This window comes from Pinus tabuliformis, chromosome 3_1 (assembly GCF_031772625.1).
Source record: "Pinus tabuliformis cultivar Carrire ecotype Pingquan chromosome 3_1, CPIR1, whole genome shotgun sequence".
NCBI classification, from domain to species: domain Eukaryota; kingdom Viridiplantae; phylum Streptophyta; class Pinopsida; order Pinales; family Pinaceae; genus Pinus; species Pinus tabuliformis.
Window position 1 is genome coordinate 414,932,777 of NC_142301.1, and position 72,089 is coordinate 415,004,865.

At 37.7% G+C, this 72,089-nt stretch overlaps 1 protein-coding gene and 1 pseudogene across 1 annotated transcript; one reads left to right on the top strand and one right to left on the bottom strand.

The window, feature by feature from the left end:
* Positions 1-16,561: 16,561 nt before the first annotated feature.
* LOC149187495 (F-box/kelch-repeat protein At2g44130-like) lies at positions 16,562-17,167 on the bottom strand. Its single transcript, XM_089409685.1, has one exon. The coding sequence runs from the start codon at positions 17,165-17,167 to the stop codon at positions 16,562-16,564; it is 606 nt and encodes a 201-aa protein (XP_089265811.1).
* Positions 17,168-26,952: 9,785 nt separating this feature from the next.
* On the top strand, positions 26,953-52,399 carry LOC149187496 (uncharacterized; annotated as a pseudogene).
* Positions 52,400-72,089: the final 19,690 nt, after the last annotated feature.

Below are 72,089 nucleotides of genomic sequence, written 5' to 3' on the forward strand. Positions count from 1 at the left end.
GGTTTGTCCCTGGCTTGCGCCATATCTTGTGTCCTCTTGCCTTGGCTTGTCTTCTGTGATTTATAGTTATGTTCTATCTACAGTGTATCTTAATGCTGATGTGATTGCTAACTATGAAAATTTAAATAAATTTCTCTAGCATAGAACATACCTAAACTTAACATGGTATCAGAGCTGAGTCGAAGACAATGCCCAAGCAAGAGTGAAAGAGCAATCACCAAAGGCAATTGGGACTAGACAAAAGGATCAATGGGATCATTATCCCGCTTCTCATTCACTAAGGGAGAAGTCGAAGCAGAGAATGTTATCAGAATGGCGCAACAGAAGTTTCTGATGGCCCATCTAAAGATCACTTCATTGGGAAGTTCGGATCTAAGGGTGGAAGGAAAGGCAGATGCCTTGTTGAAATAAGTTCAGTCGTTATGCGAAGGAGTGTCTGAATGGCAGAGACACATCTCCAGATGAAGATAACAATCATTCCTGGGACATCTTCAATGATCCAAGGAATGACTGGTAATGCAGGTCATCAAGGAAATGGTTGACTCTTCCACGAAAGCAAGGAACCCCTGAATCTCTTTTATGTACCTGATCGCAAGAAGATCCTGGTGTCCATCTCGGAAATGGAAGTCAAAGGTTACAGGGTGGCACTTATCGATGGAAAGGTACGTGTTTGAAAATAGATCTTTTAAAGATGTTTTTAAGTTCAGGGTTGTATCAAGTTGCAGGAAGTCCATTGGGGACCATGTCCATTGACTCAACACCGAAGGTCTGTGAGTCAGATGGTGACTAGGATGCTTGAATTCCAAAAGAAGCATGAAGGTGCATGTCTGAAATGTACCGAAGGAAAATATTATAAGGGGACCATTCCCCTCATGCAGCAGGTTCACAGGTTTGAAACAACCCGAGGAGTTTGAGAATCATGATCAAGGAATCTCATGTATACAGGTGGAAGAAAGCCCTCTATGGCTTGAAGAAAAACACCTCAGGCATAGTATGAGAGGATTGATAGCTGTCTAATGCAGCTGAGATTCACTAGGAGTGAAACCGATCTAAACCATTACTCGAAGGTTGTGGATGATAAACCTCTCGTACCGGCACCTATGTCTGACAGGTGCAGACCCTCTCATTTATAGGAGACAGAGGGAGTTGGATTCTGAATGTGGGAAGATAAGCTCCAAGCTTGTGACTGCCTCGAGGATCTTAACTTTTAGAAGTTATATGGTAATGATGTCGGACCAGATTTGGGAAATGCCTCTGAGTTTCATAAACTCATTCGCGTTGATGTTCTTGGAGAACCTCCGTTCGGACATCTGTGTTGCAGTTAGCATGGTGAGCTCATATTTGGTTGAGCCTCACTGGATTGGTTCCAAGAATCTTCTGAGATATCTTCAAGGCACAATCTCTCATGAATTGAGATACACTGTCGGAAATATGAAACCACATGATTATTCGAATGATGAGTGAGCAGGCAGTATCGAGGATCACTAGAGCACTTCTCAGTGTTGTTTCTCTTTGGAATCTGCCTCGATATCCTGGATGAGCAGGAAGCAGAAGTCGGTGACTCTGAGCACCACCAAGGCAAAATACATTGCTAATAGTATGGCCTTCTGTGAGGCAGTCTGGTTGCTGAAGCTCTTCAGTGAGCTGTTTGTACACATGGTGAATACCACTGTGATTCTCTGTGACAACCAGAGATGGGATTTGATTATTGAGGAATCCCGTATTTGACAATTTCTCCAGCAGATAGACATCAAATACTGCCTTATCTGGGATATGTTAAGTCGATGATCAAGGAGGCTCCATCGCACTGAGATGATGTACAGGACAGAGCCCTGAGGAAAGATCAAATTTGTGATTTTCCCGAACGACTTGGAGTCGTCGAGAGACCTTTGTAAAAAGGTCCTGCATGTTGCATACATTGAGCTCTGGGAGCTTTGGGGGGCTTGCAGTTCTATTGGAGCAACAGACGACCATAGGGTGACTCACCCTCCCCTGGTGGTGCACACTAGAACAAGATGATTCGCTCTCTTGTGTAGTAGGATGATTAGTTCTCCTGTGAGGCCTGGATTGATGTGTTCTCCATGGCAGCCTGGATTGATGTGTTCTCCATGGCGATTGTAGCAGGTTTGATGTGTTCTCCTGTGAGGACAGGATTGATTAAGTTCTCCTGTCGAGGCATCCTACCCATGCAGTCTGGGACTCATAGGAAGTACCTCTCATCTGATCAATGAGCAGGGAAATGAAGTTAGGGACCATAGTAGTACCGATGGACGCATCATTGTATCTACCGTACTCCCTACGTTAGGATGTCCTCCATTGATCTGGGATCAATGATACTGGTCTAGGACTAGTGGTAGGAGTGTACATACTATGACGCTAACTTCGGTTCGGCTGAGACTGGTCTGGGACTAGTGGTACATACTCCAAGAATGACTTCGTGTCAGTGCAGGACTGGTCTGGGACCAGTGAGAGTCGTACATACTATGACGCTGACTTCGGGTCGGTTGAGACTAGTCTGGGACCAGTAGTACACTCTCTGAGCCTGTGATACTGGTCTAGGACCAGTGGTAAGAGTTGTACATACTATGACGCTGACTTTGGGTCGACTCAGACTGGTCTAGGACCAGTGGTACATACTCTGAGACTGACTTCGTGTCAGTGAAGTACTGGTCTAGGACCAGTGAGAGTGGTACATACTATGACACTGACTTCGGGTCCGCTGAGACTGGTCTGGGACCAGTGGTACACTCTCTGAGACTGCGATATTGGTCTGGGACCAGTAGTAGGAGTGGTACCTACTATGACGCTGACTTTGGGTCAGTTGAGACTGGTTTGGGACCAGTGGTACGCACTCTGAGTCTGACTTCGGGTCAGTGGAGAATGGTATGAGACATTCTCGATCAATTCTTCTTCTTCATAGTTCAGCAAAGCTAAGCAGAGAAGAGCTAGTAGAGCCAGCAGCGCTGAGCAGAGCTGAGAAGAGCAGAGCCAGCAGCGCTGAGCTAAGCTGAGCAGAGCAGAGCTAGCAGAGCTAGCAACGCTGAGCAGAGCAGAGCAGAGATAGCAGAGCCAGCAGCGCTGAGCAGAGCAGATCTAGCAGAGCAGAGCAGAGCTAGCAGAGCCAGCAGCGCTGAGCAGAGCAGAGCAGAGCTAGCAGAGTTGAGCAGAGTTGGGCAGAACAGTGCAGGGCACTGATGGCAGAGATAGTACATTCGGACTTATGGATCAATGGATGGAGTTTTCCCTAGTTGAGAGGGAGTGTTAAATTGGAAACTAGGGCCAAACTCCATGTGGGTCGGCTTATTTATGGCAGCTGATATTTTTATTGGATCCCTCTCGTCGAGAGGTGTAGAATTGATCCAAAGATCATCCGATTCTGATAAGTATTTATGGAGATATGAATTTATTTTGTTTATGTAATTATTATCAAGCCGACCAGCTCTTATGTAGGCTCTAGAAGCCCAAACGTCATGTCTACTCAATCATCCGATTTTAGTATAAAAAAGAGAGGATTTGGAGTCATTAAAACAACATATACTTCAAGTGATCTCCTCCTCTCCACGTCTTGGGTTATTGGTGAAAGAGAGACACTAAGAAGAATACGTTGGCCTTGGATGATACCCTAGCTGCTATACATTGTGGAGATGATGATCTAGCCGCAGTTCTGCTGTGCCCTAGCCACAGTTCAGACGTGCCTTAGCCACAGTCAACGTGAGAATCTGCTACTGGAAGAGCCGCAGTCATAACACTAGTCATGAAGGACCATGAAGCCACGTTCATCTATGTAAAATACACATCAACAAAAGACCTAGCGCGCAGGTCTGGAAACATAGTTTAAGAGAGACGTGGACATATATATACGCATTTCACGCTATGGTTCATATATACAGTGGACACATTACGCTATTCAGATTACACTAGTTATGGATAATACCTCCACGCAGTTATAATACGCATATGGGAATGAGCATATGTATGAAAATGCAGTCATATAGGAACGCAGGCATTCTGGCAGCGTAGTGGAGGCATATATATATATATATATATATATATATATACAGCAGGATCTGTCAGCGTGGTTTAAGGACGTGAAGTCTCAGGTGAACGCAGTCATAATATTACACATACGCACAACACTTATACACTATACTCTGCACGCACAGTCATGCGTTGCAGTAATGGTTATATGTAAACGCTGGACAGTCATACGCTGCAGCAAAGAAAACCTACGTGGACAGCCCTATCGATATATGGATCATATTCATGCAATTATATTTATAATGCATGGAATGCAAAGATACGGGTCGTATTCATTATGGACGCAATTATATTTCTGATGAATGGAACGTAGAGAGATATGGGTCATAATCGTTATGAACATAGTCATATTTATGTAAATGTTGGTCATTGAGTTGTAACATAAACGCTGGATGATGAGTAGCAATATATATACGTTGGGGTGATTCAAGTTACATGATGTATATATATATGGACAGTGATATACGGTATATGAAGACTCATATATTCTGATCTATGCTCATATACGCAGGCAAATCTACAGTACAACATATATACATGGCAAGGTATATATATGCAGGTTATGGCAATAAATATCCATGCAGGCAGAAAGGCATATTATCATAAGGACACAGCTATGATTTAATGTGCATGAATAGCACAATGATACATGGACCATGGACAGCACCATGATGAGTGCAACCATAAGCATGGGCAACATGAAGCAGGATGATTATCATGATTAGTGCAGTGTGGTGCAGTACACTGTAAGGTACAGCAAATGGATGAGATGCAGAATGTCTTCAACTGATCTCATCATTATACAAAATGATCTATGCTAGATCTAGATAAGTCAAAGTGTTGACTTCTGTTGTAAATGTGCTCTCTCTGTCTCTCTCTCTTTCTCTACTGAACTTTGAAGATAAAAGAAGATTTGACCAAAGGGTTTCCCCACACATTGTGGGGTTTGTCCCTGGCTTTCGCCATATCTTGTGTCCTCTTGCCTTGGCTTGTCTTCTGCGATTTATAGTTATGTTCTATCTGCAGTTTATCTTAATGCTGATGTGATTGCTAACTATGAAAATTTAAATAAATTGCTCTAGCATAGAACATACCTAAACTTAACAGAAGAAGAAGAACAAGCAGGCTGCTGGATCTTCAGCAGGAGAGGCTCTAGCCTCACAGTTTGAGCTTGATTTTTCATTGATCGCATGCTTGGTTTCAAGTGTGATGGGATCGGTGTGGTTCTTGGACAGTGGTGCGTCTTTTCACATGACGGGAGATAGAGATTTGTTCTCTGATCTGGAGGACAAAGATCTTGGAGTGCACATCGAGATGGGCGATGATGGTAGATACAGTGCGACCGGTATCGGTACCATTTCCTTTGAGAGGGAGTCTGGTAAACCCTTCGTATTGAAGGAAGTCATGCATGTTCCAGGATTGAAGAAGAATCTTATCTCAGTGGCGATGTTAGAAGACAAGGGGTATGATGTTTTTTTCAGTGAGGGAAAGGCTTTCCTGCACAACAAGACAACTGGTGAGACCCGGAAGATAGGGGTTCGAGTGAGGAACCTTTATCAGTTGCATGTAGATGGATGCATAGTAATGGCAGGCAAGGCAGAAGGATTGGTGAGCTGGGATGATGGCGAGTTGTGGCATAGGAGATTGGGTCACCTTCACCATGAAGCCTTGAAGATACTGCAGCAGATCACTACAGGGCTTCCTAAAGGCACTCTTACGCAGTCAGATCAGTGCAAGGGGTGTACTTTGGGGAAGTTTGTGAAAGCCACCTTTCACGAGAAGGATAGTCGTGCCACGATGATCCTTGAGAGAATTCACACAGACGTGCGTGGACCTTTCTCAGTTGTTTCGACAGCAAAACACAGGTATTATGTGATTTTTGTTGATGATTTCTCTCGTAAGTGCTGGATCTTCTTCATGCAGAAGAAGAGCGAGACATATTCAAAGTTCTGTGAATTCAAAGCACTGGTCGAGAAGGAGTCGGGGAAGAAGGTGAAGGCTCTTAGGAGCAATAATGGTGGTTAATACATCTCGGACGAGTTCAAGTATTTCTGCAAGGAAGAAGGGATTTGTAGAGAGCTCATAGCTCCCCATAACCCACAGCAGAATGGGGTAGCTGAGCGGAAGAATAGAACGATTGTGGGTGTTGCACGGACAATATTACATGATCAGGGCCTACCCCTTCACTTGTGGGCGGAAGCAGGCAATACAGCAGTTTATGTGCAGAACCGTTGTCCTCATAGGATACTTGGCATGAGTACACCCGAGGAGGCTTATTCTGGTAAGAAGCCTGATCTTTCTCATTTGAGGATTTTTGGTGCTAATGTTTACATGCATGTGACGAAGGATGCCAGGAAGAAGTTGGAGCCGACTGCAGAGGTTGGGATATTTGTGGGGTACACTGATACGCCCCACAACTATCGTGTGTATTTGCCAAACAGTGGTAAAACTGTCGTGCGACGGGATATAAAATTTCAGGAGGAGAAAGCCATGAAGTGTTCGCTTGAGAGGGAGCTACACTTGCATGCAGATGAGGAGCTATTAGTTCCTAAGGATGAGCTTCAGGATGTGGATCAGCCACAGGACGAGGTTCATGGAGTGGAAGAAACCACTCATGCAGCGCCAACCATCAGAGGGCGAAAGCGCTTGACAGAAGCTGAGCGACTGGCTCAAGATGCAGAGAAAGTTGTAGGACCACCTATAGCCCAATGCAGGCAGAGACAGTCACCTGATCGGTACACTGGATACATGGCTCTTATGAGCAAGTGTGTTGTGACTGAGCCGTCCTCTTTCGAGGAAGCTGTGGAGGATCCCGCATGGGTATACGCCATGGTGGAAGAGTATGATTCTATTGTCAGAAACAGTGCATGGGAGATTGTTCCTAGACCGGAAGGGAAATCAGTTGTGGGTTCGAGATGGATCTATAAAGTTAAGCAGGCAGCTGATGGGAGTGTAGAGATGTACAAGGCAAGATTTGTTGCCCGAGGCTTTTCACAAATAGAGGGGATCGATTATGAGGATACCTTTGCACCTGTCGCAAGGTATTCTTCCATATGAACGATTCTTGCTCTCTCAGCGCAGATGGGATGGCACATTCATCAGATGGATGTGAAGACTCCGTTCCTCAATGGAGTCATTGAGGAGGAGGTGTACATTGAGCAACTCGAAGGCTTTGAGGTCTTCAGCAGCGAGTCGCATGTGTGCAGGCTCAAGAGAGCGTTGTATGGGTTGAAGCAAGCACCACGTGCTTGGTACACACGGATAGACAGCTATTTCACAGGACTTGGATTCTCCAAGAGCAAGGCGGATCCTAACCTATACCAGATTGTGGTGGAGGGTAAGCTGCTTATCATTGTATTGTATGTTGATGATTTGATTCTAACAGGTGATGAGTTTTTGATACTGTCATGCAAGAAGGATCTTGCTACAGAGTTTGAGATGAAGGACTTGGGCCTCCTTCACTATTTCTTAGGATTGGAAATATGGTAGCGTAGTGGTGGACTATTTGTTTCTCAGGGAAAGTATGCTCGGGAGATACTGGAGAAGTTCAACATGCATGGTTGTAAGCCTGTTGATACTCCTCTTCTTGGAGGTTGGAGGAAGGAGGATGCCACTTCGGGAGAAGAAGTGGATGCCACTGTTTATCGACAGTTGGTGGGGTCACTGATGTATTTGGTCAATACACAACCTGATATATGCTATGTAGTTAACCAGCTTTCACAAGCTATGGTTAAGCCTACCAAGCTCTTCTGGAAGGCGAGCAAGCATGTATTGCGTTATTTGAGAGGCACATCGGGATATGGTTTGTGGTACAGATAGGAGGATGAGGTGAAGTTATGTGGCTTCACGGATGTAGATTGGGCAGGGAGCCCAACGGACAGAAAGAGCACATCAAGAGGGGTCTTCAGTATTGGATCGACAGCAGTTTCTTGGTACAGCAGGAAGCAGAGATCCGTGGCACTCAGTTCAGCGGAGGCCGAGTATATGGCAGCAAGTTTGGCTGCATGCGAGGCTATATGGATGAGGAAGATCTTGGTTGGTTTGTTCAGTTCTCATTTGGATCCTACTGTGATTTACTATGATAACCAAAGTTGCATTAAACTCTCGGCTAATCCTGTATTTCATGATAGATCTAAGCATATTGACATCAGGTACCATCATATCAGAGATTGTGTGTAGCGGAGGATCATGTTGCTTTCATACATTCCAACGGAGGATCAGGATGCTGATATTCTGACGAAGGCTCTCACCAGGAGCAAATTCGAGTACCACCGAGGAAGGATAGGGGTTGCTGATAATCCATATCTTGTCGAGAGGGAGTGTTGAGATTGCAACAAGATGATGGAGCTTAGTGAAAAGAGTCGCCTTCACTAAGTGGGCCCGCAGGCAAATTATGGCGCAAGTTCTATTTTTGGATCCCAGCAGGGATGATCACAGCAGGAGTGACCACAACAGGGATGATCACAGCAGGAGTGACCATAGCAGGAGTGATCACAGCAGGATTGACCACAGCAGGAGTGATCACAGCAGGAGTGTTCAAAGTCTATTTTTAGACTCGCTGTCCAAAACAGAAAAGTCAAATATTATTGTCTCATAATAATATTTGGACTATAAACTTGATCTTATTCTCTTGGAGAACTTCAGTTTGAGCTACAGATGTGGCCCATGCAGCTGTCAGAAGGAAGTACACTTTTCTTATGAGTCAGTTGAGTTGTTGAATGCATGACTTTAGTTAGAACTCAATCAGTTGAGTTTGGTGGAGTTGATAGTGGAGTTGATGGAGTTGTGTTCAGTTTGACTTGGTTAAACTAGTTGTAGTTAGTCTAACTGCAAATAGACTAATGATGAGTTGTTAAACTAATTATTAACTCATAATACAACTATAGAATACATCAATTAACTCAGTTGCATGTCAGTGCATGTTCAGTTCAGCAGGGACAGGTGTTAGAGGATCAGATTGCTATCAGTTGTGACTATAGTTGTGCATGAGGATTTGCACAATCAAGGGATTGAGTATGCCAATGAGTTTGCTCATGTATTTGCCCAATATTATAGCCTCTGCTCACGTCTAACACAGTGTGATTGATTCTTTGGAGGTGAAATATGAGTTTGGTAAACCATTCTCATTCAATTCTTGAGCAGGTATTGAGAAGTGGAATAGATTTGGAGATCAAATCTGAGTTGTATTGTGTGTAACAGGTGGAGCTGGTGCTAGATTGCTTGTGATAAGCATTGTACTTTATAATGTTACATGGTCTCAATCATTAATATACAGATAGTTGGGGTTTTTAGCGAGATGCTTTCCCCGGGTTACATACTGTGTTAATGTGTGAATGCTCTTGATGTTTTATTGTTATTGATGCTGCTATATTGATGATCAACATAGAGGAGCTTATGTATTGTGTATGTATTCCGCAATAGTACATGATCAGGATAATCTCCATTCAATATGTGTTAAATTATTCAAAATTTCTACAGATCGTGGGGTCCAAAGAGACCGTTACCCAAGTCTCGGACTTCACTTGTAGTAGGGCAAGTGTTCAAGACGCGTTGGAGAGTTTCCTCTTTGTTTCTGCAAAGGGGGCACTATGAAGGTCCCATGAAATCTTTCTTTTGTATTCTATTCCAAGTGAGAATATGATTGTGACTGACAAGTCAGAGAAAGTGCACAACCTTGGGCCATATCTTTCCCCCCCAGATTTTGCGCCAAATTGTCTAGTGTTGCATGTTGATGGCGTCTACCTTGATGAGATAGGATTCTTTGAGGGAGAAATATTCAGATGTCGAATATCCCCACCTTAGTCTATCATGATCTAGAGAGAAAGGGATGTGTTGTTGATCCAACTCTAGAGAGATATGTTTCCAAACTTTTTGGGGAGCCTCAATATGTCAGTCAGCTTTAGTTTTCCATTTTCTCTAACCTGTTTGATCCTGCTGCGTAATCCAATAATTAACCACTTGCGCCTCACTCAGTTGTTGGAGAAGGGGTTTTAAATCCTGCAGGGACTCTTCTCTATCCAGGAGAGGGAGTTGTTACCATGACTCCTCCCAAAGTAGAGCAGATCTATCATCTCTTATTTCCTAGAAGAAGTGATCCCGAATGAGGTAGCTGTTCTTGTTGGCCAGGTTCCAAATGGTTGATCCTGAAGGCATAGAATGATCCTGGACTAACATGCATTGAGATTTTCCTTGGCCATATTTCTGAGACCAAATCTATTTCCATTGCTCCGAGCCACCCTGGATCCATCACCACCGAATTTTGGTCCTTGCGACCGCATTCAACATCTCAGGATCTCTTAGGCCAAGACCCCATTGGGTTTGGGAAGGAAAATCTTGTTCCAAGAAACAAGGGGCCATTTCTTTTCAAGGGTGGCATTGTGCCACAGGAATTTTCTAAAGATGGTAGACAAATATCTATAAATTCTTTTAGGAGTAGGGAGAACAGAAAGTTGGTATAGAGGGATAGCTTGAAGGATGGATTTTAGGAGAGTAGCCCAACCAACCAAGTTTAAGACCCTAAAATTCTAGTTTGACAGTTTTTTGAGGATTTTGGAACATAAATATTTATAGTGGATTATTCATTAGGGATTGGCCAATAACGGAACACCCAAGTATTTTGACGAAAGAGACCCAATAGAAAATCCTAGAATACGAGCTAAAAAAGGTTGTATCTGGCGAGGATTATTAATGAAATAGATATGATATTTATCTTTATTGAGAAGCATACATGAGGTAGCTTGAAACTCTGAAAGGATCGCAGTGATTGTAACCACTTCCTTGACCTTGGGCTCACCATACAATAGGTTATCATCGAAAAATTTCTAATGGTTCATTCTTATATCTGTTCTTGGAAGTTGAAGCCCTTTCATGTTATTATTGATTTTTACTACCTTAATTAGATGACTTGGTCCCTTAGCATCTATGATTAAGAGGAAGGGCAAGATTGGTTCACTTTTCCTGAGTCCCCTCAAGGATCGGAAGGTGGGAGAGGGAGCTTCATTTACCAGGATGGAGAAAAAATGGGTGGAGTTCATTTAGTAAATCCATCTGGACCAATCTTCTGCAAAACTGAAAGCTTTCATGACCGAGATGAGGTAAGACCAACTGAGGCAATCATAGGATTTGGAGAGATCTAGTTTGAGAATCATCCCCTGCTTCTTATGGCACTTTAGGGAATGGATAATCTCATGGGTCAAGACTATCCCGTCCAAGATTTGTCTCCCTTCTACAAACCCTGATTGTTTCGGGCTGATCACGTGGTGAAGAATTGGTTTCAGATGGCGCACCAGGATAGAGGAGAGAATCTTATAAATCACATTGCATAATGTGATATGCTTGAACCCACTGGGGGAATTTTCCTCCCTGAATTTTGGAACAAGAGTGAAGAATATAACATTTAAACCGAACTAGATCTACCTACGCTACTGGGACTCCTCCACTAGCACAACAATTTTAGGACCTAGAAAAGACCAACAAGCCTTGAATAATTCAGAGGTGAACCCGTCCAAACTAGGTGCCTTATTGGGGGGAATCTCTTTAACCATTGTTTCTACTTCTTCGTATGACACTGGGTGCATTAAGGCCTCGTTTTTATCCTCTGTCACCAGTTTTGGGATATGACAGGTGATTTTCTCGATATTTTTCGTTCTATCTATGTATTCTTCGGACATAAGCAAGGAGAAAAAGGAGATAAGTTCTTGTTCCACAGCTTGGTGGGGTTCATTGGGAGGGGGGTATGGATCTTGGAAAATAATCCGTCATCTGACCCATCTATCTTGAATTTAGTAGAATTTCTCTCGCTTCTCTTGTCATCTTCCTTCCCTTTTTTTCCTCTGTCCTGGATGAATGGATCTAGAAGGGTGATGGCCAACACACCACCTTCTTTGCTCAAGTTTGGAGGTTTGGGATCGATCTCCTGTTTCCCCAACCTTACGCTCCATTGAATAAAGATATTGTTGAAGTGGGAGAGTTGGTTTTCTAAAATGTATTTGATGTTTCCTTTGATCCATACTCTAAAGATTTCAAGAATTTTCGTTTCTTCCGGGCCAAGTATGTTGTTTTTTTTCTCCATCTCCAAAACATTGCTAGTATGATTGAGGATCTCCTTTATCCTTCGATCATCTTCTGCATTTTCTAGTACTTTCCTCTTGGGAGGAGCTTTTTCTGGTATGGATGGGGTTTATTTATCAACATCCATTGATTGGAGCGCAAGCTGGGATGAGGAGGCTTTTTCTACTTGGTTCTCTTGTACTAGGTCCAGGGTTTCCATGATTGCAAAGGGATTTTCTTCTCCTTGATGGTGGGGGGGAGGGTTTTCTAGCAGGATGGTCTATCAGGACGGATGTCGAATGCGGTGGAGGAAATTTAGGATGAACGGGTTGGGGACCATCCTAGGATCAGGGTTGGAAATATCTCCTACCCCCCACTGATTGAAAACCCTCCTCATCCCGATGTTGGGCTTCCTGTTGAGCTTCTTTAGAAATTGTGAGGGGGAAATCACAGAAGAGTTGTATGTATTCATGAGAACATCGGCATTTGAAGGGGACATGTTTATAGTCAAGGGGTTGCATCCAAATAGAATCATGGTAAACCATCTCAATTGATTCGGGAAGGGGTTGGGAAATGTTCATGTGGACACAAATACAAGCATAGGCTGCATGTTGTCATTTCTTTGTGATCTCTGAGACTTTCGCAAATTGACCATTTGCATTACCTATTCCTTCCAGGATATCTGGTTCTAAAAAATCATCCAATAGGGAGAAAAACCTTACCTAGATCAGTGCCACCTGGAACTCCTCCTTGTTAGGACTGTAACATTCCTCCCAATAGTGGAGAAAGAGGCCTGCACTATTCATGAAGTAGGGCCCATTCTCAAAAATATGTTTACTGTCCTCCAGATATGCAAAGTTCATAGTAAAAAAACCTTTGTCTCTTGTTCAGTGTTCAACCTGACCACGGGGAGCCCATTTTTTCTTGATCCATAAAAGAACATCTTGCTCACAGGGCCAAATACCCAGAAACTTGCAGATCAAGGCATGATCCTTCATATATTGTCGTGATTTCTCCAGACGATTATTAGCGATTACAAATTTGGGGTTCTTCTCTGCCTTTGGTGGGCAACGATTCTAACCCCGTGCCTGCCATTGTGCTCCCATGATAGGAATTTCAGCAGCCATTGAGGCTGAGGTCCCTGGCACCATATTGTTTGATTGGACTAAAGACATCTAGTTGACAGCATCATGGAAGGAAGCAACCCACCACCCAAGCGACGAGCCACTCATTGATGATTCATTTTGTCGTCGTTAATAGAGGAATTGAGGAGAGTAGGAGTTGCGCAGAAGGGGAGAGGCGGTCAGCCCTAGCCAGCCAATGTCATCTCAGCGACGGCAATCAAAGTTGACAACCCCTAGCAGAGAAATATTGACAGAGCACTACTTTTACTAGACTCTAATTGTTATATTAATATAATAATATAATTAATCAATTAATAATTTAAATATAATAATTAATTTAAAATAATATATATATAAACTAAATCTTTAATCAAAATGATATTAAAGAATGCAAAACAACTCAAAATGTTAAATTTAAAAAGTAGTTATGGATGGAAATATGTATCCAATTTTTTTTTGTTTTTTCCAACCAAATTTAGGTTTGCAAATTAAATTAAAAACATATATTTCTCTTTTGGTTTTAATATATCGCTATGTCATGCCATTTTCTATCTCATATATAAATGTCATATTTAATATTGCATCAATCACAATGGGATGGATAATTAAAAGGGTCAAAGGTACATGACTGACAGGGATCTATCTTCATGCAAATCCCATCCTACTACTCTATAGTAGATAGCTTAGTACTCTACATCTTAATTTAGGATTTATTCCACATAATTGTATATACACATTGTAATTAATACGTCAATTTTAATTTAGTTAATCAATGTTGTTGCGAAATACCATTATGTTAATAGGATTAATTAAAATGATTAATGTGAAGACAATGTTAATTTAAGGGTCATGAATCTACAATCCCTCAAGAACCTTGGTGTTGAGATACAGAGGCGATGACTTGTAAATTCCACGTTTTACTTCTAGATAACATTTAATATGGAATTGGAGGAAATGAAGTTATTGATTGTTCAACGTATCCCACTGCGCTCACTCCTTGAAAAGAATGACAAGTTTCATCCATTAATTTGAATTTTGGAAGAAATTGAACTAATTTCTCTATTGTCTACTTCACTTTTGGAATTTGTTGAAGGAAAATGCAATGATATCGTGTAAAAATGTACTTAATTAATTTAATTAGAAACTCGATCTTGATTAATTCTTCAACCAAGTTGGCATTATTACAACCACCACAGGTTGACAGAGCACATTGAATACCCAATGAGCCATTCAACAACTTTGCATTAGCTCTTAGCTCTCTCTCATCCCCAACTCTTGATTATCCTCGACACTCTTTACCTGCAAGATGCATCCATTTTTTCCATTTGCTTTTGCAACCCATCATCCACAAAGGGCGCAAGCCGCACAACCCATCATACAGAGGGAAATTTATCATCCATAGTGCAACACTAGATTTTCTTTGGCCTTTAATCAACAACAGAAGCAAAGGTAGGGCCAATTGATCTGGTTTTTGAATCCGTTGATTGAGATCGAGATGGAAACTTAATAGCATAGGAGGTGAGAGTAGTACAAATTTCAATATCATCACCAGTAGCATTTGTCTAGTTTCTATCCATTCAGATACAATCATACAGGAGGTGCCAAGGTGATATTTCTAGCTTAGTCCACCAAGCCGATTAGTCCTTGTGGATTCAGTCCTTTTTCGGAGTCTTCTCACTACTCCTCCATAACGTAGGTCTTCAGTCATAAGGTATTATTTGTTATCCTCCTATCAAGAAAATATTGTTTGCGTGAAATTTTCTTTTTTAGGTTTAGATTGGGCTGCAAATGCCACTATCATGAATGTTTTGATTTCTTTCACACATTGGAAAATATCCACTTGCTTTGTTGTTGGCATTTCCTTGTTCCAAGTAACATGTAATGTGCGTCTTCTTTGGCTTCTAATGAATAGCTTGAATAAATGTAACTTATCTATTATTGAGTGAATTATTTGGTGGGATGATGAATTTGTGGCTTTGAGATAAAACTATTTGGGATGACGAATTTGTGAACTTTTTAGGACAAAATTTCATTTTGACATTCTTTATGAAGGGTTTATTTAATATACACTTGTCAATAGAAGTACAAAATAGTTTTATAACTTTTCATTTTCTAAGGGTTAGATGAATGTATGCCCTTGCAAATGAAATTAAGACCAACCTTTCAAATTTGAAAATCAGATATGAATTTGAAAAATCAATATTAATATTAACTTACACATAGTCAAAATGATAGTTAGAATAAAAATTAATTACTTAATCTAAATTTTGTAAAATGGTTATCCAATTAGAATCCACTTCTATAATTTGAAAGTGAGTACCTATATGAATTTGAAAATGGGTACCTATATGAATTTGAAAAATCAATATTAATATTAACTTCCACTGAATTGAATTGAAATGATAGAACAAAAATTAATTAATTAATCTAAATTTTGTAAAGTGGTTATCCTATTAGAATCCACTTGTGTCCATTTTAGACCATACTTTAAAATTTCAATGCATATTTTAGGGCGTTAGAAAAAATCTAAAATAAAATTAGAGAAATCAATTTCTATTTATTTTAATTTTGAATAAATTTCTCCGAATATAATTTTTCTAAACTACTTTTTAATTTATCAAATAGACATTTTTAATTATTAATTTTAATAACACATTACGTAACAATAAACTATGACTTTTCTTGCATACTAGAGTGCCTTTTCAAAAATAATATTTAAAGCAAAAGGAATAACTTAAACTTAACGTGAGGATAGCATTAGGAAATACCAAACATAATGTTCTCATAGCGAACCAGCAGAATAACCAAAAAATTCCTCATGATACTGAAAATAAATCATTTTGAAGAGCAGAGAATATTCAGATTTCCACGGTCACAGCACCTACATTCAGACAATCACCAAAACCTTCCGTGACATCAATTGCAGTCCACTCACCAGTCGACGGTCGAAACCAATAAGAAACCGAACCATGACCTTCTCCATCACTACCACTCACAAAAATCCGGTCGCGCCACAATGCAACACACGTCATATAGAGAATATCTTGCGGAAGTAGTAAAGCCGCGGCCGTCCAAACGTTTTGATGAGCATCATACTTTCTCACTTCTTCTTGACCGATCAAGTACAAGTAATTCCCACATGCAAAACCCCGCCTTTGGTTGATAGGCGCCTCTGATCCCCACATGTCTTCCAGCATGTTCCAAATGCCCGTCTCCTCATCAAAACCCTCTGCGCTTCTTAAAACCCTAGGCAAGAAATTGTGATTGTTTCCACTTATTACCATGAATTTCCGCTCTAGGTAAACACCCACAGGACTTTCGCGGTTTTGGGTCATGGGAGGCAATATTTGCTACCTGTCTTCTTCCACATCGTAAGCTTCCGCAGTGGCCAGAGTGTTGCGATGCTCATCTAGGCCACCAGCAACGTAGATAAGTCCAGTCGAAGAAGAAACCGAACAAGCGAACCTGATACGACTAGTGGGCATGTCGGCTCCGCGGCGCCATTCTTTGGACAGCAAATCATAAATGAAGACAGCCTTGAAGGGCCTCGGCCTCACGTCCATTTGGTCAGTACATTGTCCAAACAGGACGAGCTTCCTTTTCACAGAAACGAGCTCACAAAAGTCTAGAAATCGTGTTTCGCAAGGAATAGGGGGTACCCTTTCCCAAGTGCCCTCCCGAGGGTCATATATGGTTATTCCAGCATCAGAGGTAGATATCTGAATCAGACATATCAAATGTTTGGTCGTGCCATAGGTCATTCTGTCCTCATAGAACTGGGGACTACACATCATTTCCTTCCAGCTTGTTGTGCACACACCCTTCAACTCATCGTGTGATCTGTAAGGAACTCGCCAGCTTGTGCACACACCCTTGAACTCATCGTGTAATCTGTGAGGAACTCGTAATAACCCCTGTTCTTGGACACCAGTAGGAAGATTGAGAAAATCCTCCATGCTGGAAATCCCCTCCTCAGCCTACTTGAGTGAATGACATTTCGGTGAGGCTGAGGGAATAACTGCACCCATGTATTATTTTTAAAAAGCTGAATATATAGAAAGTGGGTGTCTATTCGTTTCACCTTTTATCAGAAATTTGGAGGATTTTTGGTCTTCCTCATCATAACGCCTCATTTCATCTACCTAAATCTATTATGTATCAATTATTTATAATAACACAAAAAATGTTTGTGAGTAGAATGTTCTATTTTTTTTCTCTCAAGAACCTTAGTGAAGATGTCTTCAATTGGTTTATTTTTAGAAAAATGTCGCAAATGAATATTTTTGGATTTAATACTTTGGGTTGGTGTGGTTGGTTTGATCATGGAATATGGTATTCTTTGCCAACTTGTGAACTTGATTGTGGAAGTATTTTTAATCGAAAGAGGAGTAGAATTCACTTGTTTCTTTGTCGCTTATGTAGTTGCCACGTATTCTATTGAGGAAACTACATCTATTATGGAATCTATTGTAACCTCTTGCTCCAAGACTCGTGAAATAGCCTAAAATCTAAACTCATTTTCTTTATCCCATCAAAATATGAATTAAAATATCCAATCAAACTGAAGTCATCCACCTTAGAATACTTGAGTCCAAAATCTTGAGTTATCTTCAAGTATTTGAAAACTCTTTTTCCAATGTACAAATGTCCTTCACAAGGTCTTGCACAAACTTGGAAAGCATTCAACAACAAAAGAAATATCCAATGTGGTGGTAGAAAATACATTGATTTACCCCATCTCTAAGTGTAATATTTAGGATAACAATTGGAATCAAAGCAGGTTCATTCAGGAATGGTAAATCACTGGAAGGTGGATCCAAGGGGCCATGGCCATGAAAGATCAAGAAACAAAAATGGAACTAGATGCAAATTATGTCATTCTTCTGAAAATTGAATTAGAATATTTCAAAAGGATGAATGAAATTCTATCAAAGTAGTTAAAAGAGAAAGAAGAATAAATTTTGCACCTAAGAAAAGAATCAAAAGTGTCAAAGAAATCGGTGAGAGAGTTAGTTTTAGATCAGTCTTATCATAATAAGGAAGGTAGCCAAGACAAATTCAGCAATAGGAAACAATCATCTAGGTCCCAAACACTCTTTTATAGATATTTTCATTTATGTTATGAGTTTGGTCATAAATCAGTTAATTGCAGTGTCTATGCAAGAAAGAATTATGGAAGGAAAGATTTTTTGAAGATTAGCTATAACTCTAGAAGTATGTATAGTAGAAGAAACTTTTTTCCTCCACTTCAGATTCTTGTCAAATGCTACATGTGCCATAACTTTGCACATAAGGCTTGGGACTACAAAATTATTCAAGTTAGACATTACACCCAAGGGAAGGAAGAGTGTCGCCCTAAATCGATTGTATGGAAGAAAGAAGAAAAATAAGAAAAGTGTGGCCTCATGTTGTATACTCAAAAACAGGAAAACAAATGGTATGTTGATAGCAGATGCTCAAGACACATGACAGAAGATCAGAGTAAGTTCATCAAACTCGAGGAGATAGATGGAGGTAAGGTAATTCTTGGAAATAATGCATATACAAAAATCATTGGAAAAGGAATTGCCAACATTGACAGTGGAAGAACTAAGGCCCAAAATGTTTTATATGTAGAAGGCTTAAAACACAATCTCTTCAATGTTATTCGAATTTGTGATCAAGGGTATAATCTTACATTCAATTTCAACAGATGTGAAATCAAAAATTTAGATATAGGAAAATTGATATCAAGAGCCAGTAGGATCAAAGGAAATGTATACACTCTTGATGGATCTGAAATACGGAAGTGTTGCATTGGAAGGATTGATGAAAGTTGGTTATGGCACAAAAGGTTGGACATATTAGTTTTGATAATTTGATAAATGATACAAGAGCACAAGCCACTAGAGATAAACTCGGGATATCAAAGCCTCACAATTCCATCTACAAAGCATTTCAGTTTGGAAAACAAAATAAGTCTCCTTCAAAACAAAAGAATATTCAACATCTAGGTCATTGGAAATCATTCACGTAGATATTTACGGACTAGCCAGAACTCAAACTCTAAAAGGTGAAAGGTATTTTATGTTGTTTATAGATGATTTCACTGGAATGACTTGGGTCTCCTTTCTTAAGGGAAAACCAGAACCCTTTGAAAAGTTTAAATCCTTTAAGGCTCTAGTTGAAAATGAAATTTATTTTAAAATAAAGTGTCTAAGAACCGATAGAGGGGGGGAATTCACCTCCCACGAATTGAATGACTTTTGTGAACATCATGGAATCATAAGACACTTTACTATTGCAAGAACTATATAGCAAAATGGTGTGGTTGAGAGAAAAAACATAACAGTTCAAGACATGGAAATATCTATACTCTTTAACCAAATTTGGGGAGAGGAAATAAACACGACATATATATATATATATATATATATATATATATATATATATATATATATATATATATATATATATATATATATATATTGAATAGAGATCAAATTAGGAAAAATAACACTAAAACTCCTTACGATTTATGGAAAGGAAGATCGGCCACAGTCAAACACTTCAAAAAATTTGGAAGCATATGTTATATCAAAGTGAATGAAGAAAAACTAGGGAAAGTCGAATCTAGATATGATGAAGGAACTTCTTAGGATATGCCTACGAAGAAAAGGATATAAATGTTATAATAAAAGAACTTGAAAAATCATTGAATGCGTTGATGTAAAAGTAGATGAAGCATTGCCCCAAAGTGAATCACTAGCCCAAGTTTAACCTCAACCCAATATATTCCAAGAATCAAATGAACAAGGGGATGAAGAGTTCAAATAAGATAAAAGAGAAGAAGATGAACCATTGCACATAAAGACTCCATCAAGATATGTACAAAAGAGTCATCTCAAAAATCAAATACTAGGAGACAAAGGTTCAGGAGTTCAAACCAGAAGAAAGCTCGCCAATGCATAAAATCAAGAGAACCTAGCCTTTTTATCACTTATGAAACCTCAAAACCTTTCTCAAGCCAACCAAGATGAGAATTGGTTTAAAGCTATGAATGAGCTAGATGGGATTGAGAAAAATGATACTTGGGAATATGTTCCAAGACTGAAGGGTAAAAATGTGATTGGAACCAAATGGATCTATAGGAACAAACTCAATGAGGATGGACAAGTTGTAAGAAACAACGCAAGAATCATAAGCAAAGGATATGTACAATTTGAAGGCATGGACTTAAAAGAAACATTTGCTCTAGTATCCCAATTGGAAGTTATCAAGATGTTATTTTTCCTTTTCTTGTTTTAAGAGATTCAAGGTTTATTAAATGGATGTGAAATCAACATTCTTGTATGACGAACTCAAAGAAGAAGTTTATGTTGAGCAACCAAGAGGATTCCAGATATCATTAAAAAATATTTCATATGCAGAATAAAGAAAGCATTGTATGGATTGAAGTAAGCACCCAAGGCATGATATTCCATATTGGATAAATATCTTCAGTAACGGGGTTTCAAAAGAGGTACCATTGACAATAATATTTATATTAAAATTGAGAAAGGTAACATGTTGATCATTATTGTCTATGTAGATGGCATTATATTTGGTAGTGATGATGATCCCATGAGAAGGAGTTTTGCAACTAGTATGAAAAAGGAATTTGATATGTCTATGCTAGTGGATTTTTCCTTCTTTCTCAGTTTACAAGTTAATCAATCAAAAAATGGTATTTCCATATCTCAATCCAAGTACCTTAAGGAAATACTAAAAAAGTTTGGTATGGAAAATTGTCCTTCCATAAGCACTCACATGGTTATAGGTTGCAAACTTAGAAAGAATGATGAGTCTTCAGAGGTAAACCAAACCATGTATAGGTCTATGATGAACAACTTGGTTTACTTAATAGCATCAAGACCATAAATAATGCATGTAGTAGGTCTGGTGGGAAAATTTCAATCATGCCTAAAGGAGTCTCATGTAAATGTAGTTAAAAAAATATTTACATATTTTCAAGGTATTATGGATTATGGCTTATGATATTTAAGGATAACAAACCTTATTCTCAAATCATATACAAATGCATATTGGGCTGGAAGTGTTGATGACAAAAAGAGCACTAGTGGAGGAGCATTATTTCTAGGTGAATGTCTAGTTTCCTGGCTCAACAAGAAACAATGTTCAATCTCTTTATCTACCACTAGAGAAAAGTATATTGTAGCAGCTTCTCATTGTATTCAAGTTTTGTTGATGAAGAAAAATATGAAAGATCTTCAAGAAAGTTGTGATTATATTGTCTCTATCATGTGTGACAATACTAGTGTGATTAATATATCAAATAATCCTATCATGCACTCTGAAACGAAGCATATTCCCATCAAGTATCCCTTTCTTCGAGAACAAGTTGTGGATCGGCAAGTTAGGCTAGAATACATTCCAACCAAAGAACATATTGTTGATATATTTATTAAGCCATTACTTAGATAAAGTTCCAAATATCTCAGACAAAAGATGGGAGTGGTTTCTTCTTCACTAGAAGGAATTGCTCACTAATTCTAGCCAAGGATTATAGGGTTTCCCTCTAGCCTTTGGAAAAAGGAACGTGTACATACTAGGAATTATTCATAGGAAGAGAGTTTGTTGATAGTGGGAGAGTCTTTTCACATAACAAGGATCATATTCCAGGGGAATATTTCATTCACAAGAAGTGCAAGTCCACATGATGATGCATGAAGAGTTATGTCACCATCAGCATGTCCCTTTTCCATTGATGTCAAATGGGGAGAGAAAGTAGACATTGAAAAGAAAAGAGAGAAAATATTGAAAAAGAAAGAAAATTTTGGAACTAGTGGTCTGATAGGGGGAGTTTCCACTGGCTTGACAAGGTGAGTTACTAACAACATGACAGGAGGAGTTCAGTCCATTGCCGTCAATGACCATCAACGTATTCTACTTTTTCCATTAATGACAAAGGGAGAGATTGTTGGACATAGTGTTTTCATTTATGAAAACAAGTGTCATTGATGTAAAAGGAAGCAGTAGTATCATTGATGTCAAAAGAAGTAGTAGGATATTCCAATGTCTTCACAATATCGCATAAATTGATGACAAGTAGCTCGAAACTTATTAAAAAAATTTCAAAGTTATGGTGCTCAAATTAATCTATGGCTGGTGTTGTAGCTCACTTTGGCACAATTAAAATATTAAAGATATTTAAGGAAGTTCCAACACAAAATTTAAAATTGAAAAATTTGATGCAACCTATGGCAAATGCTAGACCCTCCTCTTTCAACTGGTGGATTTTCTCATCCTTATGGTCTTGAGGCTTTTGCATTTAATACATTGGAGAATGCTGAAAGTTACTTATGCTCATTGTTTACGAACCTAATAGATTTCCCGAGATAGAAGACCGATTAAAAATTGATCAAATATTGCACACTATCCTAACTAATCGAGTTGCATGGAGTTGTGAAGAAAGCATGACTTACTGTTGGAAATAAGAAAAAGTGAAAAAGAAGTTGGCATGAAAACAGATATAGACATGTATATGAAGGCAATTGCAATTGAGGGGTTGAAAGGGAGTCTTCAAACATATTATATTTTGAAGATCCTTGGTCTAGATATTTGTGCAGACACTATAATTGGTAATGCCATGATAAAAGGAATTTCTGGTGGGCAAAGAAAAAAAAATGGCAATTGGGAAATGATTGTGTTACCAATGAAAACTCTTTTCATGGATGAGATATTTACTGGCTTGGACAGCTCCACTACTTTTCAGATTGTTAAGTGTATTAAATAGTTTGCGCGCATTAGGCAAGCTACTATATTCATCTCACTTCTATAGCCAACACCTCGTCAGGGAATAGAAATCCTCGACATGATTACTTTGTTCAAATAACAAACATGGTGTTTCTTTCTGTAGGGAATCACCAAATCTTCTCAATGGTACAATGATCCTGTGAGAATCTCATGTTATTCAATAGTACGATCTTCAAAGGCAGTTAAATGACTAAGACTTTTCATTTCCAATCAATGGTCCAAAGATATTGTATTCAGATCCAACATAAACCCAAAGGCACAAACTACACGACTTTTATCCCAAGGAGTGCCCTCACAAGCAGTTTAGTTGATTCTAGTCATTTACTAATCAACGGATGATATTAATTACGGGAGCACCCTCTTAAACTTCATAAACTACTATGAGTGGTCCCGTAGGAAGTAATTGGTTTCAAAAACCATATGCAGTTTTTCCAACGTGTACATAAGTACAAGAGTGGGACCCGAAATGAATTAATTTTTCTCCTCTTACTTGTAAAGGAGGTGGGGTTTTTGTTTTTTAAAGGTTTTGGGTTATATATATATATATATAATATGTTAAAACTACCTTTTGTAATTTAAATTAATTCAAAATTTCCTAAAACTACCTCAAGAATCAGTTTTGAAACTTATCATAATAGTTAGGAAGAGATAAAAGCTGAGAAATTAGATTTTGAAGGGATTCAGAAGGGCACATTCACCCATGATTGGCAATGTAGACAAAATTTATTCTGAAATCTGAACATGATATTCCAGTTTGATCCCAGCATTGGTGTTGCAGTGATTGTTTTTATCATGTGTTCCAGCATTCATATATGTTTTTCCTCTCTTGGATAGTGTAAGATGCAGTTGGTGCTTTAGTTTAGTTTATAATGAATTTGCTTCGTTACCCTCATTAAAATTGCATTGTAATCATAAAATTAATCCTGAATCCCTTAACGAAGTGCTTCACATCTGAGAATCTCATTCATACTTTTTCTTCTTCATCCATCATTCTTTCTATAGAGTTGAAGCATAGAATCTTAATTGCATGTGCCAAAGCTCTGACTCCTTCATTTTCTGCTTTACATCTCCACCCTGCAACTCTCATAGTCTCTGGCCATTCTACTTTAGAAGGCTAGGTTTTCAAACATGGAATTTTTTCTTGCAAGCCCTCATGGCCTATCCTTCCTTCCATTGATTTCAAATTATCTTTTTATCCAATCTCAAAATGTCTCAAGCACTGGTTCCCCCACAGCCAGGAACTGTCTTCTAAGGTACAACATTTTTTGGCGTCGTTGTCGGGGAATGGAAACACGAAGTTATTTTTCCCTGGGTTTTATTAAGTTTGAAGTTGATTCTTTAGGGTGACAAGTTTCCGCAGTTGGTTGTACATTCTCACCTGTGGTCTTCACTTTGAAGTTTTCTTTTATGGGATTTAATAGCTATTCCTGCATTCTTAGCCAATAATTTTGCCCCACTAGATTTTACTGGGATCACTAGCTATCCTCATCATATGCCTACATTTCATGAGTGGAATAATTATCTTCCAAGATTCAGTGGAGATGCAAATGAAAGTCAGGTTCAACATCTTAGAAGATTTCATCAATGCATGGAGCAACAGAGTATCATTCATGAAGATGTGAAGATGAATTTTTTTATGTTTTCTTTGGACTAGGAAGAAAGGGTTTGGTATAGATCTTTATCTCATTTAAGTATTTCTTCTTTGAATGCTTTCCATGCAGCATTTATATCATTTTGCAACACTTCATATGCACACAAGTTTATTTTCGAAGGTTGTTGTGAATATTATGGTTTTTAAAAGTATTTTTAATCTCATGACGATCCTGCTGAAGAAACTGATGATCATGTTGATAATATAACAAGCATTCAGAGAAGTTATAGCCAAATTAATTATGAACAAGTTGCTGAAAGAAAAGAACTATCCTTTTCTCAAAATGATTCTAAAATTTAAAAAAAAAACAAACTCTTCTTCAATAATCTCACAAGCAGAAAGTTTGTTGACCATGTTCCAAGCAAATCAAGAGAGCATTAAAATGGAGAAAAGTTCAAACATGCATCAATAATTTCTACCTAGAAATCGAGAAGAAAGAGAAATAATTAAGTTGCAAACAAATCCTCAGAGATCCTATTTTGTTAAATTTGATGGTCCTTCTATCAATGATACATATGATACAAAAGATGAGTCATGGGAAATTGTACAAGAAGAGGAATATAATTAAAAAGTTGGCAAACATACTCCAGTTTATGATTTGTATGATTCCGAGCAGGAATATGATACAATTCATGAGGAAGACAATAAAGATATCTTTTGTTGGAGATAGGATAGTAGGATTTCTTAAATCAAGGAAGTTGGTTTTCAAGAAGTTATTCATACTTATTTAGAAAGGAAACAATATTTTTCCCAAAATCCCAAAGTTGAAGACTCGATTAGTTATGATGGTTTCCTTGGAAAAGAAGATATCTCTAGTAGTTCTAAAGAAAATTTGATGGAAAAAAATTATAAAATACATCAACCATTTGCTACAAAGTTGAGTGAAAATAAAATTGTTGATGAAAATGACTTCTTCTTTCATACATTCCATGATCCTCTAGCAGATTATATGGCAACTTTGTTTGCTTGGCAACCAATCTCTTTTTCTAGGTATGTACTTGCTCCTGTGAACCAGTCTTTACTACTTTTGGTTCTGCTCATTTTTATTCTTGAAGTTCAGGGCACTTGTGTAAGATCTAGCTCTCAAAAGCTGACATGGTACCATTGGAATACTAACTTTACCTGATTGAGATCAGTCATGTACATAGGTAGGAGCCTGTACATAAATAAGTTCAACTAGTGAGCATTTTATGTTCAGTTGTTATTCTTCAGTTTAATTTTTAGCTGATGAAAAAGGGTGGTTGTCCCAGTTGGAAGTAGGTTTGCAGAGGTTTCATATTTCAAGAATGTCATGTTTTAATCTTTCAAATTTCAAGGTTTTTTGGAATTGATGACTCCATGCCCAACTAAGGTCACTGATCTACGATTCTCATCATTTTGCAAGCAAAAATTTGTCCCCAGATGAAGCCAGATGTTGTAGCTCAATATTCTACAAGATTGTAGCTTGATCCTATACCATTAAAATGATAAAGATGTTGCAATTAAAACAAAAATTTTGTCATGAAATTGATATGTATAGTAATGAGGGAGTTTTTCAAGATGGTAAGAGGAAAATCTCTAAGGATATTTGATATGACAGCATCTCCAATTATGGGAATGGTTGAGATGTTTTACATCATATCTGGCTTTATCTAGAGTAAGTATAAAAGTTAAAGGAAATTTTACACTCCCTTTTGCTCTTAACACAGTTTCTCTTCCATAATTGGTATAATTGCCACGCAATCAATAGAAATGGATTTCATTTTGAAGCAGGGATTCTTAAAGGATTTACTCTTACAATTGTTTTGTAAAGTAATGGAAGTGGTAATATTTTTATTAGTCTACAAAGCATACAGTTATAATTCAGAGAGTATTTATTATTCAGAACAAAGAAAAATCTTCTCCCAATGTTTGGGTGATTCTCTACTAAATATCCTTCATGGTTTACAAGAAGAAGAGAGTTTGTTATAAATGCTCCTTGGGCAAGGTAAAGATGGTTAATTTTGATAAAAGGAGTGGTAACTTTTATGGCTCAAGGTCAAGAGAGAAGCCTACAGGAGCCATTACCTTTGCACACAACATTTTGGGATAAGTATGTGTGGATTTCATGAGGTATTCATTCATGAAGTAGATAAATACCAAGACGTATACCATGCCTCATTTTGGTTGGAGATTGAATGTCACTTGCAATTTGTCTTGTTGTTTTGGTACACTTTACAGTCTCAAAGAAAGGTTTCAAGGTTTGGTTATGCCCTTGCATCTTGGATTTGGACCATGAACAATAAGAATATAAAATTGTGTTTAAATATTCTTTTGATGGGAGACCAAGAGCCCGCAGTAACTCAAGCTCCAACAGTCATGGAATATGTAGCTGGAGGTGATACTAGGATTATGAAGGTGCAAATTCTACTCAATTTCCTGATGGAAGCAACTTTACCTAGCATCAAGAACCTGTGATGGATCAAGTTCATGTCCCTAGTACCTATGTTGATGTAGTTGTCACCCGTTTGTTTGATGGAGAAAATTTTAGCAGACATCAAGGTCATACAATGGACCCAGCTTCTATAGCTAATGTTTATGGTATTGTGGATAATTTTGATTTGACTGATGGAAGTAAATATGGCTTGACTAAATAAGAGCCTATGGCAGATTAGACTCCTCCATCAACAGTTTACCAAGATGTAGATGCTAGTGGAAATTATGATGTAACTGAGTATATGGGAGATCCAGTTCCTATGATGGATCAATCCTCTCTAGCTACAGATTATGGATCTACAGTAGCCATTGGCATGGTAGATGCAAACCAATTTGCTTCTGCTAAACATCATGCTGATAAGAATGGTAATATTGTGCCTGGAGAGAACAAGGAACATGAACAAAAATAGTATGAGGAGACTCCTGCTATCTCTACTGAAAAAGAAAGGTTATGGAGCATAATAAGGGACTTCTCTTATTCAAGAGACTAAAAAGATAGTAGAGGAATATTTGCCAAAAATCTCAAAAGTATATGATGCTTTCTTAGCAGAATTCCTTTAACGCTATGGATACTGGAAGAAGTACGCAGATCATGAAGCACACTCAGGTAGTGCTGAAAAATTGTTGAGGTATATGAATGAGTAGGCCAATTTGTGACATAATCGATGGATATATGGATGCACTATGCAATCTTTGCAATGACAACACATGAATATCCAGAGACAATTCAAAGGTTATGTAAGCCAGGTCTGTCATATGTTGTATCTAACTACTTTTCCTATCCTCTTTGAGATAAGTACATTGAATTTGAATATTCACAGTAGAAGTGGAGTCAGCTAGCATAGATTTACTTTGCACAGAGCTAGCCCCTGGTCTCCTAGATGCTATAATTAAACATGCCAACATGGAACATCAGTTGGGGAGCTTTGAATCAGCAATGTCAATATTTGAAACAGCTTTTTCAATAAAGAAATCGAAAGAACAGTCACGGTCATTACCTCTGTTGTATATTCAACACTCTTGTTTTCTTCAGCTAGCTGTAGGAATACAAATAGAGCAAGAGAAGTTTTGAAGTTTTGAATGAAGCACTGGAGTTTCTGCCTTTTTCAAAGATTTTTCTTGAGGTAGCTATACATTTAAAATCAAAAAGTTTGGGTTCTAAACAAATTGAGTACTTATATTTTATTGTAAAAAAAATGTTGAACTGAAAGCTCGATGGATCCTAGGAATTAAGTGTTGCATATCAAGAGGAGATATCAATCATATTTAGGTTGAACGTTGAAGTGCAGCTGTTATAGGTGAATGGGAGTAACAATTGGGTTCCAAATTGATAGAAGGCTCATATTCATTTTTCCCAAATCCAACGTACCTTGGTGGCACAAATTGTACGGGGTTTATATCAAAATGTGGTCTTGCAAAGCAGTTTTTTTTAAAAACCCATCATAAGATCGATGGTTATTATTCATTACGGTAGCACTCTTCTCCTTTTCAAAGACCACCAAAGGTGCCCCCGTAAGAAGTTTGATGTTTCGGTCAAATGGCATATGGATGGCGACAAGCTTGGGTTTCAATTACAATTTTCAATTGTCGATACAGCTCACCACCAACATGTGTGGTTTATTTACCTTTGACATGGATGTCGTTAGATATGAGGGGCCCACACACATATTCTTTATTCCATTACTCATATACCAACTTTATAGTCCTAAATTTGATTCTATATATTGTTAATATGTAAAAAGGATGGGGTATTATTTGTAATGGATGAAAATATATATATATATATATATATATATTATTTTGTAAAAAAAAATTAAAAGGAGAGGGTAGTTCATAACTATTCCCAAAATCAATTTTTGGAACTGATTAAGACAGTTAGTTCAGTTAGGATAGGAAACAGAAAAAAAGGCTCAGTAATTAGATGGGAAAAGGGTTCAGAGTCCATTCTTCATGACTAAGTATTGTAAACCAGAATCTTTTTGAAGCTTGAATAATATATATGAGTTTGATTCCAGCATTCGTGTTGCAGTGAATGTTTTTCTCACGTGTCCTAGCATTCATATGTGTTTTTCCTCTCTTGGAAAATGTGAGATGCAATTGGCACTTTAGTTTATGTTTTTAATGAATTTACTTCATTGTACTCATTAAAATTTCGCTGTAATCATTAAAAATTAATCTTGAATCCCTTAATGAAGCACTCCACGTCTAGGAATTTCAATCATATTCTTCTTCTTCATCCATCATTATTTCTATAGAGTTGAAGCACATATTCTTAATTGCATGTGCCAAAACTTTGTCTCCTTCATTTTCTACTTTACATCTCCACCCTGCAACTTTCATAGTCTCTGGTCGTTCTGCTTTAGAAGGCGAGGGTTTCAAAACCAGAACTTTTGGTTACAAGCCTTCATGGCCTGTACTTTCATCCATTAATTTAAATCTTTTTATCCAATCTCAAAATGTCTTAGGCATTGGTTCCCCTACAGCCAGGAACTGTCTCCTAAGGTACAATAGCTGGTATGGTCGGATATTCCTCTCCAAGACCTTTCCAAAGGTATATCAAACTTCGTCAAAATCTTCTTAGATGAGAAGATATGTTAGTTTGAATTTGGTAGTAGCAAAGGTTGAAAAAACACCTATTTGTGAATAAAAACACCAAATTGTTAAATAGCACGCATCTTTAGATCAAAACTATCACTTTGGGATAATGTAATAGCCCCGGTTTAAAACTTCGTGTAATAAAATTTAATAAAGGAAAAATAAGACTACGGGCAAGGGACACTTATTCCAAGCTAAATGTTGGGAAAAATATCCTAGTGGGCATCACTTGTTGTGTTTTATGGCTAAGGGGAAATTGGCAAAGGATAAGGCTAAGGCTTTGGAAACGCAAAAAGGTATTTTGGCACATTATTTATGAAAATAATGGAAATTAAGAGAAAAGGAAGGTGAAAGGTCACAAGTTGCATGTGAGGAGGAAAATGAAGGAAAATAATGGAAAATGAAGAAATTAGAGGCTTCATTGATAAAAAGGCTTATGAGGATCAGTTGGCAGCTTTTGCTTAGCCTTTTGTCATCTTAGTGTTATAATTTGTCTTAGAAAGGAGAAAGCACCAAGAGGAGAAAGAAAATAAGCAAGCAAGGAAAGAAAATGAAAAGCAAGGAAAGGAAAGGAAAATAAAAGAAAGACAATGAAAGTAAAGGAAGGCAAGGATCAAGCAACTTCGGCGAGAATACTTGTAAGTAACATATTGCATGTCTGGTTTCGTAGCCAGTTTTCACATGCATGGTATATGCATGTTGGTATTTGGTTTTTTTGTTTTCATTGGCAATGGATTTTGTCAAAATTCGACAATGGATTTTAACCTAGCCTTTCCATTTCTAGATAGCCATGGTGTGATGGGATTATTCTCAGTTTCAGCTTTGGATTGCCATATGGTTTCGGAATCCCGGGTGAGGTGGTCTCAGAAAAAATACCCAAAGGCCTAGGAATCCCTTGACCGGTAATGGTGGGATACATTATAAAGCTTGAGGGTGGAGATAGGAAAATTACTCAAGGAAGGTGAATGGCATCCAAGCTCGGTTTGGTTTTGTGATCTCGGCACCGGTTTAGGTGTGATCACGTTATGGAGAGGGTGGAGGTGGTTTAACCTCTAGATTCCCTTGGTTATCTTTGGATTGGTTCATGCCTGGAATATGGCATGGGGGTGATTGGCTCAGCCAATCTATTGTCGGGTGTAACGTTGAAGTCCTGAACCCCATTGGTAATTGCCTATGGTTAATAAAAGCTAAGTTTCTCTTGCTTTTGGTAAGTAAATGTATTGGTTATTATGTGGCTTTAATGGTTGTTCTCTTATGGTTATTTATCTGGTTATATGTTGGTTATAAGCATGGTTTTGTGACAAATATTAGTCATGGCCCTTTTCATGTTTTCACTCATAACGGAATAAACAATTAATGCAAGACCTAATTGGTGTTAAGATGGCTAATGAGAGAAGGTAGTGACCCTTCTTGTTAAACCTTAGATATCAGTCCCATATGTTCATACTTGCATTCATGACCTGTAGGTTGCATATCTACCAAGTGTTTGACAGAATGTCAGTCCCGATTGGGAGTGGTCAGGTCAAATCATGGTTCCAGTTTTTGGTTTACAAGCATTGTCTTCATGTCTTTTATGAGTTATGGAAGTTTCATATATTTCTGGGCAGAGGCTAAGCCCCAGCCCTAGAAAATAGCCTTAATTCTTGCAGTCAATTGCTGAAAAAGGCCACAGTCGCACTTATGCAAGCCTATGGTAGAGACTGGGAACCCATAGTCGCATGGAGGCCTTGGCAAGGGAGCGACTAGGGCTCTAGGTGAAGGAAAAAGTGAGTTGTCTCAGGGGTTGGACACCTAGAGGGGTTGGGTTACTCCTGGAGGTCCTATGGCACCTAATGGAAGTCAGTAAGAACTTATTGTGTTGACTCCATTTCCTTAAGGTTATCTAGGAGGTTGATTCATATCATAGTAACCCCTCATCTCATGTCTACCTCGGGTAAGCTGGTGAAAGTGGGTAGATGTGAGAGGAGGCGCATTATAGGGTGATATCAAAGCATGGTTCAACACTTGGACTAGATTGGCTAGATGCATGTTGTTATGCATGCATTGTCATGGTTAAGGTTTTCATGAATGAGGTCATTGCATTTATTTTATGTCATAATGATTCCATTGGTATGTTACGAGGCTGATATTTTTTCTGAGATAGAGAAGGAGATGCAAATCATTAGAGCGAGGTCGTAGCACTAGACTTTGAGGTAAGAGCAGATCCTCATACAGGTATTGTATGTTTGGCATGCATGTATGTTGGTTAATGATTGTTATAAGCATTAGGGTTGTGTACTTGTCTATCAGTCTATTGTTTTTGTGGTTACATGTATGATAGATGTTAGTTAATCAATGTGATCATATGTACCTATGTTGATTAGTCATGAAGGATAGTAACTTGTTGTTATATGCATTATGGTCGTATGCATGATGGTTATGTTCATTGTACTTAGGATCTTAATGTTATATGTATCATGCTAATTTGGATTGGCCTATGCAAATGGTTAGGGTTATGACATTCATGTATGATTCGATATGCTTGTGATATTATGTCATAATAATCTAGACTGACTGTGCATATGTGATTATTATGCATGAATGACAATTGTTTATGAGTTTATGATGTGAACATGTTAGCTAATTAATGTTATGGATATCATAACCTTAATTATGTTTGGTTTTATATGTTGTGAAGTTATATCGTGCTAATCTAGATTGATTGTGCAGACAAGATAGCCTCCCGTGAGATACATTAAGGTGTGAGTTTGCTTATGTCGTGTACTTGGTGCTTGAATGTTTGATTGTTTGACTAGTTGTGTGATATGAGTCTGTATCCATACGATTTCATGAAGGAATGATCTTCCTTGAGATGTTTGCACTAACACATATGTGTTGAGGACAATTGATATGTACTTGAGTGTAAGTACATGATAGTTGTTGCATTATGTATTATGACTGATGAATGTGATTTGATTGTGGATTATGAAATGGTTGTTAGACTTGGTAAAGGTTGACTTAAAATTAATATATATGATGTATTGATCTTTGAAACATGTGGTTGATATGTGTGTTAAATTACAAGGAAACGTGTTTAGCACAATAGGGTAAGATAACCGGTATATTGTTATATTTACTTCTACACTTAGTTATGTGTTTATGGCATTATGATATCAGGAATTGCATGGCAAAGAGGTTGCCATGAAATCTTGGAGAAGGCTCAGGTTGAGCTTTCCTTTGGAAGTATTGGGAATCCATGGGGAATGATTCATGGTGTTTTTTGTTAGTCTTGTGCTTTTGGTCTTTGGTGATTTGTTGTGCTTGATTGTAGTTTTGTTTATGTCTAGTATATGGCCATACCACTTTGTTTGTGGTGTCGTATTCCTATTGGTTTTCATGGGTTTCTTCTTGGCTTCTTTTGGTTCTTGCCTTTTATGTTTTAAGAGTCTTGGGGATTGGTTGGGGAAAGAGGAAAGTTAGTGGAGTTGGAAAAGAGCCGATTGAAGTCCAACAGGTAATATAAGACCCGTATGAAGCTATATGCATGTATAAGGGGAGTTGAAGGCAAGAGTATGACAACTGGTTGGATTGGTGGGGTCCATTGGGGTAAATGGATGGTGGAAGGATAGTCATGAGAAAGTTAATAGGGAAGGTAAGGTAAATGGATTTGAGGTGTCAAATGCCTTTGCTATGTTGGGAATTATTATTATCAATGGTGTGCATGCATTGCACGAAGAAAGGGAGTCCTCTTAACATAGACCTTATGATATTTGGTAATTATATGGTGATCATAATTATGCTAATGTGTGTATGTATATATATGTATGTATGTATGTCTTTGTCTAACAGGGTCGTCAAGGATCATGATTTCTTTATGCTAATGATTATATATATGTATGTATGTATGTCATTGTCTGACAAAGTCATTAGAGATCATGATTGTTTTATGTTGATGTATACATACATATATATATATATATATATAGATATATATATATATATGTATGTATGTATGTATGTATGTATGTATGTATGTCGTTGTTAGACAGTGTCATCAAGGATCAATCTTGGGGAGGAATGATTGTTTATGCAAGTGAATGGCATGAAGAGGTTCCTTATTTATGAGGAATCAAATGGGAAGAGTAGCCATGACATATCTATGAGGTCAGTATCATGTGGATATGAATTTATATTGTGTGATTATACTATGTCTATGTTTATGTTATGGACAGGTAATGTTGAGGGATACATCATCAGAATGAAAGCAGTATGATTGGCGCATGTTGGGACAAGCATGGATAAGGCACTGGAAGCAAGGTTTCTTGTTAAGGACAATGTGGTCTTAATATGTGAAGTACTGGTATTGAGTACATGTATCATATGCAGTATTGTGTACATATGATGTTATGTGTGTGTTGCATATATGATGGTGTGTGCATGTTGCATATATAGTGTTGTGTGCATGTTGCATAAATAGTGTTGTGTGCATGATTGCATATGTGTTGTTTGGAACCGATGGTGCTAAGTGCATGCCATATATGCAGTGTGTTGACCCGGAGAATGTTCACTATGCCAACAAGGGGAACTAACCAGATCACAGACCCCAATTAAATCCGCTTTCTTTTGAAGTGGCTAATTCCAACAGGTTTTAAAGGATCCCATAAATTGTTATAGGTGTTGAAAGATTGCTTCTTGGAGGAAGACTTCAATTAAATCAACAAAAGAAACATCTAACCTATGTATATCAAATCCTATCTACACTAATTTTAACTAATTATGTTAATCCTAACTATTCTAATCTATCCTGCAGGAGCATAACAAAAGAGATTAAACATCATATATAGATTCCAAGTCCAAATGAATCAATTACTGGTTCACAGATGAACAAGGTTGTATGAAATCTTTATTTCAATCTAATTACTCGTACAGGAATACACATTCCTTTCCATACAAATAAAACTTGAAACTGATGTTTAACAAGGTTTTGAATCAGCAACCACTCATGAATTAACCATGGTAACAAATTATATTTTAATAACCAATACTAGTCACGAACTGTATGTTATCAATATGCACAAAACAAAACACATTTATATTTATGCCAACAACAACACCCTGATTCTAAACACATGAAAGAAGAGGAAAATAAATCTAAAAAAAGCTCTCCTTCTTGACCCAAACAGTATCCTTTATTAGCACAATAAATCAAAGTTGTTCTGCCCAAAAAAAATTCCTCCCTCTATCTCTAGAGGTAATACTTATACAGCGAAGACTGGCCCTCCATCTTCTCCCTCGCCTTTCCACCTCCCTCCTCTTTTCAATATACAAATTAAAATATACAGGCGTAGAATCGATCAGTGAAACAGGTGACGCGTAAAGGCCACATCTGCTAGAGCGTTTCATTTCTTGGGGAAATGAATAGATGTCGATTGAAAGGAGGTGGTATGTGTGTCATTTCTTCATGATAAGGCCCAAGACCGCATAACCTTCGGAACACACATGTAACACATGGAAACCTAACCACCAACGCCTAAAGCTGGATCTTTAAATAGAACACACCCGCATATATAAACTCTTCGGATCCGCTCATGCATCTTTTACCCGGAGCCATACTTGATGCTTATGCATCCGTTCTTTGACCTTGCTTGCCTTCTCTCGGTCCTTGCCTATAGAAATAACCAACATCAGCTATGCTTATGAAAATATGATAGAAATGCCTAAAAACACAAATCTTGCCTTCATTAAAACGTTTATAAAATCACAAGGAACAAATGTGAAAGAATCAGCCCCTGGTTCAGCCAAGGTTGTGATGTGATCATGTCGCAATCGCTCACTGCAGTGGGCAATCACATGCAACATCACCCCTATCAAATTTTCCTTTGAAAACCCGGACCACAACATCTTATTGGAATACACGGGAAAACCTAAAGCAAAACTATAAGGCCGAACTTCAAATACTATACACCCGAACGTATAATTATCGTTGGGTCCGCTCATCGCCCCTTCGCATATCGCATGGGCTTCACTTTCGCCGACTGCCGATTGCGATTAGCGATAGGCCAAACCCGAAAAATATATATGTTGCATTTAATAGTCCCGGCGGGTCCAATATATCGCATCGTGCCTTATGTATAAGCCCTGGGCTCCGCTAATTGTGATATGTGATTAGGCCGGACCCAAAAGATATATATGCCGCATTTAATAGTCCTAGCAGGTCTGGTATATCGCGGTGCGCCTTATGTATAAGCCTTGGGCTCCGCCGATTGCGACTTGCGATTAGGGGGAGCGGATCCGAAAATATATATATTGTGGTTAATGATCCCGGCAGGTCCGCCATATCGCGGAATGTTTGAAGCTTGGGCTTTGGGTCTTAGCAAAGTGCGATTGCGATTTGCGATTGGAGGCCTAATCGCATCGCATTTATTCATGAGAGATAGGCCTTGCCCTTGATCAATGCGACCTGCAATATACAATAAAGGTATGCAAGGAGGATGTGTAAAGACCGAGGAAGTGCAGAGATGTTAAGTCATGCATGCTTTGCAAAGCATTTCTATTATAAAAGAGTTATAATAGGAATAAAGATGTGATAGAAGGTTTTGTGGGTCGAATCCAAATACAACCATAATAGAGAGTGGGGGTTGGTTATATGCGTGGGCATAGAGCACCATGAAGGTTTATGAGGATTGAAAAAGTCTCGATGAAGGATATGAATGAAGGACTAGACTGGGTTATAAATGAATCATGCCACAGAGATTTATTCAGGGGGGGTATTAGCCATTAAGAATTGAAGATTTGACTCGGAAAAGAGTTAAAATCCCTGGGATAAAAATAGATCATTCGTAGAGTTATCATTGGAATAAATGAAAAATCAAACTTCTAGGGGACCCATTCAAATTTGCTACCAGAACAAGTTTTAATAGGGTGGTGGTTGTGGCCACAACACAGTGTAAAGTACATGTTTTGAATGTGGTGCTATGTACATTTGGTGCAATGTACATGTTGTATGTGCGGTGCTATGTATATGGTGTAGTGTACAGGTTGTACATACGATGTTGTGTACATATGGTGTGGTGTGCATGATTGTACATGTAGTTTTGTGTGCATGTGGTGCTATGTACATGAGGTACATGTGGTATTGTGTGCATGTGGTGTTGTGTACATGTTGTGCAAATGGTGTTGTGTACATGTGGTTCTATGTACATATCGTATGATTGGTGTTGTGTACACGTTATGTAGGTGGTACGGTGTAAATGTGGTGTTGTGCACACGTTGTGCAAGTGGTGTTGTGTACATATGGTGTTGTGTACACATTGTGCAGGTGGCACTGTGTGCAAGTGGTATTGTGTACATGTTGTACATGTGGTATTGTGTATAGGTTGTGTTTTGTATATTTTGTATGGGTTACAGGTATTGTGCAGTCGTTGCATCATGACATGTGTATTCGTGGTATTGTATAGTGTGTACGTATATGTGTTGTGTTGTACACCGAGTGTGGGTGTATGTGTTGTGTTGTACAATGGGTGTCGGTGTATGCATCGTGTCGTACATTGGGGGTAGGTGTATGTGATTTGTTGTACATTGTGTATGTGTATGTGTTGTATAGTGTGATGGGACAGGCATGTATGGGATTGTTTAGGCCCTTGTGTTTCTATTGAGGAGGTGGTTTAGTCTCTAGATTCCATTATTGTTGATATTGAAGGTTGAGATGGTTTAGTCTCTGGATTCCACTGTTGTTTCTATTGAGGGTTGAGACAGTTAGTCTCGGGATACCCTTGTTTCTATTAAGGGTTGGGTAGTTTAGTCTCGGGATATCCTTGTTGTTGATATTGAGGGAGGAGGTGATTCAGTCTCTGGATTCCCTTGTTTCTTAAAGAGAAGGCACTAGCTGCTTTCCAGGTTTGGCAATCGATTGAGTGTGTGTACAGAAAGGAAAAAGAACAAAGACAGAAGAAAAGAACCATTTGAAATAAAAGTATCAGTATTTTATTTCATTTTTTTACTATGCATGTGATTTATGATGATTACATGTGATCTGTGATTTTTATTATGATGGTGGAATTTTGAGCTAAGCGGATGTGATATGTTTATACATGACGATTTGGTCAAAGATCTGGTTTGACTTGTTGTGACATGAAGTAAATAGGATTGCCATTGTACCTTATTGACGGGAAACCAATGAGGTATGATATGAATTTATTTCAATTCCTTTTGAGTCTAATGGAAATTATGTGTTTGGTACAAGAAAGCATGGAAATTCCCATGTTAGGTGGTTGAAACTAACGACAAGAATTAGCAGCGGAAAAAGAAATTGGAAAAGGTAGCAGTGTGCTGGTAAAGTATTCAAGAGCAGGGCCATTGTGGGACATTGGTACCCAATAGTATCTATTGATTTCCATGAGCATGCTATGACTGGTATGATGATTTTGAGGTAAGTATATGCCTTGGTTGTTTAACCTTTTGATGCAAGGAAGCCTTGCCAATGGATGGATTGCCCAGAAAGGGGATGTTGACGAACTTGGAAGGTGAGTGACTACATGGAAGGGGATGACCAGATTTCCCGAGGGACTATGTAGCAAAGAAGGGAAGGTCGGGGAAGGATTTGTTTTGGTCATTAGCATTGCTAGATGGAATCAGATGCACATTGGGAGTGTTCCTTAGAACAATGAGTCAGTAACTGTGCACTGAGAGAAAAAGTGGCGCAAGATTGTAGCGTTGGACATTGGATGCAGGTTTGACTTTGGTAGTGGATTGTGTACTTCCTTGGAAGGGAGTGGATCCTGGTATTACTTTGAGGGTGGAGGTATGAGCCTCTAGACTCCCTTGTTGCGGATGCAGACATCGTATCCTTCTATTTTTTGGTTGAGAAAATGTGCATATGTGTATATGTGTATATCATTGTAAATATTGTGCCGAGATAGATTTATAAAGCTCCATAGACAATATCGTTATTTGTTGATTGAAGAAAATGTGCATAGTGATGTGGTTGTTATTGTATATATTGCAATGAGCTATGTTATAAAGCTTCAATAAGCGGTATGGTTGTCATATTGTCATGATTTCATGATGGTTATGCTTTTGAGCAAGTTGTTATTGTAAATATTGCAATGAGTTGGGTTATAAATCTCCATAGGACATATGTTTTTTCTTTTCAATAGTTTTGTTGGTTATAGGTATGGTTTAACACAGAGGACGGTGTTCCCCTAAGGGGGAGGGGTCTATAACATCCTCGGGTTAAAATTTCATGTAATAAAAGTTAATAAAGGAAAAATAACACCACGGGAAATGGACACTTATTCCAAGCTAAATGTTGGGAAAAATATCCTAGTGGGCATCACTTATTATGTTTATTGCTAAGGGGAAATTGGCAAAGGCAATGGCTAAGGCTTTGGAAAGGAAAAAAGGTATTTTGGCACATTATTTATGAAAATAATTGAAATTAGGAGAAAAGGAAGGTGAAAGTTCACAAGTTGCATGTGAGGAGGAAAATGAAGGAAAATAATTGAAAATGAAGAAATTAGAGACCTCATTGATAAAAAGGCTTCCGAGGATCAATTGGTAGCTTTTTCTTATCCTTTTTTAGCTTAGTGTTATAATTTGTCTCAAAGAGGAAAAAGCACCAAGAGGAGAAAGAAAGAAAAGAAAAAGAAAGGAAAGGAAAGGAAAAGCAAAGAAGGACAAGGAAAGAAAACCAAGGCAAGTATTAAGCAAATTCAGCGGGAATACTGTAGGTAACAGATTGCATGTGTGATTTCCTAGCTGGTTTTGACATGCATGGTATGTGCATGTTGGTATTTGGTTCTTTTGTTGTCATTGACATGGATTTTGCTGGGATTCGACAAAAGATTTAGCCTAGCCTTGTCATTTTCGAATAGCCATGGTGTGATGGGATTGTTCTTGGTTTGAGCTTTGGATTGTCGGATGGTTTCGTAATCTGGGGTAAGGTGGTCTCAGGAAATTTCCCAAAGGCCTAGGAATCCCTTGACTGGTAATGGTGGGATATACGGTAAATCTTGAGAGTGGAGACAGGAAAATTCCTCAAGGATGGTGAAGAAATTCTAAGGCATCCAAGCTTGGTTCGATTTTGTGATATTGGCACCAGTTTAGGTGTGATCATGCTATGGAGAGGGTGGAGGTGGTTTAACCTCTGGATTCCCTTGGTTGTCTTTGGATTAGTTTATCCCATGAAATCCCACATTCATGCTTGGAATATGGCACGTGGGTGATTGGCTGAAGAGAGATTTGGCTCGGCCAATCTATGGTCAGGTGGAACGTTGAAGTCCCGAACCCGGTTAGTAATTTCCTATGGTTAATAAATGCTAAGTTCTATTGCTTTTGGTAAGTAAATGTATTGTTTATTATGTGGATTTAATGGCTATTCTATTATCGTTATTTATATGGTTATATGTTGGCTATAAGCATGGTTTTATGACATATCTTATTCATGGCGCTTTTCATATTTTCACTCATAACTAAATAAACAATGAATGCAAGACCTAATTGGTGTTAAGACAGCTAATGAGAGAAGGTAGTGACCCTTCTTGTTAAACCTCATATAGTTTTTCAGTCCCTTATGTTTAGACTTGCATTCATGACTTGTAGGTTACATATCTACCAAGTGTTTGACAAAATGTCAGTCCCAGTTGGGGGTGGTCAGGTCAAGTCCTGGTTCCAGTTTTTGGTTTACAAGCATTTTCTTCGTGTATTTTATGATTTCTGGAAGTTTCATATATTTCTGGGCAGAGGCTAATCCCCAGCCTTGGAAAATATCCTTAATTCTCGCAGTCATTGGCACAGCACTGGCAGAAAAAGGCCACAGTGGCAATGATGCAGGCCTATGGGAGCAACTGAGAACCCATAGTCGCATGGAGGCCTTGGAAATGGAGCGACTAAGGCTCTAGGTCAGGGAAAAAGTAAGTTGTCTCATGGGTTGGAAACTTGGAGGCATTGGGTTACTCCTAGAGGTCCTGTGGCACCTAAAGGAAGTCAGTAAGGTTTTGTCATGTCGACTCCATTTCCTTAAGGTTATCTAGGAGGTTGATTCATATCATAGTAATCCCTCATCTCATGTTTACCCCGAGTAAGCCAGTGAAAGTGGGTGGATAAGAGAGGAGAAATCAATGGTAGGCTACTCAGTGAACATGTGCACTATTTAACTAGTTTAATGATCCAAACTTAAACAAGAACACAACAACTTACAGATATAATCATAAACACAAAGATGCAGCAAAAAAAACTTCATTTCATTAATAGAAAAATATTGAACTATTATTACAAATAGAATGGTAATAAGATAGCTCGGGTGATGGTATCTTATATCTGAGAAAAGATGTGGTGGTTACATGCCTCTGAACTACGTTACAATGAGGTAAGGGCCTATATATTATTGGAAAACATGAGAAAACCTTAAACAACCAAAACCCTAACCCCAGGAGATGTAACACCAAGAGTTTGTGGGCCCCGTTGAGGTTAGTTGGGCAGCGAACATCCCAGGGTCATAACTTGATCATATTATCTTTGTTTGGCACATACGATACCTTGTTGGAAAAGTCTCTCTGAGTAATACAGGTTTCGCTACAAGCCCAATTCTATGGCTACGAGCTTGCCGCAAACCTCAAAAAAACGTTGTTTAGGGGGTCAAAATTGCTCCAAAAGTTTAGGACCCAAAAAACTGCTAAAAATAGTAAATGCTAAAATGAACAAGGAAACAGATGAAACTGACTAGGGGTTCTAGGTGGAATAGGTGGGTGGCCACCAATATCTACCTGGATCATTCCTCCCCCCTTAGGAAGCAATGGTCCCCATTGCATGTAAAGCCTCCACGAGGTGAGGAAATTTTTGTTGAACCTGATCCCTTGTGAACCACTTGCCCTGGTGAAGGAGTTGGCCTGCTTTGACAACTCGATATATTTGTATCCTATATTGGCAAGTGTTATTGATCTGTGTGTCCATGATCTGATCAATTGTGGCATGTTCCATGCAACCTCAGTTGAACTCTGTTTGGGTGATTTGTTCTGCAATGTCAGATGTGTCCAACAATGGTGGAAAGTATGGTTGAAGAAGATCTACATTGAACACTAGGTGCAGACCAAGGAACATTGGGATGCTGAGCTCGAAGGCATTGTCACTGATGGCCTTGGTGATGATGTATCATCCATATCGGAGTGGGAAAAGCTTGCGGTGGGGTCTAGCAAGGCCCTCCTTCTACAAATGTAGTCAAACTTTGTCGCCCACATGGAACTTGTGCGGAACTCAATGTTGATCATGGTGATGCTTGTACTTAGCATTATCTTTGTCCAATATATCATGGACCTACTGGCGGATGTGTTGAATGCGCTCAATGAAGTTGTTAGCCCTTTTAGCTTCAGACTGAACGTGAGCCGAATCTACCTAAGTGGCTGCAAATGGTATGGACACATCAATGGGGCATGATGGTTGAAATCCAAGCCCTACCTAAAAGGGGATGTGGCCTATTAAGTTGTTGAGAGCTCTATTGTAGTTGTGTTGGACATAGGGAACACTTTCATCCCACTTGCGTGGATGATTTGAGTTGTACATGTGCAGAATGTGTACGATTATCCTGTTGACAACCTTTGTTTGGCCATCAGTTTGGGGATGGAAAGTCGTGGACTTAGTAAGTTTATATCCAACGTTGACCAGAGATTTGACCAAAATGCACTCAGGAATAGGTTGTCCTCATCCGAGACAATGGACTATGGGATCGTAAAGTGTACCCATACTCACTCAAAGAAGAGCTTAGTAGTGGCCTCTGTTATGAGACTCTTTTTGCAGGCCATCGTGACAGCCATCTTAGAGAATCTGTCAATGACCATGAAATTGAAATCGTTTTTGTGCTTAGTAGAAGGAAGGCCCGACATGTAATCCATGAAGACAGATTCTCAAGGCCAGCTAAGAGTAGGAAGAGGAGTATACAGGCCTTGCTTCTTGATGGTTGGTTTGGAAATGGCGCAGGAAGTGTAAGATCTAATGTACTCCCCAACATCGTGACGAAGTTTCGGCCAATAAAATACTTCTGCAATACCGCCACTATTTTATCTACTCTGAAATGTCCAACAACCTTATTGTAGTGCGCCTCCCAAATCATCTTGGAACACTCACTTGAAGGAACACATATGTGTCCCAGGTGGCATAAAAGTGCATCTTGAAGGTGAAAATTTTGAACTTGCTTCCCTTCCAGGAGTGTCTCGTATATGCTATCGAATTTTGGATCACTCTTGTAAATATGTGGCCACCCTGATGTCTCATCCCCATAGAAGTCGACCACAATGATCAACGCCATGACAAGTGGTCAGCTAAGGCAATCAGCAACATTATTGGTGCTTCCCTTCTTATACCTAATGTTCAAATATAATTATTGCAAATAGGTGGACCATTTTTTATGGAGATCGTTCTGGAACTTCCCTTGTGTCTGTATGAACTATAGAGGTCGATGGTCTATGTGGATGATTGTTTCCTTCCTTAGAATGTAATGCTTCCATTGACGGTAGGCCTACACAATGGAATACATTTCTTTTTCATATGTGGGGTACTTTCGGACTATATCTGAAAGTGTCTCACTGTGGTAAGCCATTGGATGCCCATGATGAGTAAGAACTACACCAATAACATAGTCGGAGGTATCTATCTCAATCTCAAATGGTTGTTGCAGGTCTGGTTATGTGAGCACTAGTGCAGAACAGAGGTGATTCTTTAACTCAGAGAACACTTTTTGTTAGGTTTCCGACCAAAAAAACTTTGCTTTTTCTCCGCCCTTGGTGACTTGACTTAAAGGCCAAGTGATATGAAAAAACCCCAACACGAACCTACGGTACAAATTGGCAAGCCCCAAAAAGTTTCAGAGCTCTGTTAGAGTGGTTGGGGTAGGCTAATCTCGAATGACTTGTATCTTGGATGGGTCCACATGTACACCCTGATCATCAATGATCTACCCTAGATATTGAGCCTAGGTCAGGCCAAAGGTGCATTTCTCCAAGTTAGCACATAGCTTGTGTTGGTGCAGGGTTTGAAGGACCTGTCGAATATGGTGGAGGCTCTCTTCCAAACTCTGGCTGAAGATCAAGATGTCATATAAACACACCACCATGAATGCATTGGTTAAGGGTCACAGGATGTCGTCCATCAATATCATGAATGTTGCAGGGGCGTTCGTCAATCCGAACGGCATGACCAACCATTCAAAAAGGCCCTCCTTGGATTTGAAGGTAGTCTTCCACACATCGGAGGGTTCGATAGGCACCTAGTGATAACCTGAATTCAAGTCAATCTCGTTGAATTATTTTGCCCCCTTGCGGTGGTCCAGAAGGTCATCAATCCGCAGGATTGGGTACCTATTTCGGACAGTGATCTTGTTTAGTGCCTAATAGTCAATACAGAGCCTCCAAGTCCCATCTTCTTCTGTACCAATACAATCAGGCTCCCACAAGGTGATGAGCTTGGCCTAATGTGCCCTTTCTATAATAGTTCCTGAATCTACCTCTTGATCTCATCGTTCTCCTGAACAGCGCGTCAATAGATCGGTCCATTGGGCAGCGGCACAACCAAGGTCAGATCGATGGAGTGCTTGACCTGGCAGTGCATAGGTACCCCTATGGGTGAGGCGAAAATATCCCTATACTCCTCCACGACCTTGTCCATCTGTTGCTACTGTGCAGAGGAGCCTTGCCTAGAAGTCGTGGCCACAACCTTCTTCTTGTCCTTGGGGCAAATCATAAGGAAAACAGATTTTCTGGTCTAGGAAATGATCTTACTGCATTACTTTGCAATGATCAAAGAGATGGCGGTAGGCGGGGCTACCTCCAGTATCCTATACAACGTATTAGCAAAAGTAATAATCACAGAGTGAGGTCTAAACTCATATACAGCATGTCGCTTCCACAAGTATGGTTGTCTTAACAATACATCACAAACTTCAAGAGGATAAATGTCACATAATACCTCATCTGTGAGGGGCTTGATGTTGTAAGGAAGGCAGCACTGCTCGCTGACACGAAGATCTCGTCCCTGGTGAAGCCACCCAATGGTATACAGTTGTGGATGTGCTATAGTCTTTAGGCCTAGTCACTTCACGACCTCTGTTGAAATGAGGTTCTTTTGGCTCCCGCTATCGACAATGAACTGCAGCGGAGAACCCTTCACCCACATTTGTGAATGGAAGAGGTGTTCCCCCTCCTCTAGATCTTCAGGCTCAATCTTCTAGATCTTGGTGGTGGCCACGGTGGCACTAGGCTCTACATCAATGATCTACTTCCCTTTGTCAGTTCCCTTATTAGGTTCTGATTGAGAGTCGGAACCTGCGTCTGATTCGGAAGCCTTCAACTCGGCAACCAATGACTTCTTGGCCCGACACTCACTTGTATTGTGAGTGGATCTCTTATGCAACTCACACCATTTTCTCGTGTCCTTCTTCATTTGCGGGGTGTTGTTCTTTTCTTGCGGCTTTGGCAGGTTGTCCTGGGTAGTGCCACCTTGCCTTGGTCCTTTTTTCTGTGGTTTGGGGGTGCCTTCTCCTTGCTTTGTATTCGTAGATCCAAAGTCCCGCTTCTTCTGTTTAAACTTATGATCAATCTTGACAACATACTGATACGTTGTGCCAAGTGAGAAAATGTCCGAGAACTCTATCTCGTCCTAGATGTACTTGTGTAGACAGTCGTGGTACTTGAGCACCAAATTCTGCTCAGTATCCTTGATACCCAGCTTTGTGCGAAGGGTATGAAAATTATTTGTGAACTCTGGCACATCTTGGTCCCTTCCCTTTCACAGCGTGGTCCGCTTCATTTATTTGTCTTCATAGCTCCCGACAAGGTAATATTGTTCCTTGATGGTGTCTCGGAAAGAATTCCAAGTGGGTGCGGCTGAAAACGATGAGGGTTCACTCTCATCCTTTTGTTCACAGTAGGTTTCCCACCAATCCTTGACGTGTGGGGCGCTTTAAGAAGTGAAAAAGTAATCTTTTCCCGATCAGAAAAGTCATGAACTAAAAAATATCCTTCCAATAGATTTAACAATTTATCTATGGCATCTGCATCTATTAGGCCTTCGAATATGGGAATATCGAAGTTAACTTGTACCTTAAAAGCAATAGCACCTCTAGAGTGGCTGCTGAATGAATATGCATCGCCTGTGGGTAGTCGTCAAAAGATTTTAGCAAAGTTATCCATCATCGCCTCCCTCTACCGCTCGAGGGCTTCCTCGAGCAACATTTTGAAAGGTTCTCCTGCCCCCTCATCTTTCTCTTCTTCCGCCATGGAGGTCATCGGGTTTTGTGAGGCTAATGTTACAATGGTTCAACCAGATCAAGCCCTAACTCCTTATACCCTGACCTCGTTGGGGACATGCAAAGAAAAACAGAGAAAGAGAAGATCACTCTGATACCACTGATCCGAACTTAAACAGGAACACAACAACTTACAGATATAATCATAAACACAAAGATGCAGCAGAAAAACACTTTGTTTCATTCATAGAAAAATTTTGAACTATGCTTACAAACAAAATGGAAATAAGATAGCTCGGGTGATGGTAGGTTATCTCTGAGAAGATATGTGGCAGCTCCATGCCTCTAAATTGTGTTACAATGAGGCTCAAGGGCCTATTTATTATTGGAAAACATGAGAAAACCCTAAAAAACCAAAACCCTAACCCAGAAGATGTAACACCAAGAGTTTGTGGGCCCCATTAGGGTTAGTTGGGCAGCCAACTTCTGGGGGTCGTAACTTCATCATATTATCTTCGTTTGGCGCTTATAATACCTTGTTTGAAAAGTCTCTCTAAGTACTACAGGTTTCGCTGCAAGCCCCTACCTATGGGTATGTGCCTGCCGCAGACCCCAAAAAACGTTGTTTAGGGGGTCAAAACTGCTCCAAAAGTTCAGGACTCGAAAAACTGCTAAAAATAGTAAATGTTGAAATGAAAAAAGAAACATATGAAACTGACTAGGGGATCTAGGTGGAATAGGCGGGTGGCCACCAATATCCACTTGGATCAGTTAATGACCAAGCATCTCCTTGCGGATATGGCCATTGAAAATCTCATAAAAGGTGGATGAAGTGTCAATGTGTGTGAAGGTTAATGAGGGTCATGCCCTCTGCATTGAACCAATGTAATAGTGACATGTGGAAAGTGTCCATCAAACCCCATGGCTAGATGCCAAGTGGACCCTTTAATTACAAGTAAGTATGATGTGGCCTCCTTACGTGGATGCAAAGGTGGTAAGATTCAACTAGACAAATGGTAGTGCGCTGACACATGGCAGCACGAGAAAGGCTCAAGCATGATAATGTGGAGGGGTGATGAGTCAACTATATGGATAGGATTCCAACCATAGTGATGACATGGCAGCAAGAGATTGGGCATGATGATGTGGTAGCAAGAGTTTGGACGCAATGTCATGGCATACAATGATGATGTGGTCACATGAGATTGGAAGATGGCATGACATACAACAGTGTTCTGGTAAAATCACAACCCCCCTATTTTCTAACTTAATATCTTTATAATAATAATGGGGACCCTCTACATGAATTATGGTCATATCGCCCTTTTTATTTTTTATTTAATTAAGTGTGACATTTTTGCGAGATTTTTGTTTTTTTCGGATTTCTATTATGATTTCTTCATTGTGTTCGATTTCTTGCTAGCTTTCCATCAGTTCTCGTTTCATCTTATTTGGACTCACGGTTTATAAATGACGTCTATCCAAAGTTTCGATGATTTTCACCACCTAGGACAAAAATGTACAAAATGTATATTATTTTATTTTTGTAATTTTTAATTAATCTTAATTAATTATTATTTTATTTACTTACGGTCCTACAAAACGACCGCAATCGAGATTGTATAAAAATAAAAATTATATAATATAAAAACGATGAATCACACTCGTTGATACGAAAAGCGTCGACAAAAAAATTCAAATGTAATTTACACTGAAAATTCTACTCCAAAAATATAAATCTTGTTTTATATTATTTTTGATATATATATAGAGTCTTGTTTTATATTATTTTTGATATATATAGAGTCAAATCTCGGAAGTGAATTAAAATTCCAAATTTTAAACTCTTAAAATCTCAACATTACTAAATGGTTGTATTTTTTTTGTTTAATAAAAATGGCTATAGTTTCGTAGTTGTAATTTAGTTGTAATTTATAAATGAGAAAAAAAAATGCCACTCCCAGATAGGCGTCACCTCATCTCAGAACTCAAATTTATCGTAACTCCATTCACTTTATACCTCTGAAACCCTTATACCTCAAATAACCAAAATCCCTCACCTCTTAGACCTCTTTATCTCCTCCTTATCCTTCCTCCTTTATACTCCGTATAACTGTCCTTCATATCCCTTATACCTCCCACGTTCCCCATGGCCTATTCAATAGAGCCAAAAACAGCCACTATATATATTTTTGTAATTAAATATTGTTTGTGTCGTTAAATAATTTTAATTTAATTAATTTTAATTTTTATGATTTTAGTTTATTTGTATATATTAATTAATTTATTAATTGTAGTTAATTTTAAATAATTTATTATAAAATTAGAATTTTTTAATTCAAAATGTTTGATTTTGGTTTAGTTATGTATTTTTCCAGAATTTTAATAGTTTTGATATTTAAATTTTGATTGCTCATAAGTTGAGTTTTATTTGGCTAAATGAGGCCCAGAACCGTTTGTTAGAAATATAAAATCATGGAGAATATTTGTGAAGTAGTTTCATGACTTGATTTGACCATTAATTATGCCAAAAATTTAGCAGAAAATTAAACTCTGAATTCGCAATCAAAATTAATTTTCTGAACTTTATTTTTGCATTTTCATTTGCCTGGAGCTTCTGTTGTTGCAGATCCATTCAATTCTATCATATTTGAACAACAAAATATTTACAAAGATCAATGGGAAGCTCAGGTTTCTTTTTATTTATTTATTTAATTAAATTTTGATTGGAGAAATTTACTTTTCCCAATTTTGTAATTTTGGTTTTGATTTGCAATTTAATTTATTCTTGATTGGTTTTTGGCAGGAGAGTAGTTGGGAAGATGAGGAAAATAAGGTTTGGAGCAATTTCAAGGGGACAACAAGGTAGAAGATGGAGAATTTATAGCTCTAATTGAGGATCTGAAAAAACTTCTCCCAACATCTCTCCATTTTGGAGATTCTTGTAAATGATCAAATAACAGTCTTGAAGGGTTCCTCTTCTTTGCAACTAAAGGCTCTAAAAGAACTTTTGTATACGGGATTATAGTTGTAGGTGAGGGAAAAACTTTAGACCTAAGGTATTTGGGGAAAATTCTGTGATTTTTCTTGTTGTGCATTTGCACTTTTGTAATGTACTGTGAGTTGAATTATGGAGAGACAAAGCATTTTGAGCTCTGAAAGATAATATTGTTCCGCACTACTGTAAGCAATTTCTCCAAGAAGATGAAATTGTTCAAAGACTACACATTTTTGTAATGAGATTTTGGTATGATCTTAATTTCATTTCATGTGCATTATTGTCTCAATGTAAATTAATCACTTTGTTACCAGAATTTCTACAATTGATTTTAATTTATGTTCTTAATAGTGTATTACATTATGATTGAGCATTATTGTCGTATCAATTGTTTTATGTTATTGAAGCTCTGCAATAGTTATCTCTGAGGAGCAAAAAAAAAAAAATAGAATTAATACGAATTCATTGAAATAGGAATGTACTGAGCAGTAACCATTTTTTGTTTAAATGCATTCCCATTTTGTTTTCTCTTTCATTAATTAAATGAACTTCTTCTTTTAATTGATAAAAATCATATAATGAATTCAATCATTAGATAAGCAGTCATCTTCCCCCAGTTAGTTAGTACATTTGCTCTTGAATTAAGAGAAGGCTATCATTTTCTAGTTTGAGATAGGATTATCTTTTTGCTTGCATCATAGAATAGATATGCATCTAGATTAATCACTGCATTCTAGAAGTCCCCTCACGCAAGGTCATACCTTAGTTGCGGCTTGATTGAGCCATAAATTAAGCTTAATGATATGCTTGATTGCATGTGCACAGCAAGAGGGCAGATCTGATTTCTCCCTTTCTATTGGTAAATAATAGATATATTATAAGCCAATAGGGAGAGAGAGGGGGTAACTAGACCCAATTGAACTATTGAGAACCACAACATCAAACAGATAAGGGCTTAATTAAGGCTATGACCGGTGGTCTCTCTCACATGTTGATGAGGTCATTTTTTACCATCAACATTTTTACCGCTAGAAGAAGAGCCACAGTAAATTATTTCTTTGATTATTTTGTGATTTAAGTTTTTATCTTATTACTATGAATCCACTTAAAATATCACCTTGGAGTTGTTTTACCGATCTTCCACCAGCTTCCACTCCAATAAAGCTAGTCGATACTTTGTCTAAGATCAAATTCGATGGAAAGACTTCTACTTTTGATCATCTCCTTCAATTTATTTTAAATTGTAACGATTTCAATATTGATGAAGGTGTTATTGGCATGATCTTCACTCTTACATTGACAAGTCAAGCTAAAAACTAGCGTTGATTCTTACCAGTTGCCTCTATACATAGTTGGGATGAATTTTCAAAGATTTTGCTTCATGTTTTTAAGGAATATGACTATGAAAAAGTGTGTGATCAGTTGGAAGAATTGTGTATAATGGAAAGTGAGTCTTTGGGCAGTTTTCTAATTAAATTCAAAATAATTTGTATGCAATTATATTATAAAGACTTACCTCTTGAATTTCAACTAATAGGATGGTTCAAACATTTAATATCTCTTCCTTGTATTTCTATTTTTTCTCAGGAACTAGAATGCATATGTACGACTGTTGAAAAGTCAATTGTTCAAAATGATAATGCTGATCTTCCACAAATTACAATTGCAAATATAGTTAATCATCAACCTCAATCAGAGATTGTTGCTGCTCAAATAAATGATGTTGATTTTAGATCTGTTTTGAATTTAAATAATGTTGTTATATATGATAAAATGGAGAATCAAAAAAATGTAGAATACACTAGCAGCAATCAGCATCAATTAATTCAACAACAATTAAAACGCAACAAGCTAATCAGCTAGATTATGTCAGAAATATACAAACCACTGCAATTAATTCAAAATCTTATTTTGTTGATAATTATTAATCTCAAACTTAAAAGCAGTTTAGCAACAATTTGCAAATCACTCAAACATTTGACATATCTAATTTTTGTCAAGACATTGATCAGCAATTTGAGATTTGCAATGATACAAATGTGGAAGATCCTATTTTGGAAAGTGAACAAATTTTTGTAAATAGAGAAACTTTCAGGTATATATCTTCAACCTCTTATTTTTGTCTTTATCCTGATATTTTTAGTAACAATAATTTAATTGATAATCAATCAACGGTCTCTTCAACACAGATTTAATATTAGAAAATGGAGAAGTTGTCATTAATTTAATTAATAATGAATTATTGTCTACTTATGATGTTGGTAGATAAAATTCAACCAAAAATATTTTCAATTATCCTAGAGATTCTCTCAATCTGGAATTCAATTACCCGCCTGCTTCTGATTTATTTTATTTAGAGGAAAAGAACACTAGTGAAATTATTTATGATGGTGACTTGAAAAATGAAAATGCTCAACCTCTTTTCTCTTCAAAATTGGTTTTGATCGACTCCCATATTGTCAATTTCTTAAGCAAATCTATTTTTGAAGATGAAAAGAACATTAATCAAGAAATTATTTCAATTAATTCTCATTTTCAATCATTTTATCATCTTATTGTTCACAAATTTATCCCAATCTTTGACTGCTACCATGATGAAGTACCATTTTTGGATCATAAGCTTGAAATATTCCCATTCCCGCAAATGAATGCTAACAATAATTTTAATTTCATAATTTCCACTGATACTTGTGGGAAAGAAATTTTTGCAATGAATCTTAGTTATGTCGTACCATTATTTTTAATATTAATGTAAATTTGAATCTTCTCCGTCTTCATTTTTCTTGGTTTGAATTTATGTTTCTTTCAAATTCATTTTTGAATTTCTAAAAACACTATGTTGGCATTTTGAATATTATGACTTTAAACACTCATCAAATGCGTTGATAAGTATACATGAAGATCAATTCCAAAGTCATGAGTATGAGCATCAACAACTTTTAATTCTTCAATTTTATTTAATGTTCATTTCAGGCCAATTTATGTCTTATTTTGAAATGAATTTTCTACAAGTTTCAGCGTTTGAGAGTGCATCATTACACTTTGGCCAACAATGTAAAATTTCTAGAAATTTTCTAAATTTCCATCAGTATTTTATTGATTTATTTGAAAAATGTTTGAGAACTCAAATTATCAAGAAGATTTATGACCTTCCTTTTGTACATAATATTGCCAGTTTTCAGCAAACTTCAATATTTAAAAATATATCATTCAAGTATGGCCTAGTATTTCCTCTTCCTTTGAATTTCTTCCAATCATTCACTAAAATACATCATGATTTTCATGATCCCGTAGGCAGAGTTTTGTAAGAATTTCAAGGTAAGAATTTTGTAAATAAGTTTGTTTTGTTGAACTTGTTAGATATACATAGTAGGGTGAATTTTTCTTTTTGATAATCTCGCTGCAATTTTATTTATGTTTCTAATTTTTAATATTTTTATATGTGCAGAAATAAAATTGAGAGAATGGTTAAACTGGAAATATGATTTCACCTAATTTTGTTATACTCTTTAGATTATGATAAGAATAGAATTAGTTTAGCTAGTTTGCTTTCTGTTTTTTTCTTATTTTAATAATACAGCTAGAAGAATAAAAGCAAGAAGTTATCTCTTTCCATACCATTAACATGTTCAGGGAAGTAGTTGCTTTCTCACTAGAATTTTGGTATTCTATATTGGTGCTTCTCTTCATATTTCCTTTCTTTGCAAATTTGCGAGATTAGTCAATAATCATACTCTGCTTTTCGTTGATGCAATTGAAATTGAACGCTTGGCTTCTTATTGTTTAAATTTTTCATAGGCATGTAGCTTCCTACATTTCAGATAATTAATCAAAGAGCCTACAAGCAAAGGAAAATCGCAAAATCTTGCAGCAAGTTCTCATGTCTATGATTTTACCTTTGCCCATTCTGAATCTTACATTTTTCGGGTTAAGTTGAACCTTTACACTGCACTCGTTCATCATATATCTACTTTAGTCAGATTTCCTTATTTCGAGATGACTCTAAGCCTTTAACTTGTAAATCTTCGAATCTCAGGCCTCTCCTTTTTTCATATTTCATTCATGAAAGCTCTTGAGATCTTTCCCTAGAGACTTCGAACTTGCAGATTTCTCAGACTATAAAGTCTATATTATATTAGAAATATTTTAAAATATGTTATGAGATTTACCATCCAATAACTCAATACCTCGGAACCTCGTAAACACATTTTAGCGGACACATTTTAAAATACGTTCTGATATTTCTAGCCCAAGATCCACATGGCTTTTCCTCAACTGCCATGCCCATTGTGCTTGATTAAGAAAATGGCCCCCACTTCACTATATTGGCTTAAACCTTGCAATCTCGGAGTCTTGTAAGTTGATTTAAATTTCAAAATGGTTTTTGAGATTTCTGATACCGGATTTGTTCCCCCTCACTCATATTTATTGAATCTCGGACCCCTTTTTTTGGAAGCTTATTTTACATACATTATGAGATTTCTTTCCGAGATTCCTATTTTCCTTTATACTGAGCCTCTTAATATCTCGGACTAGTGATATATCAAACTAATGTAATCTCATTGGCCTCTAGTCAATTCATTCATTACTAGACAGTTCGACTTATCACTATGCTCACATGGAGTCCTCTTTGATTATCTTTGTATCTTTATGTTGACTTCCATGTTATCATTGTGTTCGAGAGATTGGATAAATTTTTATTTATAATTTCAACAAACTTCCAAGCATTTATTCCTCGGGATGACTAAGTGACTTCAGGGATATCCATTCTATCAGGTGTGTCCTGCATGAATTTGTATTGATATGATTTCATAATTTGTGGCTTACTCATATTTTGGTCTTTATTCTACTAGCAGATGTCCATATCCTTTTCATTTGTCCTATAATTTGCATCTTTTTTAATCTTTTTAATGCTTTCTTGAGCATCCATTATAACAATACAACGAGCTGGTAAGGAAATTCAAAACAAACATAGGTAATGGATCATGTTAAATTTATGTCTGAATTATCTTGTGGTTTTTTTTTCGATATATCGCTTCATACTTAGCATACAAAATTCAAGTCCTCTCCATATACACATAAGTACTACATAGGTTGGGACTTGGTCTTGATTTATGAGATTTTATGAAAACCTTGGAGTTGATGTGAAATTTGAAGAAACAAAGAGAACAATTGTTGTTGCAATTCATAGAGAATCACATCTTCATTCTTATTGCTAATGGATTTTGCTTGCTTCTGATTCCTTGAGCATGAAACATTATTTTCCTATCTTTACTACTCGTTTTAGTTTAGATTTAATAAGTGATGATTTTGGGTCAATGAAAATTTCCAAGAGTATAACTTCTTCATGCTTTTAATTTCAATTAAAAGAAGAGGTTATCTTTTGATTGGGAAAATCGACATCTCTCGGGTAAAATTTTAATGAAATTCTTCAATGGTAAGTCTCATATGCCCACTTTCATCCTTTTCCAATTCTTTACATTTGTTGTTTCAGTCTTTCTTTTAGTTTTGCTGATATAAATTTTTTTCCTTGTAGGTATCCAAGAATTGCTTCACACCCTTACCGGCGCAGATTTGGAATTCATACTCTTTGTTTCGCTTGCTTTCAAGTTTGGAAGAGCAGTAATATTGTTCATCAAATTAGCTAAGTTGGGGAGTCCCTGGACCTTAAATTTGTTTCACAAGCATTTATTTTATTAAAACAACTATTAATATGTTCTCATGCAAGCTTTGAAACCAAAATTTGCAAAGGGATAAAACTTCTCATTTGGCTTCATTTTACCTCATGACTACTATTTACTTTATAGTTTAAGAGCCCAATTGCTCATAACTCTAAAAGATAGAATTTATTAAAATATCAACATAAGACAAACACACATGCTTATCTTATTTTAATCTTTTGTTGAGACATTTTTATCGTCAGTCTTGTTGGGGTTGTCTTTTTAATTTGGGTTTTTCTTTCATTTTTCCTTTACTTATTGGTCATCTTTGGAAACATGAGGCAAATAAGGTTTGGAGCAATGTCAAGGGGACAACAAAGTAGAATATAGAGAATTTATACCTCTAATTGAGGATCTGGAAAACTTCTCCCAACAGCTCTCCATTTTGGAGATTCTTGTAAATGAATAAATAGCAGCCCTGAGAATGAGGAAAGGGTTCCTCTTCTCTGCAACTAGAGGCCCTAAAAGCTCTTTTGTATAGGGGATTATAGCTATAGGTGAAGGTAAAAATTCATATCTAAGGTATTTGGGGAAAATTCTGTGATTTTTCTTGTTGTGCATTTGCACTTTTGTAATGTATTGCGAGTTGAATTATGGAGAGACGGGGCATTCTGAGCTCTGAAAGAGGAGATTGTTTCACACTACTATAAGAAATTTCTCCAAGGAGTTGAGGTTGTTCAAGGACTGCACATTTTTGTAACAATATTTTGGTATGATCTTAATTAAATTTAATTTCATGTGCATATTGTTCGAGATGTAAATTAATCACTTTGTTACCGGAATTTTTACAATTTATGTTCTAAATAGTGTATTACATTCTGATTGAGAATTAGTGTCGTATCAATTGTTTTATGTTATTGAAGTTTTGTAAGAGCTATCTCTGAGGAGCATAACAGAATTAGAATTAATATGAATTCATTGAAATAGGAATGTACTGAGCAATAACTATTTATTGTTTAAATAAATTCTCATTTTGTTTTATCTTTCATTAATTAAATGAACTTCTTATTTTAATTGATGAAAATCATATAATGAATTATATCAGTATATAAAAAGTCCTCTTCCCCTAGTTAGTTAGTTCATCTTCTCTTGAATTGAGTGAAGGCTATCCCTTTCCAATTCGAGATAGGATTAGCTTTTTGCTTGCATCATAGAATAGATCTACATTTAGATTAATCATTGCATTCTAGAAGTCCCCTTACATAGGGGAAAACCTTAGTTGTGGTTTGGATGAGCCATAAAGTCATCTTAAGGATCTTCTTGCTTGCATGTGCACAACAAGAGGGAAGATATGATTTCTCTCTTTTTATTGGTAAATAATAGATATATTATAAGCCAGTAGGAAGAGAGGGTTAACTAGACCCAATTGAACCAGTCAAAACCACTATATCAAACGGATAAGGGCTTAATTAGGGGTCTAACCGGGTGGTCTCTCTCACATGTTGATGAGCACATTTTTTACCATCAACAGATGGGGAACATTGCATATGGCGTGAAACGTTACAATATGGATGAGTGCTACATAGCATGTGCATACAACATTTTTGGGTGGCGGATCACGCCCATTTTGAGTGACACATGGCACCACTCATGTGATGTCACATGGAATAATGATGTCATGCTGATATCAGCACACAAATGACCAATTAACCTTAAGGATTGGATCATGTGGCATGGTCACATGGAAAAGAAGGCAATACTCAAGGACCTTGGGAGCTTGGAAAAAGAATTATGTTTGGTTATATTGGAGGTCACATGGTCAGCCTGAGTGCATATAATTTCAACCCCCAAAGATCAAACGATGAGTCATATGCCTAACTCATGTATATATATGTGTGTGACCATCCGGTTAGTAACACAAACTCAACATTCAGATAGTATGTGATATATGTGACTTTGTGGTTAAGAGCAAAGGTTTTTGGGTGCTTCGTTTCAGGTAATTTTGGGTTCAAGTCCATGGGGATTCAGTATGTGGTTATACATTATTTTTGATGCAGACATATTAGGGCTAATCCCACGAGGATTTGGTTTTGTAGTGATATATATATATATATATATATATATATATATATATATATATATATATATATATATATATATATGACTTGGTTGTTGGTGTTCATGGTTAAGTCTCGGAGACTTCGGTTTTATGGTTATATGTGTGTGTGTGAGACTTGGTTAGAGGCATTCAAGGTTAAGCCCAAAGGACTTTGGTTTTATAGCTATAGGGCTTTGGTTATATATATATATATATATATATATATATATATCTATATATATATATATATATTTAAAGGCCTTTTTTTCATTGCTTATCATGGCTCATTGTATAATGTAATTGGTGTTTGGTGCTTGGTTAGTCCACAAAGGTTACAAGTTCAAGTCAAGTGGGACTCAAACAAATTTTTGTATGAAGAATTTGGCTACTGAAAGGTGCAAATTGTTGCACTTGTAAAGGGAATTTTTGTTGAGCTAGAAAACATGATTTTGTAGAATGGACATGAAGAGTCATGAAGATATAGTTTTTATGTTAAGAAGCTATATTTTTTGTATTGATATGTTTTGGGGCTTATGAGTAGGTTTTGCATTGATGGTCAGAAAGGGAATCAAAAATAGATGTTATGAGTGCAGATTGAAAAACAAGTTATTACAACATTGATATGATTAGTTTTGAGAGGTGAATATTTGTTTTGGTGCTTTTGGATCTGTTTGAAATATTGTGAAAAGTAGTTCATTGTTGGTTGAAGAAGGAGATGAGCCTCAATTAGGTTGGATCCTACTATAATTTGATGCTTACATATCATCGAAGTTGGTGTCTTAATCAGGTTGTATCCTTCTGCAAGTTAGTACTTGCACATTTTGGGGATTGGTGCCTCCAGCAAGTTAGTTCTTGCAAATTTATTTTTGGGAGCGGGTACCTCTAGTAGGTTGGTTCCTGCAAGATAGGCCTATGGGAGCAACTGAAGGTTCCAGTCAAGATTTTCCAATGTTATGCATACGACTGAGGATTTTCACGACAATTTCTCTGCATTCCTCGCGCAAACTGGAAGGAAATTAGCATAGAAATTCCTAGAGGCTTCCAAAATTAGCTGTAAAGGTCAGGATTGGTTTGAAAAGGTCTTCCAATGATGTGAAATAATTTAGTGCACAAATAGTGGTGTTAGTGGATTGATTTGGTCCAATTTGTGGACCTTTGATCCCAGCCCCAAGCTCAATTTCGCCCTACATGTTTTATATTCATCACTTGGGAGTTGGTTGATGGTTGATGGTGAGTGATAGTGAGTTAGAGAAGGTTGCATTATGTGAGTATGCTTCAGATCCATTAGTGAGCTTGATTGCTTCAGTATATGAGCTCTAATGGTAGCAGTATGAGAAGATCTATTTTCTGAAGCATAGTATTGATTCAGATCTCCAAATTTCATATCAATGATGCAGAGAATTGTAGCTAGTTTTGGTATTGTTGGAGCTCCATATTAGTGACTCTCACATTTGCTCTTGTAGTAGTTGATTAATTTGGCACATAACCATAGTGTCTTATGTTGTTGATTATATTATGCAACATTCATATTTCAGTGTGAGGGTTTGTTATAAGTTTTGTTTCAATTGTCGATTATATTATTCAGTTTTTGTTTGACACATTGTGGCCACTATTTTTGTGTGGAGAGCATATTTTTGTGGTGATTTTTGATTTGATGAGATTGTCTTGCTGCTAGAGGTCATATTGCAGAGTTGAATTGAGTTGAGCAAAAATTATTGGGATCTAGTTTGAAAATAGATGAAATGAGGTCCACATAGAGGAGAGGAGTAGTGACTTCAGGGATATGGAGCATTGATTGCAAAGTTTCAACAAAATGAATAGTTTCTCAATCCAATGGTAGTTGGATAGTCCAATCAGAGTTGGGCGAGGATCAATTGATCATGGTGGCCTTCAGTCGATGGGAGTTTGTAGATCTGTGGAGAACATAGTCTTCCAAGCTGATCAGAAGAATCGAGTTTCGAGGTTGATCGGAGTCGGATGATTGTATATGAGGTCGAGTCTCCATGCTGATGGGAGTCAACAAATCTATGTAAAATACATATTTTTCTTAATAGAATATTCAAAGCAGTGCAGTAGCAACAAAGGTGGTTTTTTGCTCGATGAAGAGTTTTCCACCAGATATCTTGTGTGGATGTGTTTTTATTGTTTCTCTCATGGTTATCTTGTTTTAGTTGCTTATAAGATTTATATGCATGAGATAATCTAATATATTGTTGGTTAATATATGTGATTCAATAGAAAAATAAATAAAAAACATATTTTGATAATAAATCACAATATTGATTCACTCCGGTAATGTTCAAAGGTTTCCAACATAAACATAAATATATATATATATAGAAACTCATTCAACATGCATATGAAATGAGTAGTGGTTACTTGGCATAAGGATTAAGCACAGTTAACCTGCACGGAGTAAGTTCTTATGGGGCATTAAAATAATATATAAAACCATCGCATGCTCCCCTTCCTCACGAACGGAAGAGAAAACTTAAATTAAACCTTTTTACCCTTTAACCAATAGTCAGCCGAGACAGTTCCCTCCCTGGATGTGAAATATAAATGTGTTAAAGTGAGGAACCAGGGCAGGATGTGAAAATTCGGTTGCAAAAATTGATGTCCCCCAGTCCAATTGATAGATTTCGTGCCTCGGGGCTCTGTAACAACATGAAATACCTCTGTGATCCGCAATATGTTTGTATAAAATACCGTCTCCAACGTATAATGTGGACAAAAATGTTAATATAAATCAAAATACAAAATTTTAATAATATATATTATAATGATATGAAACATAATATTAAACGACACAATATTATATAGTTTTGTTATGTGGTTTATATATGCTTTGTTTTACATACTATTTACAACAAATAATATTACAATATATTGTAAAATAAAATAATGTAATGTAATAGATTGTATATGATTTCTTTAGGGAATTAATATTATATATAGTATCAAGTTATCACATTTTAGGTACAACTTTGTAATGTGGGTTCATTAGGGGCTTAATATATAATTTATCATTTACATCACATCAAATCAAATTTTATATATATATATAATTAATTAATTTAAAATACATACAAAATTTAGAATATGGTTTATTATTATATACAATTTAAATTAATTAATATAAAGTTTATTAATATGTACATATTTATTTTTATTGATTAATATAGAAATTATTATATATACATGATATATGTTCTAATAATTACGTGAGTTATGGGAATGCCACGTAGAGACCAAGTCGAATTAAGATTAGAAAACTCAAAATAAGAAGCTCACCAAATCAAATCTCCAAGATGTTGAAAGCAATCCAATACTTTAAAAAGTCGGAATTTTCAATCTGAAAGTCGAAATCAAGCAAACTTAATATTGTTGGAAAGTTGTTGGAGAAACAGAGGCAATATATAAGCCAAAAAGAGAAAACCAAGGAAAGCTAAAATCACTCAAAACAAAGCAAGCTAAAGTAATCCAAAAGCGATATTAGAAAAATTTATATGGGGGCGGGGCGGGGCGGGGCAGGGCGGCCATTTAATTTCCAACGAAATTAAGTAGAGTGTTGATGTTACAGGGAAAAGTGTCTATGCAGAACTGCTAATCCCACTAAGGTGTGGTAGCTACCTTAGAAACAAACAAAGTAAAACTACTTTTGTTTTCCTTTATGAAAGATAGATGAGAGAAGAATAAAGGAGACCAACCTCTGTCTTGCGCTTGGTTCCTTGCTCGATTCCTCTCTCTTCTGATAGTCCTTTGCTACTTGCTTCCTTGTATACCCAGCTTTACAGAGTACCTATGGAATCAAAGCAGCATAACACTATACGAGAACATGGATCTATTATCATAAACAATCTAGGATCAGATGTAAATTGACCATACAAATGCACAAAACATAGATTACACAAGAGTATGGAGGAAAACTTGAATAGCTTTATTGATAATCAAGAAAGAGCCAAGAGAGTTACAACCAGTTGTTCTGACCCAGCATCATCCTCTCAGCAAGTAAGCCCTTCTTCACCTCATGCAAAGCTTGGATCACCCAACACTATGATGTTGCCTCAAGAAACCAACAGCAATTCCTTACAAGATGCAAAATTCCAGCCTCTGGATCTCTGGGATGAGGGATCCATATATAGATATCTGTAAGGGAGATGAGTCAGCTTGTGTTTTGATTGGTGTCTTCCCTCTGATAGTTCTTGCTTCCACTTGGAGATTGATGATCTCTTACTCATCCTTGGTCGAATTCAAAAAGGCAAGTGTCACAGCAGAAGTTTATGGAAGATTCCATGCTTCTCCACCTCGCGGATTGACACTGCCATTTGTCTCTTCTCGCCCATCGCACCCCATAGAAGGGCTTTTTGAAATGCAACGCACCCACTGAGTGTACTTAGGTGAGATGCAACGCATTTTGCCTATGGAGCAGGTGAAATGATCCTGTTTTGACTAGTTCTGAGTAGTTTTTCATGGAGAACTTCTGGGAGAAGCTGTAATCAGTTGACCTTGTTCCTTTAGGGGTTGGAACAACACTTTTAGGGACTTAGGAGCCCTTGGTTTATGGACATTTTATGCTTGGGGTTGCAGGGCCCAAAAAATGTCTATAACAGTTGAGGCCTCAATAAGTCCCCATAGATGCCTTAGGTGAGACTTTCCCTAAATAAAAGGGCTCTAAAACCCTAATTTGAGGATCATCACTCCCCTAACATTAGCTACATGTGTTGGTTGCTAATTTCACTGTACTAGCCTCGTGATGCCAGCGCGCATTTGGCTTGGATACCTGCGATGATCCTTAAAAGGAAAATTTTTCCAAAGCTAACAAGAAGCTTCGTGATCTAGAGGCTTCCAGAACGACGAGCTGGAGGTTGTTTGGCATGGATGAGATCGAGTTATCTCAACTTGGCCCTTTGGTCTTATCCCTGTGAGCTACCTCCTTGAGATGAGGGCCCTCTCCTATCTTTGGAGAGGTCCTAATTGCTTTTCCCTGCCTATGTATTTATCTTTTCCCATTCCCAAAGGGTTGTTCTTTGGCTATTTGTACCCTTATGTTGAGATAGTGCCTACATGCTTCTCATTTGGCTTGTAGAAGGAGTGTTTGGAGAGCTTGAGCTTGGACTTGGACATTCACTCAAGGAGAGATTATTGACATCAAGGCTTGGTTGTATGCTTCCGCCTTTATTCTATTAATATATACAATTGTTGGATCATTTTCCATAAATGTGTGTGTTAATTCATCATTTATCTTAATGCTCATTGATTTGTTAAGTAGGTTACATTCGATTATGCTATTTGTACTTGTATGCTTTGTTGTGTCTTTGATCTCTTGTGCAGGCATTCAAACATTGTAAGCAGTAGGACTGAGCCCGAGGCATAAGTGATTCGAGGTCTTCAACAAAGGATGATGTTATAGCATCAAAACAAGGTAGGACATCTTCCTCTTCTCTCATTTCGATTCTAATTTAGGAAAGTGTCTTGTAGATTTTCATGTAGGTTGCTAGTCCCACTCATTGGGTTAGAAGGATCGTCTTTGTCCGAAAAGAGGATTGGCCTAGACAACAGGCTGGAAGGGTGATTAACAGGATGAGGAGGATATTGAGGATAATAAGACCAAGGAGAAGGAATGGACCAAGGTAAGTGAGCTGGAGGATACCAAGTCTGAAAGGGTGCACTCTAGTTTGGATTGAAAGAAGGATAGTGTGAAACCTACATGCCATATTAATATGGTTGAGGTCCTTGTGGCCTCCTTTGTTTGATGAAAAAAATCTACTCCAAGCCACTCTCTACCCCTTGATATACAGCCTTTAGGCCTAGAAGAAAGGTACATTAGTTAGTTGCATGTTTCTCCTGATAAACATAGCAGATTCCTGTGACATTCAGTGGGCACTCATTTCTAAGGTGCCTCTTGGAGAATCTAGGGAAAAAGATAGCTAGTGCCCTTTTGGCCTCCTCTTGCTTCTTTTTAATCTACATGGTATTCATTCATAGATAAAATGTATGAAACATATCACTCTTAAAGTCCTCTAACATACTCCCTATTTCATGTTTGATAGATGAGGTAGAAGGAGAAGATTTGATCAGGCCTTGACTAGACCTACCTCTCTTCCTTTCAGACTTGGAATGATTCTTGAATATTGTCTTGATGTTTTCACAAGTTAACTAGTAAATGTATCCACCAGATAGCATATTAAGGGTCTCCATCAAATCATCCCTAATCCCTCATAATATTACAAGCTTCAAGGATTTTGGGTCAAGGGTACAGCTAACTCTTTTGTATTTGAGTTGGAATCTCTCTTCCTAATCCTCTGAAGATTCATTTGGTCATAGGTTCATTCAGAAGATCTCCTCTTTTTTTTCCTTTAATTTACAATAGTCCTTGTATTTATAATTAAAATCTTGTTTCATTTGAGCCCAAGTGGTGATGTTTCCTCCTTCCAAGCTCATGAACCAATGTACGGTTGCATCCTTGAGGGTAGAAGGAAACAATTTTAACTTTTTCTCATCAAAAGTTTAATCATAGGTTCTACAAACCATAACAAACTCGAACATGAATGTGTTAATGTCCTCATAAGTTAGGCCATGGAAGTGTGGGATAAAATCAGGGCTTATGGTCTTCATTATGGCTTCCCCATTGGTTTCTCTGATAGGAAAGAGCTCAGTATGCCTATTTTTAGCAATGTTTTGGGTAGGTGATGTAGGTTCTTCCTCCCCTATGGGTTCTTCAAATATCTTTGGCTTCTCACCTAAAGGATTTTCCAACTCCTCTATGGTCAGAGTAGGAGGTTCACAGTCACCAAAGAAGAGTGATGGTTGACTGCTTGAAGGGGTGGGGGTTTTTGGTATAAATTTTCCTAGATTATCCCTAACCCTACGAGGCATGAAATAAATGTGAGTTTTTTTGTGTTTTCTTCTTCTTCTTCTTTTTTAATTTTCAAGACAAGCAAAACTAATGCAAAGTGAAATTAAAATGGAAAATAAAGCAACTCTAAGCAGAAACAACACCTACTTGGACACCTCCCTAGAAATGGAACCAAAATATGATGAGCCCCAATATTGCAACAAGAATGTTGCAACTCCCAAGGATACCAAATTTAATTATCAATCCAGGGTTTTTACAAACTTAAGAGGTGGCAGCGTTGTATGCATGGTAAGCTAATTTCTACTCAAGTTTCTCTGAGGAAATGGACCAAGCCCAGGTATACAGAGATCATTCTATCAACTGAATCTATATTTTCAAGAATGAAAAGGTATTGCATAAAATGAACTTCTAAACTACTTGCAGGAATGGAAATGTTAATCTAATTACAAAAGTGTAAATGCTAACCTACTTGCAGAAATGTAAAGGCTACTGAACTTGCATAAATGTAAAGGCTACTCTACTTGCATAAAGGTAAAGGATACTCTAGTTGGAGATATATAAAGGTTGCTCTACTAGCTAATGTAAACATTAATCTCCTTGCAGAATGTAAATGTTACATCAAAGGAAAAACCAGTTTATGCATAAGAAATAACAATGCTTGAAATGGAAACCCTAATTTAGGAAGCATAAAACAGAGAAGGAAAACCTAATCTAACTTGCATGAAGTAAAGAGCATGAAATAAACCTTCAACCGCTACATCAAAAATAGATTATATCCTAGTAACAAGGTTCATTGAGTGCTTCATAAATTAATCATGTAAATGATCACTATTCCATTCAATTCATGAACTTGTTTACTAACCTTAATTGTAGAGATGAATTGTGGTGGTGAAGAGGCAAGTCCTAAGTGGTCTTTAATCTTCATCAATCGTGGTTTTAAAGATTATGGGACATTATGAATGGATAGGAGGAAAAAATAAAGCTTTGAGGGCAATTCTAATCAAGTTTGGAGAGCTTCTACACGATGCTACAATATTGCTACATTATGTTATATGATTGCCCTATTTTGCTACAAGATTGAATCTGTGAGAATTTTGAGGGCTAAACAGGTGATCTAAAGGTGAGGAAAGGTAATGGAAGGTGGAAAAGTTTTTATGAAGTCCTTTCCAAGCTTAGTACCCCTCAGGGGCTCATTTTGCACAAGGATAAATGCACACATTAGCCTTCAACAAACCACAAGTGAAATCATGTTTAACAGTGTTTTTGAAGGCGTTGTTGAGGAAGGAAGGAAGGAGCTGATGGTATGATGAGAAATGGAAATGACATTTTAATACCCTACAATCCAACAATAGGATCTGCAAGCCACAAAAGTTACTCAATATTGCCAAACATCTAGAGCATGCTAACATTATAAATTGTAGAAAATTGAAATAAAAGGAAAGGATAAGTTGAATTTTATTCACCCGGATGCGGGTGCCTTAATGAGCTGTTAATGCTCAAGCACGCGACGCCGGCATCTGGCATTACCGCGGGTTGGTTTGGCGGTTCGTGGCAGAACATTTACTCGCATTTATGATGCATTGGGTTCAAGGCAAGCGGGGTAAGGATTTCAGGATGGTGAGCACAATTTGCGGTTCAGTTGTTCTGGCCTCGACATTCTCTCTGGTTTATTCAGGCAGTGACATTCTCTGGTGGTTATGTCCTCAGAACTTCGGCGCAGTGCAGAGCATTTGGAAGCCACCATGGCTCCATAAGCGCTCGCATCTAGCCAGCTTCAGGTATTTGGTTTTGCTTCTTCCTGTAGGTATCTGGTATAGTCAGTCATTTCTCCTCTGGCCCATCTCTGTAAGAGGTCTCGTTTCGGTCTTTGTTGAAGGTGTCTGGGTAGGGTGTTGGGTTCAGTCCGTCAGTGCTGGGCTATTTCTCGTGGTTGTTTATACTCTCTGTGCGGGGTTATTCCTGGGGGTCTTCAATTCAGAGGTCTGTTCAATCCTGTTTCTTTTAGATTGTGGCGGGTCGTCTCTCTTTCTCCCTCAATCCTTTAGCCCTTTCAATTTATCAATCCTTTCTGCAATGGCCCGGCGTCGTGGTATTTCCCGGCGGGGCAGTAGTTCAGGAGCTCGTGGAGGTTTTAGGGGTCGTGGTGGATCTGGTCCTCGGCGCATTTCCCCGTTAGCCTCTGTCTCACCGGCCTCACCGTCATCAGACCACTCCGGTCCGTCCCTAAACAGTTCTTTTCACTCTTCCCGCTTCAAATTTAAAAGTAGGCTTAACAAGCCAATTATCTCAGCTATCATTACAGTCATCTTCTCAGAGGAAGAAGATGAGCTCACTGGCTCTGTTGAAACCTCCAAGGACAGGTCTCTTTCTCATAATTCTAGTGACTCTCAAGGCAGCATGGCGGGTGATGTCCTCAATAATCCCGCTGCGTTGCAGGATGAAGGTCAACAAGAAGATTCTCGCCATCAGCAAGACTCTTCTCATGAGGATATCATTGCTTGTGCGCCGGCGCAATTCTCTGGCAGCGTTCTGCATCTTGTGACTCCTCCAGGCTGCAACAAGATGGAAGTAGAAGATAATGTGATGGTTCATTGGGTTAGCTCTCCCAGCAAGGCAAATGAAAAAGATACAGACTTGCCACCTCAGGCATAACTTCCTCTGCCTCAGCAAGTCATCTCAGGATTGCTGGTTCTTTTTGGATGTAATTCTCAGTGGGTATGGCTTCTGATATTTTCAGTATGGTTTTTTCTCATCTTCCAGCTTATGATTTTGGCTTTCCAGCTTTTTGTAATAGATGCATAGAACTGCATTTTGTAATAGGGCGGCTCGCAACAAAGTGTCGATCCTATCTAGCTCTATTGAGTTTTGGGTTTATGTTTTTCATCTATGTAAACAGAGGGCCAAGTGTTAACTGCAACAGTTTTTTTGACAGAGGGCAGGCTACAGCCCCCTCAGAGTTTCAAACCTCTCTGTAAATATTTTTTTCTTTTTTTATATACAAAAGAAAAAAAAAAAAGTTGAATTTTATTCGGGACCTTCCTACTTCATAAAAAATGAAACCTATATTTTTATGCTTTCCAACACAAGGCTCACAACCACATTTCCCAAGAATTATGGCTATTAGCTCTACATATGCAACTTTTTCATATAAACCAAACTTGCATAAAGGAAATATTGTTAATCCTAAGCACACAAAAGGAAGATGTAAAATAAATTGTACAAATGAGAGAGGCTAGAGTGTCTAGGTTGGGCCCTAACCCAAGGGAACTTAGCCCTCTAAAACACACTTAGATTTAAAGCAACAATAGACTTCTCATTGATCTCAAAAGGTGCTCAAGTACATGGAATGAAAATGACAAGTAAAATATCTTAGACCTAGCAGTCACTATTCTTCTCTAAAAATTAGAATCCTATTAAGCCCTTGGGCTTCCTTATTTATAAAAAAATGGTTGAGGGGAAGCCTCCTTGGAAGGAGGGTTTCTTCCCTCCAAAATCCCTAAAAAGGTGGATCTAGCTCCTTGAGATATTTGAGTGCATCAGTTGTTAGTAGATCCTCAAACTGTGGATGAGTAAATACAGGGAGAAAGTCAATTTGTAGGTGAGTAAATGTAGGGGGAAATCCTCCTACATCTTCTCCAGTTGCTTCCAACATACTTATGCACAGTAAATGCGCCCTTTTCCTACACATTAATCATGTTAAGCCACAAGATATGATAAACATCCTTTAATATTCCTAATAAACACTTCATAGTCAAAAAGGTGTTATCGAATGCGAGGAGAGAGGTAAATATATGCTAAAGGATGGACAGATGGGCATTTTTATATATCTATTAGTGAGGTCCATCAGAAATCAAGCGGGATGTTTTCCTTATTGATTGTCAAAAATGGAATTTTTCTGTGGAGAGTGTGGTACCATAAACATTTGAGAGGAAGTAGGTGTTTGAGGTTCCCAACAATTTGAATTGGATAGATAAAATGTGGAAGGAAGTGAAGAGATTGAGAATTTTTACTTCATGGGTGATCCATATTGTGGCAATACCCCCCAATTTCTCCAGTGCGTCTATTATAACAAAGTGGAAATTATTCCCCCCTTTCTTGACTAGCTAATTGATGGCCTCACTAGTCATTTTTATCTCTTGAATTAATATGAAGGTCGAATTTTATTTTCTCCATATAGATTTTAGAAGCCTTTGTTTTCCCTTTTGGTTGAGGCCTCTAATATTCCAAGATATAATTTTCAATTGGGTGGGATGAGTTTGAGGGGTAAACCGTTAAGACCTATTTAATTCTTCCTAAGTTGAACATGATCTTTCTTAGTTCCTCTAGGATCTACTAATCATTCTATCTCCCTTTTTTCTTGTCTTCTTGATGTGGATTTATTGAGTCTTTAAGGCGTGAAACATGGACTCCAAGTAGGTTGAAATTGGATTATCCATGGGGGGGTTTCCGAGCTTGTTTCTGAGACTTGATAAAGTCTTTACTAAGAATTTGGATCTAATGTTCTAGTATGGAGTTGGGGTCTGTTCTTTTCCAGGTATTAGAAAGGTTAGGGAGATCAAGAGCATCAATATCCATGTCCTCAATCTCTTCATTATGTGTTTTGGGATTATGGTTTTCAAATGGGAGTTTTTGGGGTCTAGGGTTAACAGGGGTAATTAGGATAGATTGGGGATTGTTAGGGAGGATAATGGAATCACATGAATTAGGCATATCATTCTCTAGAGGTGAAGGGATGGAAGAATAATAAATGGCGAAAAGGGAAGCAAAAGTATCAAAATTGTTACTTGTGGGGAGATGTTGTCAAAGGAAGGAGGCAAAGGAGGAGGTTTGGGGCCTTGAAAATGGTCGACGGGTTTTTAAAAACCATTTTAATCTTAAGTTTGGGAAAGATGAGATGAGGTGGATTGGGTAAGTATAGGGTAGTTGTGGAACAAGTGTCTATATTTGTTGCATCGCCTACATTTGAAGGGAATATGTTCATAATCAAGGGTTTTTTTCCACAACTTATCTTGGTAATAGATCTTTAGGGATTCAGGTAAGGGTTCAGAGATATTAATGCAAACATAAATGCAAGAATAGGGGATATAAGTTGCTTTCTTGGTGGCCTCAAAAATATTGATGAAGTGTCCAAGGGAAATTTTTATTCTTGTTGGAGTGTCATCATCCCAAAATTTGTGGGCAAACAGAATACATCCTTATCCATATTATAATTGGTGTGAAGTCTTCTTTGCATGGTACAAAGCGTTCCATCCAGAATATTAGGTATTGCAATGGCACCTCCCACCCCCTTGAAGTCTTCCCAGTTGAATGGGAGGGGATATCTTCAATTAACCCAACCTCCATGGTCTCATTATGGAAATGGGTTTACAAAATCCTCCTTTTCAAAATTTAGCAAAATTAACTTTTGGAATTAAATTGAGTAAAACCATCTTATTCATCTCGCCGAGAGATTTTTGGAAATATAAACTTTATTGAAATCCAACGTCGAGATTAAAATTTATGCTCCTTTGAAGTTTGGGCATTTAAGCCTTGCCACATAGGCAAGAACCTACAAGGTGGCACCAATGTGGAAACCCACCTCACCCCGATGGTTCCACATAATTCTCGTCACCAGTGGTTATGGCTAAGTCCACATAATCCATTCCACGTCAATTGTCTTATAGACCCCAATGAGTCCAACCCTTTCATGTAAATCCTTTTCGTTACATCAAAATCTAGATCATAACAAAATCTGGTGCTTCCAAGATTTCTCACATGGCAAATGTTCTAGACCATTGAACCCTTGTATCTATTTAGCATTGTTGACAATCTATTGTGCTTATTCGAACCTAACCACATCCAGCTATTCCACGATGTGTACGTTCATAAAGGTCTCAAATGTCCAAATTTCTGGTTGCATCTAGTCCACCGACCAATATCTAGATGTATCATATATCTAGTGCTCTAATATTTATGCCACCATTGGATATCCGTTTAGACAACAAATCCAACCCATCCGGCTCTAAGCCAAATGTGCCATCTCCCAAGCATCTAACTTGTTCTGCTCATTTGGCCTCATGGGGTTACCCAAATTTGTCCCCACCTCAGATATATCTAGCTCTTCCCTTTTTGAATTACATTTGGCTCATTTGGATCCAACCTCATAGTGACATATCACATGCCATTTCTCCCAGATATCTGGACTCTTATAAATATTCATATTTCATGTGCTACATTTGCTCTAGATGTCTATTTCGATACTATCTACTGGAGCTCGAATGAGGATGAGTTATGGCATTTTCATACATACTTAGAAGATTTCCCCAATAATTTGAGGAAATCAGCCCTGGTTCCTCTAGGAGCATGGTTTTTCCCAGAACATCTACATCCATAAGGATGTGTTCTTATACCTACCACAACTAAACCAAGCACTAACATCAAACACAAACACAAAGGTATAAATATTCCTACCAATCGGGCATTAATACAAGACAATCCATTACTAATAGTGTTCTGGCGTTTTAGCTATAGCACTACTAAAGTTTTCTATAGAATGAATCTGAACATTCCTATATATATATATATATATATATATATATATATCAGAGGATATGATAGGAATTCCATAATCATTATATAGAAAACTCTGGTAGTGTTGTAGCTACAACGCCAGAGTGCTATTAACCATGGATTGGCTTGTTTTAATGTCTAATTGGTAGGAAGATTTATACCTCTATGTTTGTGTTTGATGTTAGTGCCTGTTTTAGTTGTGTTATGTATAAGAGCACATTCTTATGCATGTAGATGTTCTGGGTATATATATATATATATATATATATATCAGAGGATATGATAGGAATTCCATAATCATTATATAGAAAACTCTGGTAGTGTTGTAGCTACAACGCCAGAGTGCTATTAACCATGGATTGGCTTGTTTTAATGTCTAATTGGTAGGAAGATTTATACCTCTATGTTTGTGTTTGATGTTAGTGCCTGTTTTAGTTGTGTTATGTATAAGAGCACATTCTTATGCATGTAGATGTTCTGGGTATATATATATATATATATATATATATATATCAGAGGATATGATAGGAATTCCATAATCATTATATAGAAAACTCTGGTAGTGTTGTAGCTACAACGCCAGAGTGCTATTAACCATGGATTGGCTTGTTTTAATGTCTAATTGGTAGGAAGATTTATACCTCTATGTTTGTGTTTGATGTTAGTGCCTGTTTTAGTTGTGTTATGTATAAGAGCACATTCTTATGCATGTAGATGTTCTGGGTATATATATATATATATATATATATCAGAGGATATGATAGGAATTCCATAATCATTATATAGAAAACTCTGGTAGTGTTGTAGCTACAACGCCAGAGTGCTATTAACCATGGATTGGCTTGTTTTAATGTCTAATTGGTAGGAAGATTTATACCTCTATGTTTGTGTTTGATGTTAGTGCCTGTTTTAGTTGTGTTATGTATAAGAGCACATTCTTATGCATGTAGATGTTCTGGGCAAAGCCAGGCTCCCAAAGGAACCATGGTCGATTTCCCCGAATTACTGGGGAAATATTTTAACTATGAAAATGACATAACTCACCCTCATTCGAGCAATGATAGATAGTCTCGAAATAGGAATCCAGGGTGGATGTATCTAAGGAAATTTTAATATATCTAGGAGTCCAAATATCTGGGATAAATGGCATGTCATATGTCACTACGGGGTTGGATCTGGATGAGCCAAATGTAATTCAAAAAGGGACAAGCCAGATATATCTAATATGGGGCCCAGTTTGGGTAACCCCATGAGGCTAGTTGAGTAGGCCAAGTCGAATGTTTGGGAGATGGCACATTTGGCTTAGAGAGGATGGGTTGGATTTGCAGTGTAAATGGATATCCAAGGGTGGCATAAATATTAGAGCACCAAATGTATGATACCTATAGCATTGAGACCCTTTGACAGTTATAACAACAATCATGGAATTTCACATGACATAGCGGTTTAACTGAATCTTAAACAATCATTTTCACATTATCCGCTTTAATTACAATTACACATGAAAATATTTACATGAGGGGCAACCAAAAAGGGTTTTTACATAAAGCCCTGCATAGCTAAAAAAGTATGGATCGTTCTCAAATATTTATGTACGCTCTTCAATATTGGCAAAGACTATTGTAAAGAAACTCTTGGCACCTATATCTAGTTTGATGTGGCTCTTGGGTTTCCATTTGTGTTGGATCTAGTAAGTGCTTTCTTTGTCAACCACATGCCCAAGAATTTGCCAATGAGGGCATGACCCCTCATATAATGAATATCCCAATGTGATTAGATTACACTTCAAATTATGGGTTAGTTACCACCTTGGCAAACAACTTCCTGGGGATCTTCTCCCAATACATGGAATTTTCTCTACCTTTTTTTGACTAGTTTGCATCGACATCTATTGTTAGGGTCATGTGGTCTTAATGTTTCTAGCTAAAATAAATTTGAGAGCTAGGAAAATCTACCTACGCTGACAGTGATTTCACTGTAGGAGGAAGCACCACCCCTAGTGCATTGGT

Bases quoted from the DNA above. Each gene is read 5' to 3' on its own strand.
- LOC149187495 (XM_089409685.1), bottom strand. From the start codon at position 17,167: ATGGAGGATTTTCTCAATCTTCCTACTGGTGTCCAAGAACAGGGGTTA.